Genomic DNA, 72,089 nt, shown 5'->3' on the forward strand with positions numbered 1-72,089 from the left:
AAAATCGAGCAAAGTAAAAATGCATCAACAAAAAATTAAGGGCTAGTCATAGATGCTCAAGAAATTATTGAAGTATCAAGTATCAATACTTCCCAAGAGAAATTTGTACTTTGCATAAATGATTTTGATGCAAGTTAATCCTCGAGTGAAAAAAAAGAGGAAAGATACATCAAATACGAAACTACTTGGTGGTCTATCAGGTAGAGGAAATGATAAAAAGCATGATCGAAGATTCACTCCAGAAAGAATTTATTTAGGTGAATCAACCAAATCCATAAGTCCTATGAAAACATGAAGTGTTGAAGGAGATATAGATGCAAAAGTTGACAACATTGTTCCACCTGATTGGGTTAATGCTTGTTTTATGAAAGATTATAAAATAATGAAGCGATTTGTTGAAGAATTTATTACTTTTGATGATTGTTCTGTCACATTGAAAAATGCAAAGTATGATAGGGGCAGTGAAATATTGAAGATTGAGAAAGTAAAAGATCGTAACAAAAATTTTTTTGATAAAAGAAATGCATGTTGATTTATCTGGAGTTGGAACTAGGTGGTTCATGAAACTACATCAAGCTACTAGTGATGTACTTGCACAGTCTCTTAGCCAATAGGAAGAAAAAAAACTTTAGACTGAAAACAAGAATAAAGGACCTAGAAGATGCTCTAAATCTGGGTCCTTTGTTGATGACTCCATTGACAATATGGACAACACCGTTGGAAATTTATACCCCGACACATCACATAGGTTTGCTAAACTGAAAAATCTCCTTAATACAGTAAAAACATATATTATCAATAATACATATGAAAGATTGCAAATCATTGAACATGCATGGCAAGTAGCTTTTGCTTTGTAGCATTTAGTACAAAGAACTAAGTCATTTGGTGTTTGCATTGAACATGATCTTGAAGGAGACATTTATTTCGTAAGAGATAACTTATCTTATTTTATCTAGAGACTTGGTTTACTTTATGATTTAGAGGAAAAAAGGCAAGAATTCTTGAATGCTAATCGGATGAAGCAGATCAATGCTGCACGGTCTCAGAGAATTAGAAAACTGGAGAACATTATTTCTAAATGTGAAAACATAGAGAATTGAGGAGAAAATGCCTATGTCAAGGCTATACAAATTGTGCAAGATCTAAACGGTTTGTGTATAACATGTGACTTTGGATTAATTTCAGGAGAAACTCTAACAGTTGAATTGGATAAGCTAAAACAATCAAAGGAAACATAATTCGATAATATAGCTGATTTTAGTACATAGGAAATTAGTGAATGGCTAATTACTTTTGTTAATGTTAATAAAGAAAAATATTCTTTAGTTGCGCATTTGCAAGAAGAAGTCATGGGAATTAAGAAGGAGATATCCAATCAACATGTTAAACAAGAAATTATAGTTTCTCCTATGAAAAGTTACATCTAGGCCAAGCTAAAGAAATTTATTTAAAAAATCAAAAATCCAAAAATAGTTGATAGTTAATAATCAGGATCTATGCTTATACATATTGTGATTGTTCTTAAATATTGGAACATTCAGTTTCCTATTTACTAGTGATTAAGTGGTTAGGTTTGTTAGATATGTTCTCTTGAACTAAGCTAACTTTTAGATGTCGTTTCTTGCTTTTATTTGCAGGGTCCTTTTTCACATTATAGTTCATGGGACTCCAATTCTAGTCTTCACTAAGAAAAAACATTTACTTTTGCAATTAAGTATAAATATTTTGATTAGTACTTTAGGAATCAAGCGTTATTCTTTAGACCTGAAACTTTCGAAGTGGTTTAATATCGAAAATGTAATTCCAGTTACATAATGACTTTCATTTGCACATGCCTTTTTTTTCCAGATAACTTTGTTTTAGAGTTAATTTATTATTTATTTCATGCATTTAATTCAATATGGAACAATTGTTGCTATTTTTTCGAAATGCGGGTCTGGAAAGTTAAAGAGACAAAAAAGCGAAATGGCCTTAGTGAAGACACTAGTCTGTTGGGAAATCAAAAAAGTCTCATTATGGATATTATAACTATGATGGATATATATGTAGTATTATAGTTACTTCAATTGCATTCAATATTTTTTAAAACTAAATACGTTGTGTGAATTCTTAGTATGTTTACCAATTTTGTGGACAATTCTGAGATGAGAGTTTTGTTGTTGATAAGAATGAAAATGAATATTCAACCAAAATTTTGGTTGTCAGAAATATTTTACATATTTGATGTTTATCTTAATCATAGATATGGTGATTGGAATTTGAATTTCGATACAATTCTTGTTACTATAACTATTTTCGTTATTATTAAAGACTTTTTAGGCACAAACAATGATCACTTTGTTCGAGTTCTGAATATGTTTACCAATTCTGTGGATTTCTCTGAAATGATGTTTTTTCAAATGTTTTCAAAGATATGCTTTGTGTTATTTGTTACTATTAAAGACTTTTCAATAACAATTAATAGTAGTCACTATTTTCTAATTATGAATATGCTTACCAATTTTGGTAAGTTCTTTGAAATGATGTTTTTGCAAACGTTTTTGTGCTTTTACCTTTATACATTGTTTTGTTTTGCATATAATTTAGATGATATAGTTAATCATTTATACTTATTCAACATCCAATGCACATAAACCAAACTATTCATGCCATAAACTACTACTTAATTGACTCATTCGTAGTATGGTCCGCATATCAATTTTACCACACAACACTTCTTCCTCAGACGGATTGAAAACACAATTCATTTAATATTAGAGAATATGGGTTCAATTGAAAAATGTGAAATCATTGATGCACTGAGTATTTGATAAACATGAATAACAAAGTTTGTTCACTCTATTTTGGTAGCGGAAAAAAAGGTCGATAACAAAACAAGCTAATAGAGTAAATGTCATGAATACTCATTGGTTCAGTGAATAAATGTCGAAAACACTTATATTTATTGGAAGAAGAGCTTTAGTTAACAAAAATAGAATGATATTTAGGATATTAATAAAATAGTATGATGATATCAATTTCTAATATATTAATAAAATAGTATGATGATATCAATTTCTAATATGTGTCAAATAGAGCAATCATTAACAGTGATAAATTGATATAGTTGCTAGTATTAACATTTTCATTGCACAGAGTGCCGAGGTGGAGTTGAAGGTTTTATTGTGCGGTAGCACTAGATATAATAGTGATAATGCCAATTTTATGCTCTCAAATAATTTTCCACAACTACATACTCATCATTACCCATTCTATACACATCCACACATGAATCTATCTAATGATATGTCTTAGTGTTTCATTATGCGAATTCAAAAAACTGATATTCAACAAACACTGACCAATGTTATATATTGGTTAATTTTTCCAGATCATCCCTCTATACAGGTGCGAAGGAAGCTTTCATTATGTGGAATACGATGATAGGAGAGAAGCACAATGCAAAGGAACGAGAAAGGGTGAGCAAAAAGTGGGAAGTGCGAAGTGCAGAGCTTTTATGTTTACGCAAACTTCTGCGTCTCCGCAAATACTTTATATCAAGACTCAAGTTTGAATATTGGCCACAAATTTTTTCATCTTTGTATACATTTCCATCATTGTGTACCTTTTCGATACATCTATTTTTCGCAAAGCAATTGTTGCAGATACACAATTTTTTTGCATTTTTCGTAGACATTAAGCCCTTCCCATATTTGTTCCACACATTATGATCCGACATAACACTTTTATGTAAGTCGATAATGGTTAACCAAACTTACATTTTTCCTATTTCCAGATGTGATATGAGTAGTTGGCATATCTAATTCAGCTATGCACATATCTTTTTTTGACAATTTTCAGTTCGTTTATGCCATGGTTTCGCACATGTGTTATCTAACATATCATTCATTTGAAAAACAATTGTAATAGTATTTTCATATTCTAGCCAGAAACAAACTCTAGGCGATCTGGTCCATAGTCAAAGACATTTGTGTAAAATATTTATTTGAAACAATCATTTGCAACACACTCAGTAACGGTCACTGGAGGTTCTTGTATTAGTCAATAAAAAATACGATGAAAACAAATAATGTAGGGAAAGTTTCATCATTTTAATTATTGAAATATTTTTGTTATATTTTAAAATTTTTTAAAATTTGGGTAATGTTTAGTATTTAAATGCTCTGTTTTTAATTTTGTTAATTTCGTTGTATGGAGTGGAAAAATATGGAGGAAGAGTTCATCATGCTTGTTCTGTATTCAACACAATGAGAGCTTCTTTCTTACCTTTGTATTTCATAAAATGAAAACATAACACTAACTATTTCTATATACATCGAACTCCAATATAGGATTATTGTTATAAAAATTGAAATCTAATGTAAGTTGAAGCACTATGTTATACAATAACACTACAAAACAATGATTCAATGGACATTCATTTACATTGAACGAATTATTGTTTTAATGTGAAAGGGAAAGAGTTTTTAGTGTTTGAAATAATGACTATACAGAAAATAATTATGTGTGCAATAACCTTTACGTCGTGTGTTTCTCATCTTCACATACATTTCCCAATGGCACAAATCGATGTCACGGTGGTTTGATTTTTCTTTCTTCCTCTGTGCATGTCTGCAACACTTTAATTTTCATGATTTTTTGACACACATGAAATGTTAGATAAACTTAATCAATGTTTGATGATACACATTAACATATATTAGACAATTAATTAAGAGCTACTTCTATGACTAATAAAAGCCTATCCATAAATCTAAATATACATCTTAAATCTATATACAAATAATAGAAGGGATGTGATAATGCAAATAGTACCTAATCAACACATAATCATAACATTGTTTAAGTGCTTAATATCATTTAATCTAATGCATTGTATAATGATTAGTAGTTATAAACAAAGCAATAATGTGCAGACACTACAATAGAACAAACAAATAGTGCCTAAAATAGTGCTAGAATTTAGTGTATTTCAGTTCACACCTTTTCTAGTGCAAAAATGGGTGTAATTAGGAATGTTTATCATATCCCACAAGTTTAGTGCCGGATATAGTGCCTAGAATATCATCAGAAAAATAGTGTTGGAAATAACACTACAAATAGCGGTGGGAATTTCACTGGAAATAATGCTTGAAATTATGCTAGAAACTGTGATGGGAATAGCATTGGAAAGAGCATCTAGAATAGTGTTGTGAATAGTGCTAGTTTTATCACCAAAATTAGTGCCAGAATTTGCTTCCAATTTGGCTTCTGGTATGGCTTCCAATTTTACATCCAGTTTTTCTTCTCGTTTTGCTTCCAATTTTTCTTCTAGTGTGGCTTTCAATTTTGCTTCCATTGTTTCTTAATTTTTTGTTTCCAATCACCAGGAATAATGCCAAGTTTAGGACTAGGATTTGCATCCAGTTTGGCTTCTGATTTGGATTCCAGTTTTTTCTTTTAGTTTTTCTTTCCATTTTGCTTCTAGTTTTTCTTCCATTTTTGCTTCCTATTTTTCTTTGAGTGCAGCTTCCAATTTGGCTTCCATTGTTTCTTCAAAAATTGATTATTGTTTTGCATACAATTAAATTAATATGTTATATTTCAATTTAATTAGTTAAAAATATCATGTCTCTTAAATAAATTATATGATTATATAGTAAGTCATATGAATGCATTTGAAATATTTTATAGGATAACATTTATAAATAATTTTTAGGCAAACAAACATCCATACAAATTAACAACATCATTATACTTATTAAATATCCATCAAAATAGAATCTACAACATCCAATATATATAAGATAACAAGATAATTATTGTAACATGATTTTCATCTATAATTAAAACGAGTGAGTCAAATATCTATAATTTAAGTGAATTTGACAACATCCATCATGAGAAATAATTCAAAACCATCATACATAATAAATATGCATCCAAATCATCAACCACTTTAACTATATAAAGATTGACGAGTCAACACTGATAAGATCATCATCATATATAACTAAAACAAGTTAAATTCACATATACTAGTAGATCAATAACATGCCAAAACGATACATGTCCATTCATCGACATAATTCAAAATGTTATATCATGTACAAATGATATAAATAAAAATGATAAATTATGTAAGAAAAAATAATACAAGTCAATATGATATGTCATGTCCAAATGATATAAGTAAAAATGATACATGTCAAAAAGATACAACTCAATAATATGGCGAGGCTGTGAAAATGATACAATATATGATAGTAACCATGAAAATCAGCATCATAACAATATATCAAAAATGATCCATGATGCAATTTATATGATTGTGAATGTCACTGGCTACTACCAACGACTGTCTCATCATCATCATCATCATCATCACCATCTTGAGCATGATCATCATCATCATCATCTGTATTGTCATTGGCCTCATTTTCATTTGTATATGAGCCATCATGAGCATCATCTTCCATCTCAACATCATATCCAATGTAATCTAGATCCATGTGATGAGAATCATTTGGATCTTTTGGAAGATCCTTGTTCTGTAAAAAAAAAACATTAAGAATGAGAAATTTTTATTTATTTCATGCAATAATTAATTTCTCTGTTATATATCTAATATTACAAGATATGAAATGAAACGATAATCATAATACATCATATCAAAGTGCACATACGATAATAAAATTTGAAATAAGTTACAACTAAGATGTCATTCCAATTATGTAAAGCCTTCAACAATTCTAATTTAACTATCAATTGTAATTTCTATTACATAAGCTTATGTACAAACCCTCTCCATTTTGTGCTATATATGATTAGCTTTACCTTGAAGATATTTTGAGAGTTAACTAGTATATATGTCTTATTCTCTTGCATTTCAGAAGTAAATGTTTTTCTAGGACATTTTGGCACTCCCTAACATGTATTGGCACACACTTAGTACCTATCACGTTTATGCATGCTTGGAACTCCCTATAATGTCGTGGAACTCATAGGTAATCTATGGCATACCTCTTATTCATTAATTTCCACGCATTTATCCTAGTTATCCCTTGTGTTTCCCTAGCACTCCCTGACAATCCCTAGCTAGAATGGATTGACATGGCTTGGAACCTGGCATCCATTGCCATTTTTCGGATGCATTGTCATGTGTTGTCATTCCTTGGAACTCCATTGTGCATTGGAATTCCCTAGAAATCGGTGGCATATGTTAGCACACCTTAGCATTGCCTAACCCTCCTTGCAACTCATTGGCATGCACTGACATGCATTGGAACTTGGCACTAGGCACACATTGGCAACTAATGTTCACCAAGTAAATTTGTATCTTCATTACTACAAGAGATATATGCATAGCCAAAATCATTTTGTTGGAGTGAAATCATAGGAATCATATTAAGCTATTTTCCATGTTTGGGATTTAACTAGTTGTTCATGTAATTAAACAACATAAATAAGTGATGAGGAAAATTGTAGGTGTGAAAATATTAAAAGATAAAACCAAGTTGTATCTTGGAGAGGACATAACCATTGATCAAATGTTAGGATTTACATGAAAATATTTGATATGGAGGTTATATGGTATATATTTTAAGGGATAACTTAGTGAGCTGGATAGAACAACACTAGAATCCATTGCTAGGATATACACTATATTTCCACACTCAAGTGAATGGATAGTCAACACTTCCTTTCAATGTTGAGTAGCTAGATGTAGTAAAGGTGTTCAAGATGAAATGGTTATGTGGCTTGTTGCCACAGAAAATGTAGTGAACAATAAGGCAATAAGGGATGGTGTTGAGTAGCACTGGTTCACATGTGAAGCAATTTGGGTGATGAAGCATACCCCAAATGACTAGGCTAAGATTACACAATTTGAAACAATGCTATGAGATAGAGTGTTGACTTAGTATATGAAATACAAAGAAACTGCCCCAATAAATCATACCAAGAACTTGTTAGAGATCAAGTAGGCCTTGTTAAAGGAATTTCGAAACCGTAAGTCTGAATCTAAGTTCACTACCAACATCTAAGAAATTAAACAAGTGCAAGGAAAACCATTTTGGGACTATGACTAGAGGTTCAAGATATTTACGGACAGGTTAACATTTCAAATTCCTTATGCACAACACAAGGAATAGTTTATTGTAGGACTCATTCCTCATATAAGGGTACCTCTCACTTAGTAGATAGTGACATTGTAGTTAGAGGCACTAGAAATAACAATGAGACTAGAGTCAACTCTAGGTGGAGCAAAAGGATCAACAGGAATGGCACAATTGCAATTGCAATTGGTAGTACTGACTCTCTAGTTACAAGAAGTGGTGAAAGGGAAGGATGTGCATCATAATGTTTGGTGCAATGTGTGTCAGAGAGAAGGACACTTGAGAAACAAATGCCCAACTATGGATAACTATGTTGTGATAGGGGCACTAGACCCACTTTTTAGAGAAGGAAAATAAGAATAATTTTTGCTATGTTTGAAGTGGGGACATAATCCAAGGTCTTGCTACTTGATGGAGAAATATCAAACGACCTACCACACTACATTCTATGAGTTATGCAAAAGTATAGGCCATGACATTCAGGCATGTCACACGTTGGAACTAATAAAGGATAGGACATCTGATGCATACCGAATCCAAGGAGAGGATCCATAGGTGACGAAGGTCCAAAAATTTCAACAAGGAAACTTTTAGACATAGAGAAATACATAATAAACGCAGTGACAATGTCATATTGCATGATACGAAGGGTTTAGGACCCACAACAAAGGGAGATTCAAAAGAGGAGGCGGAAGACCACCAACATGCTTCAATTTCAGAGAGATTTTTCATGTACAAATATTTTTCATGAAGCCTCGAGTTTAGTGCGAGTTTTATGGGGGTATTGTTACAATGTAGAACACAAAACAAAATATTTCCCTGATCTTCTAGCAAAACTGGAGACCAAAAGAGTAGGAAATATGCACATGGTCACAACTGAGAGACATGATGCAAAGTACCACCCTACTAATGTTAGAGTAGTCACAAGAGGAGTAGCACACACTAGAGGTGATGTGTGACGAGAGCAACAAAACAACCCACAACACTTACTACAATTGATGCTAAGAAGAGAAGAAGTAATTAGGAAAGCAATACCTCTTCCTAAGTTCGATGCGAAGAAACAAAAGGAAATTATGTTTGAAGTGTGGAGGTACTGTGATAAAAGAGAATATCCACAAACTTCAAGACCTTGGCAAAAATTGAAAACACCATGAACGAAGGAAAATATAGAGGGCCAAGTCAAATAATTTTTTCAATACTGCCTGAGAATGTTGGAAATTCCTACAACAACTAAAAAGATAACAAAGATGATCAAGAATTGTATAGATGATGCAGAAGAGCCCATATCAACTCCACTACCTGATACAAAAGTGAGATAGGTAGAGAAAAAGAAAATAACAAATCAAGAGTTCTTTATGGTTGATTCGTTCTTTGAACAAACAGTGGAATTGAAGCATGAAGATTCCAGGTGAAAAATATTTGAAAATGTGAAGCTTATGGAGAATGGAAAAAGTAGCAAGTCCAAATATAAATTGATCATTGTAGTAACTATAGGAGATGAAGAGATAAAAAAGCCTTAGTCCATTATAGATTTAGGTGGTCATCATTTTCAAACTTGGACAAGTTCAAAATATATTCTTTATTGTATTTTACTAGAGAAGAAGATGGATTCTTCCTCCAAGATCACAATTCTTTATTTGCCTTTTCTATAGCTTTATCTTCATTAGGAAACAATGTTGGAAATTGAAACAAATCTATATGTATAAATGAATATGGGTACACTCAATTTGTAAGAAATTCCTCAAAGTGGATATTTTTAGACACTTGTAGCATGTAAGAGTAGAAATATATTGTGTTTAAAGATGGATCTATAGGTGGTATTCCTGGTGATAACACATTTTTTTTCCAATAGGGTCATTTTGATATGTTGCAAGATTCTCATATTGAATAAAGAGAACAAAAACTTGTGCAAAGGTTCCCCCCAATTCCAGGCATTGGGAATGCATATTTTCTATCTAGATCCTATCTGACAAAGATGGAAGCCTCAACCTATGTTTTGAGGACAGAAATTGTGGTGATTCTTTCAAACTCATAATACTTAATCAGAGATGGAATGGATATAGAAAGAATAATGATGATAATCCTACATAAGGTATTTTAATATAGAAATAGAAATTGTTATCAGAAAGTACCCAAATTTTGCTTTAGCGAAGAAGTGATAGACATTTCATGCTACAACCATTCATGTTTGATGTGCCTATGTTTTCGATGATTATGAAACACAAAGGAAAATAGCACTGCATAAATGAGATGATGAAGAGACTATACTAAGTAATGGACTTCACTATAGAATCTCCATCTGTGTATTAGTGAGATGGTGGGATTTTGAGGTTCTCACATGCTCTTTGGAAGAAGATATGTCACCAAGTAGGAGGTAGATGCTATCCACCAACTTCAGATATGTCACCAAGTAGGAGGTAGATGCTATCCACCAACTTCTAGATAAATTCCCCTCACAAGTATGTAATGAATTAAGGAAGATGAAGAAATTATGAACTTAAGGATGATAACCTTGACATAGGAGAATCTATAAGATTTTCTACAATAAGTGTGCGTTTCTACAATAACTTTATATCTATAAGTGTGATTTTGTGTGATAACAATTATTATTGCATAAGTTGAGGGAGGTATAAGGGTTTGCACGGGTGATTGTAAAAGCTAGTAAATAGTGAGGGATGATCTTATATCTAGTTTTGCATGACTACCATCATCATGTGTAATCTAGCTTGAGTTGAATTAAGCTTGGTTTGGCCTATAATTGATTTTCAATTCTTGCCATTATCAAGAGGGATCATTATTCATTACACTTTAGAGCAATATCACATGCCCATAGAGTTATGACAATGTAATGAGAGTCGTAACTGCATCAGTGTTGGTTATGGAGTGGTTAATGTAAGTAGCTTACTATCCATAAACATAGGTCTCTTGTGTAAAGTCTATAATAGTTATATCCTTTCCCTAATATTGTGGCTTCGAGTACTCACTATCAATAACAAAAGGGTCAAATGTCATATAGGACTGATTAGGACTACACTACAAACTAATTCCACAAGAACATTGGCTTTATTTTCGTCTATTCTACCAAGTATAAAAAGATCGTCGGGTTTAAAGATTTCCACTGGAGCAATATGGCACAATTTTTTTGAAGTTTTTTCTCATTCCCAAAAAATATTGCCAAACAAGTTAGACTCTTGACATAAAATCTGTTCTTATAAAAAAAAAACATTATATCCTAGCATAAGTATCAATACAAAGACATTGATATGATCTGTACAGAACTCAAGAAAATGTAGCTAAACGTAGTGGAACCTTTAAAACCAACTATCTATGGCTCTATTCATGTGTTTTTAGTGAATAAATATAGTCACCCATGCAGTGATGAAACCAAAAAGCAAGAAAGGTGAGCATGAAGAAGGTCATTTTTTTAGTATGATGACAGGGGTATTGAAACAATTTTTTTGTTCTATATCAAGTTGTTCAAATTTGATTCATTGAATGTGAAGTGGAGGAAACAAAAAAAGACTCCCATGATTGGATTCTCATATAACTTGTAGAAAACACATATTTTGGTCCCATCCTAGTACCTAAAGTGTACAAAAATTCCAAAAGGTATATGAAACACCATTGGTCAATCTGTACAACTCCAAATCCGAAAACAACATATGCTACAACCTTGAAATCCCATATAGTACAACCGAAAATGTTTTCAAGGAATCTCAATGATTTTCAGTGACATTTTAAGTTCCATTTTGGAAGTTTTCAGACCCACCCTAGTGCCCATGAGGGGCATGGGATCCATAGGAAAGTATCACCATGCCCACACCAATGATTCTTTAGGAAAAAAAAAATATAGGGAATTGATGTCTAAATATTTTATTTCCTTGTTCATTACTCGTAATATTAAATTAAATTAAAAGGTAAGATAAATGACAATGTCAAATTTCACTCAAATATTTAACATTACCATTAATTTCTTCAGGATGTTTGAGAGTGGTTCCAACCTCATAAGACTTCATATGGGAAAGTATAATTTCGTATGAGAGTATGAGGTTGGCATTGATCAACCTACCAACTCCCAAATATGATTTTCTTGGAATGCATATTAAGGAATTTGATTATGAAGCTCAATCTGATATAACAGTGTTTCTGGCCTAGCCTAGAATATGGACATAATCTATTTTGTCTATGGCAATAATTTTGTGATTTGGTAATTAAACATTGGGATACTTTGATTGTTTGATTGAGATATTAGTGGTTTGAGCTTCATATATAGGTCTCAAGTTGATTCCCTAGGATAGCCACCTTTGTTGCATCCCTAAATCAATGTCCCTACCTGGATAGATACCATATTCAGTACCAATGAGTTTACAATGGGTACATGTTCACAAGAGCAAGTGATAATCATCATTAAGCCTATAACATTATACAAAATCTTATCTTATATGAATAGGTCTCATAGATGAAGGAAGGAATAATGAGTTAAGGAATCACTTCACTTGTGGAAGTGAAGGAGAAAGGTTTGTAAGGGAGCTTCCCTTTATCTATATCACTTCCTGGAGAAATGGTTGTGTTCGAATCTCACATGTAGAATGACTCACTTTAGTCTAAGAATGAAGGTAAGGAAGGTGACTTAGAGCTGACCTAGGGTTGTCCTAAAGGGATGCTACAGGTTTTCACTAAAATTGTAAGTTGGTTGTTCATTATAACTTCTACAAGGAAAACACTTTCCATATAGATGATTGCTGCAAATTATTTGTGCTTGCCTAACAGTCTAATAACATATTAGGGGTAGATTTTTCCAAGGCTAGTAATTAGGGGTTAAAGTCAAAATGAAGATAATTCTTGGAATCTATGAATTGGCATTGGCCACTTCTCATATTTGGCATGGTGCACCTCTATTCATAAGTGAACCTATGGGCATGATGTACCTCTATTCACAGATTGGACAATTTTAAACTAAATAAATTGAAATTCCTTATGAAATAGACTCTTATTGATGAATTAGAATGGTGTTGGAATCCATTTGGAATTAGGATTAAAACCTAATGCAAACATAGTCGATTATACCCTTTGTTGATCAAGAGAATTGATCCCAACACATGTTTCTTTTGGTCAATTGTATACAAGTTGAAGGTTGAGCATTGGTTACATGAATTACAACCATGCATCATGGGTAGTATCCTTTAACTCGCTTGGACTAACAAAGGATCCTTGAAATTGACTTTACAAAGTTCTAGTTTTGTAAATGAATTGCATTGGAAAAATCATTAAGTTTTGGAGACATCATTCTTTTCTTTTATATTTATTTTCACAATGATCCATGTTGATGTGATAAACATACCATAGGCCTACTGTTTATGGATCATATGTTATCAAAGCAGATGAATTTTTGGCCTTGAAGGAGATGTAACACCTTTAGGAGAAAATTGAGGGGGTAGAAATTCATTTCATCTTACTTGTAAAAACTTGAAAGTGGGAACCCAAAGAGGTGTTTCTTCCATGCAAAAATATACCAACATTTGGGGGATCAAGAAAACAAATTGAGAAGCACAAGCATAGGTTTTCTCTAAATATGAGAGAAGAAGACTTAATGCATGTCATCATTTAGATCAATAATAATTCCATAGATTTTTGGCATCAAGAATAATTAGAGATGAAGCAACAAAAACATTATAGGATTTAATATAGATTGAAGAGGTGAAGGGTTGGCCACAAGTTGACCATGGTTTTTAAGACAATTATAGAAGTTTTGAAAATGATCCAAAGAAGTGGAAAAGGAGATTGAGGACACTTGGGAATGAGTGTATCCCATGCATGATAGCATTAAAGTACATCATACACAAGTCAACCCTACTATATCTTTGTATAACTCATGTTGCCCTAAAATTATGACATGCACTTATTTTGTTAGAGGGATTTACCATGGATCTTTACCCAACCTTGGAGACCCCTTTTTAGGAAAAGTTCTCACTAAACTAGGCCAAGTTTATTCCCATACCAATACTGGAAGTGCATCATTCCACAAATGCAAGGATCAATCCTTTTATCATGTTGTTTCTAGGTGACATTGTATTGAAGAGTACATTAAAGTGTTTTCTTAAATGTTTTTAGTGATGGAAACTATGTCCTTAGCATCAATCTTCATACTTGAAGCCCAAAAATATTAATACAATAAAACCAGATTTAAATGAAGCAATATTTAAATGGATAAGGCATACCACTATAACCCAAAACCAATGAATAATTTTCTATAGAGTACATTGGAAACTATCTCAAGGAGATGCTTCTAACCTATGCCAAATTATTTTACATGAAATGTCCCAAATAGTGTTGGGAATATACTATAGATTTGTAATAGCATGTTTCCATGTTGATTTTGATGATGAACTATTTTCATAGAACTAATCATAAGCATCCTCCATCATTTTCACTCAATGCAACATCTAAAAAATCAATAGAATGACATTAGGAATCAACAAGGTACTATTTATTTCACATAATAATTGTTCTTCTTACCATGTGTTGTAGTCGTTGTTAATTTTGTTTAACCAAAAAAAAAAAGGAAAGAAAAGAAAAAGAAAAAATGTATATATTTAAAAAAAATGAAAAAGGAGATATAGGGACTCATTAAGCCAATGCATTGTTAATTTAAAAAAAAAAAAAATTGTATTACATTTTGGTGTAAGCCTAACAATACAAACCTACACTTTATAATATGGAGCATGACTATTATTATTATACATATTTTATTTTTTTTAGAGTGGGCCATTCCACAAATGTATGTATCAGCATAAGGGTTAAAAAATATGCACGTTGCAAATCTATCATCGTGCGCTTGCACTGAGTCATGTCCATATGAAATCTCAATGGCATGAATAACTCGATCATTATATGGGGAGGAGCCCCTAAGGATTTGTTTTTTGAAATGGTCAGCAGGGAGATCTACGACCTAGATCTTCCCCACCATCACTCTGTACAAAACTTCCCGTCAGAGTGAGAGCCCCCAAGAGTGGAAAGTGGTTTCAACTAAAACCACATACGACGACAAATGAGCCATGTCATTCCCCTTCCACGTCATCCCCTTCCATGTCATCCCCTTCCACGTCACCCCCTTCCATGTCATCCCCTTCCACGTCACCCAGCACCCCATGTCTTTCGCACTCCTTTATCCATAATTCGATTATTTTCATTTTCCCACCTGATTGTTAAAAGATACCCTTTTTTCTCTATTTCATGCATATTATCTACCTACATTCACCCCCACTTATAGTTGAAAGTCACGGTGAAAAACAAGAGTTAAAATGGCTAAAAAATTTAATTTGTCTTTGTCTACTACCCATATTCCATTTATGGACATGAAGAGAGATATTTTTGACCCTGTATGTTTTATAAACTTCATGGAAGTATGAAAAAACATGTTTCTTAGTTAGAATTCTCTCGTTGAGTAATCAAGTTTGTTCTTGTCGTGAATATCATTCCTTATACTTACGCCTTTGATCCAGGTGGATATTGGTGGCCACCTGCCAAATCCACTTGGACCCCCACCATTGTTTCTTTCAGCTTTTCAATTTCCTTAATTGTAGCCCAGTTTACTATTTTTAGTAGTTTTTCGGGTCCTAAACTTCTGGAGCCGTTTTGAGGCCCTAAACGACATTTCTTTGGGAAAGCTGGGAGCAACATGGGTTCATGGGTCAATGTTTCTCTTCCCAAAGTTTTAGTTCTCGAATAGATCTTTCTAACGAGATATTGTGCGCGTTAAACAGAGATCGTATGCCAAAGTTATGACCCCGGGAAGTTGATGTACCAATTTACCCAAATGGGGCCCACAGTTTGGCGTTTCATCTTCTAGGGTTAGGTTTTTGGACGTTAAGGGTTTTCCATTGTTTCTAAACAATAAATAGGCCTTCGAGCCTCACTGTAACACAGTTCAAAGGCATGTAGCCGCAACATCTCTTCTCAGAGATAAGCTACCATCGCCCTAGCTGGTTTATTTCCAACTCTATTTGTAAGCATATTTTAGTATTTTACATTAATAAAATGAAGTATTTTCTACTGCATCTATGTGTTTATGGGTATCTCTGTAATTTGTTGCATTCCTGTTTAAATCTGGATCAATGGTCTCAAAGCGGTCTTCTTTTTCTTTGTTTTTCTTTGCATGTCCCCAACGAGGTTAGGATATAAGGAGTTAGGGCTTGAATTGGTCGAACATTTGCAAGACCAACCTCGCAAATCCCGATGGCCTTCCATGGCAGATGAAAAGAAAGATGATGGGGTAGGATATCCTATCAAAATATTTCTCGAAGAAGCCCTCGAGCAACAAAGGAACGCGATGATGGACAACTTTGCCCAGATCCTTCAGCGGCTACCCAGGGGCGACACATCGGCTTCCAACAGCTACTCTGGAAATGTCACATTGTTTAAGGTACAAGTTAATTTTGAAATCCCTATATTCGAGGGTCAGATAGACGTATATGCCGTCGATAAATGGTTAAATCTGCTAGAGGGTTACTTTTTTGTTCATGATTTTCCACTCGAGAAAATATTGTTTTTGCTCTTCTCAAAGCAGTCCCCCATGTCAAGGACTGGTGGGAAACCTACTGCGAGTAGAAGGATGAAAGTACAGGCTCATTGTTTTTAGCCACACCCATTTGGGATTCATTCTGAGATGCCGTCAAGGGGCAGTACTACCCTGTCGGAAGCTATGAGGGTCAATACATAAAGTGGACCACGTTGCGGCAAGGAGAGGACCAAGACGTGTCGGAGTTTACCAATATTTTTCATACCCTTCGCACAAAGTTGGGTATCAAGGATTCGGAGCAACATTTGATACTCAAATACCGTGGCTGCCTGCACAAGTACATCCAGGAAGAAATAGAATTCTTGAACATCCCCTCTCTCAGCACGGCATACTGTGTGCTGTCAAGGTCAAGCACAAGTTTAAATAGAAGAAGCGATACTTTGGATCTGCGAATCTGAAGCAAGGGAAATGTGCCCCCAAACCACAAAACAAAGGACAAAGCCAAGGTGGGACAGCCCAAGACAACCTGTCAAAGCTGCAAGCAAAGAACAGTGCAGTGAATTCGAAAAAGGACACAGGAAAGTGGTGTGAGTTCCATAAGAGCTCCACTCACAACACAAGTGAGTGTTAGGCCAAACAATCACTGGTGGTTGAGCTAAAGGTCTCAGAATCAGATGCATGTTCTGACTCTGAGTCAGAACTTGACAAGGGGAATGAAAAAGGGAAGCGGATTATCAATGCGGAGCCCAATGCCATTGTTACCGCCATGAAGATCCAGAGGAGGAGGAGCATCTCTTCCACTTCCAGATGTGGGTAAAGGGCTCCCCGCTACAGTTCATTGTCGACAGTGGGAGCCAAAAGAACCTCATTTTGGCAGAGGTCGTGAAGCGGTTGGGCTTACCAACCACAACACATCCACAACCGTACACCATCGGGTGGCTTCACCAAGGACGAGATCTTCGCGTGAGCCAACAGTGTCACCTTCCATACAACATCAAGCCCTTCACAGATGAGGTATTTTTTGACATTGCTCCCCTTGATGTTTGTGATGTATTATTAGGACAACCTTACTTGTGGCAGCGACATGCTGTGTATGAATCAAGGCCTCGTGTTGTTATTGTTACTTTGGGAAATAAGTTGTACAGGATACTGAAGGTAGCACCGCCTATCGTTATCTCTTTGATTACTGCAAAACAATGCAGTAAACTCATTTCCAAAACCGGGAAATTTGTTTTCCTGATGATATGCCCTCAAGGAAAGAAGAAGATGGTGGCCACAACCTCTAGACAGGGCCCCTCCACATGACAACTATAGATGGACAAGGTCGTGGAGGAGTATGAGGATATCTTCACCTCCCCCGCAGGGATTCCTCTACACTGTCAGGTCAAGCACTCCATCGATTTGACCCCAGGTGCGCCGCTGCCAAATGGACCAATCTATCGATGCTCTTTCTAGAGAATGATGAAATCAAGAGGAAAATTCAGGAGTTGCTACCAAAAGGTCACATCCGCCCAAGTTCATCGCCTTGTGGGAGCCCAATCGTGTTGGTACAGAATAAGGATGGGACTTGGAGACTCTGTATTGATTATCGGGCGCTGAAAAATATCACTATCCATAATAGGTACCTGATCCCATGAATTGATGACCTCTTGGACCAACTGAAGGGGACAAAATATTTTAGCAAGATCGATTTGAAGTCAAGATATCACTAGGTACCAATCGAACCCTCTCATGCGTGGAAGGCTACCTTCAAAGCCAAGGAGGGCCTTTTTGAATGGTTGGTTATGCCTTTTGGATTGAAGAATGCTCCTGCAACCTTCATGAGGCTAATGGATGACATCTTATGGCCATTCACCAACTCATTTGTAGTGGTATACTTGGATGACATCCTGATCTTCAGCCAGAGTTGGGAAGAGCACCTCCACCACATCCGACAAGTTCTCCAAACACTGTGGAAACACAAGTTATGTGCCAATTTGGAGAAATGAACTTTTGGCATGACCCAGGTTCAGTATCTGGGATACATTATTGATGAACAGGGGGTACATGTGGGTCCATCCAAGATCCAATTCATTTGAGATTGGCCATCTCCAACCACTCTGACATAGCCCCGCCGCTCTCTAGGGCTTGCCAACTTCTACCACAGGTTCGTGTTGGGATTTTCTCATATCACTTGGCCCTTGAGTCAAGTCACCAAGGGAGGAGAGAAAGTGAAATTATTTTGGTTTGAATCTCAATAGAAGGCATTCACAGAGCTGAAAGATCACCTCTACATGACACCAGTGCCCGCATTACCAGACTTGCAACAACCATTTGAGGTCGAGACAGATGCCTCTGACTATGCTATTGGGGCAGTCCTCACTCAACATGGGCATCTAGTGGCATATCACAGTGAGACACTTTCAAACACAGTCTAGAAGTATCCCACTTATGACAAAGAGATGTATTCCATTGTGCAGGCCTGTCGATAATGGAAGCATTACATTTTGGGGAAGGAAACGGTCATCCACATAGACCACCGACCCCTGCAGTTCATACAGACCCAAGGGAAATTACAGAATGATCACCATTAGAAGTGGTCCACATACCTGCAACAACTCCAATTGAATATCAAGTATAAGAAGGGTAGCACTAATAATGTTACAGATTGCCTCAGTCGACCATCGATCATGGCGTTAACCACTGTGCTCAACTCTTGTGGGCACGAGACTTTTGATTGGCCACTTCTCTACAAAAGCGACCCAGAATTCAGCCACACATACTAGACACTCTTGGAGGGTCATCATGTTCTAGATTTTCACCTCCAGGATGCCCTGTTATGCCACCTGGGTCACCTTTGTGTTCCTTCAAGCAAGCATGCCAAGATGATTTGGGAAGCACACTACAGTCAGGCTGCTGGACATTTGGGGTCGAGAAAACGGTGGCAGTACTGCAGAAGTATTTATATTGGTTGAATCTTTGACAGGATGTCAGGAAGTACATCAGATCATGCACTGCCTACACCATTGCCAAACTGACCATCAAGAAGCAAGGCCTCTATACCCGCTGCCTACCCCTAATCAACCTTGGGAATCCATCTCCATGGATTACATGTTAGGCCTTCCTTCCACCAAGCATGGAAACGACTGTGTTTTTGTGGTCGTCGACAGGTTCTCGAAGATGGCCATTATGACTGCCTGCAAGAAGAATATCACAGTAGAAGCCATTGCTAAACTCTTCTTTGAACGAGTGTGGGTACACTTTTGGATCCCACAGTCTATCATCTCAGATCAGGACAATAGGTTCCTCAGTACATTTTGGTCCAGTCTCTAGTCGATGCTCGACACCAAACTCACTAAGTCCACAGCCTTCCATCCTCAAACTGATGGCCAGACAGAGGTTGTCAACATGATGATCGTACACATTCTGTGCATGTACAACACAAAGCATCCACGCACATGGGACAATAGCCTCCCCTATGTTCAGCACAGTTACAACCGGGCTCTCCACAGCTGGACTAGCCACAACCCTTTTCAGGTGGGCTTGGGATTCCAACCACTATGTCCCATTGATGTGGCCATGCCATTTGCAGCTACTCACGCAGATTCTGCTTACGTCCAGTTCGAAACAGATAAGGCAAACAACTTCATTGAGCACATCCAACATATTCGTCAGTAGGTCCATGACATTCTGGAGAAAACAAATGCCAAGTACAAGAAGCGACATGATCAACATCGGGTGCCACACAAGTTTCAAGTGGGCGACAAATTCTGGTTGCATTTGCAAAAGGAATGCCTTACCGGAGCCTATCGGAAACTCATACCACTTCAATATGATCCTTACACCATTACCAAGGCTATGGGAGACAATGCATTTGAGTTTAGCATTCCCCCATTCCTTGGCCTACACCCAGTGTTAAATATGGACTGTCTTTGGCCATACTTTCCACCATTACTAGACACATCAGACATTTCAGAACAGCTCACACCCACAGAGTTAAATCCAGATTGCATGGAACAAGTTGATCGGATCATGGACACACAGATCAAGCACACTCACCAGTAGAATATCCAATTGTATCGAGTTGTCAAAGCAAGCCAACTCCTTCACCAAGGCAAGTGGCTCACCAGGGACCAAGTTCAACAGAAGTTTCCTCATCTCATGGAGGAACTCAACGCAATGGGGACCATTGCTTCCTAAGGGGGGAGGAATGATCCAGGTGGATATTGGTGGCCACCTACCAAATGCACTTGTGCCCCCACCATTGTTTCTTTCAGATTTTCAGTTTCCTTAATTGTAGCCCAGTTTACTATTTTTAGCAGTTTTTCGAGTCCTTAACTTCCAGAGCCATTTTGAGGCCCTAAACGACGGTTTTTGGGAAAACTAGGAGCAACATGTGTACATGGACTGATGTTTCTCTTCCCAAAGTTGTAGTTCTCGGATATATCTTTCTAACGAGATATTGTGCGTGTCAAATGGAGATTGTATGCCAAAGTTATGACCCCGGGAAGTTGATGTACCAATTTACCCAAACGGGGCCCATATTTTGGCATTTCATCTTCTAGGGTTAGGTTTTGGGATGTTAAGGGTTTTACATTGTTTCTCAACAATAAATAGGCCTTCGAACCTCATTGTAACACAGTTCAGAGGCATGTAGCCACCACATCTCTTCTCAAAGATAAGCTACCATCGCCCTAGATGGTTTATTTCCAATTCTGTTTGTAAGCATATTTCAGTATTTTACATTAATGAAATGAAGTATTATTTCCACTACATCTCTATGTTTATGGTTATTTCTGTAATTTGTTGCGTTCCTGTTTAAATCTAGATCAGCCTTCCTAGAATTTGTTAGTTGGATTACTTCTTCCTTGTATCCTCAACAAAGTTTCGTCATGAAATCCATAGAGAAAAATATTTTCCAGGTATCTTCTATGTTAATTCGTCAAGCTCTAGACTTCCCGTAGTCTAATAATTGTATGCAATTCGTTGATGATTCTCTTTTTTTTGTATATCAAATTGTCTCTAAAGAAGATAAAAAGTTGTTTGGTCTCATTTTGCTTCCTAATTTTGTTATCTCCCCAGATTCCACTGAATTTCCCATAACCCTATTTTCTAAAGCTATTAAGCAAATCCTTTCAATTATTATGAGCGCATTGGGGAAAGTTGATACTAGAGCCATCAGTTTTCAAGCTTTGAGGGTTTTCCATTTGAAAATACAACTTGAAGTTATACTAGGCATTCCATCTTACTATGACCACACCATTAATCTCCAACTTCAAAATTTTAGTATCATTGGCTATTTTAGTTATCCATCTCTGCTTGTTTACCTATTTTTATACAATCATGTTGATTAATTCGTAGCATTAGCATCAAAATTTGGTGATACAAATAAATAGAAGAAAATTGTTATAAATTGAACTGATGTTGTCAGAAAGAAGGAAAATAATGAAGGCTTCTCCTACTATATATCTTCTTTCATGTCAGTTGTGTACATGATCATAAATAATCTGTCTGCTCCCAAGATTTTTCCATAGGATAAATCCTTAATGAAGTTGAGTAAAGACCTCAGATTTGGTGATTGGTATATATTTGAAGATTATTTGGAGATAAGATTATACGGTGCAAAAATTCCACCTTATAGGTTGCCTGTATTTGCATCTATGAGGATTTTTTCTTTATAATTTATCAGACAAAGTTTAAATGTGGATCAAATCCACTTTTTTCCAACTCGAAAGGGTTTCTTATTTAAGCTACCTAAAACAATAGGCCCATTTATTGTGAATAATAGACAAGCTTCAGAGGAGGTTGAAAAAATGTTGCAAGAATTGGGCTTTGAGCAAGGGGGGAAATGGAACTACGACCCATATCAGGTAATCTAAAAAATAAAAGTAGAAATATCTTTTGCTCCATTCAACCATGAAGAAATACCATAATTAGAAAAATTACTAAATCTCGGTATGGAGGAATCGCAACAAGGTACGTAGAAACCCCTCTTCCTAAAGAAAAGGGCTTGAAAAGGCATGTTGCAAAGTTCATGGGCATTGTGGTTGAAAGTAAAAATTCCAGTAAAATGGCGAAATTTGAAGAAGGGGTAGCGTTTTCATAGTTGATAGAAAAAATCCAAGTAAGATAGGATTTCAAGTGCAATTAGAAGACATAAGGTGTTCATCCTCATCTCCACATCTTGCTAAAGAGGAGCTATCTTCCCTTAATACTTGGCATAAAGACCATCAACAAATTGAAGAGAAAAATGTGAGAGTAAGGAATAATGTTGCAACTCAATTATAGGCCCAATTAGTCTCTAATTATTATACCAGGCTCCTCTCAGCCATGGATCTTGAGAGGAACCAATTAAAGTTATCACTTACTCATCCAGTGTCTCAATCAATTTCCTCATGCATAGATTTTAAGACTGTAAATTTATCTATAAATAATACAAAAAATTCTTTGCTCGATAAGATCAATCTGCATAGGAAGACATGAGAATTGATCTACAATGATCTTACTAAAAGTTCTCTGTTTGCTAATAAAGTATATGTACTCTTGGAAAAGGTGGTCTACTAGCTTAAATAGGAGAGGGAAAATTCTAGAGCCCCGGGAACTCAAAATGAAGAGTTTAAAGGTCAATTATTAAGCTGGGAATAAACCCTCAGGGTAGAGAAACAATCCAAGTCCTGCTACAAAACAAAAAATCAGAATTTCAAACATTGAGGAGAAAATAAAAAGTTCTTGCAACAGAACATGTTTAGACACCTAAGCTAGCACAAGTGGATAAAGAGAAAGAAATTTAAATAAAGAGTTGTTACACATAAATCAAGAAATTACAGTCCTTAAGCAACATAATGTAGAGTTACAATAGAGACTAGATAAACATGTGTGCACTGTAATAGTATTGGATTATTCAGAGGAACCAACAGAGAAGCTGAGAAAGGTCATGACAGAGTTGAAGATATCAGAGGATGAACTAAAAAATAAAAAAAGATTTGAATGACATCAAATAAAAATTGAAACATAAAAAGAGAAAATTGAATATATCAAAGGAGAATGTGAATAAATATAATGCCAAATATCAATATGCATGTGAAGAGATAAAAGAACTGAAAGAAAATCTCAAAGGAAATATGTCTTTAGTTCAAGCCCGAAAAATTATATGGGATGATATAATTCATCAAATTCGAGTTGTATGGGAACACATGATTGTTGTTGCAAAAGAGAAAGCAATAATTTGAGCCTCTAAAACAATCATCCACACAAATAAAGTCCAAGCACAATAATGTACATAGTTGGCAAACAAAATCATTGACTATTTGAATGCCAAATCCTCCCAAGAGCTAAGAGCTATTGATATTTAAGATAGAGAAATTGTAATGTCTAAATTAAGTAAAATGGTTCAAAGAAACATTTACAAGAAACAAGCATAAAGCATATTAGAAGAGGTTAAAAATTCAATTTCATTCTTCAACTCCAACTTTGATAAAAGGGTTAGAGCAGGGCTACCAACCTGTTGGGACCAGCAAGGAAATCTTCTATCATGGAACAATATGAAACATTATTAGTGGAAGCTAAAAGTAAAATCAATTCATCACATGAAAGGACTGCGACTTTGAAGGGATCAACAATAGTAAATTATTTACAGAGGGATTTTCAACTACTATGGAAAATCAAGACTTTATTCACAGATAAGCACAACAATGCTTAACTAACCAATCTAAAGATGTCTTATATTAGAATGCTCCAATCTCTAATGTAAGATCTGAAATTTTAGAAATAATGTGAAAGTATCCTGACTCCATTAAATTTGAAAGTGGTGGAACATAGGGCTACATCAACGGAAGCTAAAATTCCAAAGGAACATTAGTCCCAAAAATCCAAGTGATTTTATTTTGAGAAATTGAAATCATTTCATTTTGTAGTATTATAATAAATTTTTCAAGTGTTTTAAAAGAACTTAGTAGTTAAGGAGTAGTTAAAAAGTAGTTGACAGTTTCATAATTGTCACCAAATGTAATGTTTCTTTAAAAGAAGATAGAGGGACCAAAAGAGGGGCTCCAAATTTTTCCTAGAAAACATGCATTTTACTGTGTAATGTGTAATTTACTAGTTTTTTTCTTGGAGAATTAATGAAAATTTCATGTGATTCCACATGTGTGTTTGTTATGGCATTGCTTTTTTATCTTTGTAAGTTACTCATTGTGTTGATTCTTCTATTGAAATTTGAGTGATGAAGCTGTTGGTTTCTTTTAATTAACAAATTTACTAATGTTGTGATAATAACAAAGAGTACTTGTGAGCAACAATAATAATGAGCAGAAACTGGGAGATGGAGGAGGAGCGTAGTAGGAGGTTTTTCGACGGCAACAGGGGCCAGCCCTAGGCCCGCAGGGCCGAGGTTAGGGTCCTTCATCATTTCGGACGGGGCGTAGTCAGTAGCAGACTGAACCTGTTCAGACGTAAGGTAGGCAGTAGTCGGCAGGTGGGAGTATTGACCTGTCGACAATATCAGCGACTTCTTAGCACTCGACAAGTCGTCAATAAACCGTGATCAATACAGGAACCATGGTTAATCCGGAGGAGGGTATTGACCTGAACCCAGCTCTGGAAGATATTCTCTCCGTCTGGGGAAAGGACCCTACCTCTGAGAACATCGTCCGTTACTTTGGAACGGTGGAAAAACCAGCTCTTTCTCCTTTTGTTTCGGACTCTGATAGAACCACTCAAATATTCCCAATCGAGTCCAAAGAAAAGCCTGCGACGGCAGCAGAGTCCCATGATGGAAAGTTGCAGCATCGAATGACAAGATCGTCTCAGGGTTTACAACAGACAAGCTCATCCATTTCTCATTTCGGAAATAAAGGGAAGCCGGGGTCCTTAAGGTCGTTTCTTATCGGAGGTCTGGAAGATTTCGAAACCCTAGGCTCAAAGCTAGGGCAAAGGCTGAATGGCGACATCGGAATCACAGCACCTACCTCAAGTGTTTTAATAGCATATAGCAGGAACAGCCCTAAAGAGACTGAGAGACCGGCTTAGAGCCTCGAAGGAACCCAAGGGTTAAGGGAGGATGAAAGGCGATCTGCTCATGGGTCTCCGGTATTTAATCCCCCTATGACAGAACCTCCAAACTCTCCGATTATTTTTGAGAAGGAGATTAGACCGGAGCCCGAAATCTCTCCTCAGATCGCTGGTTCAGATCTTCATAAAGGATTGCAGACAGACAAAGCCCGAAGGAATACATCTAGAGGAATCAAAGTTTCAGAAGGGCAGAGGAAAAAGCAGAGATTGATTAAATCCCAAGGGGTAGAAGGGAATCTGGTGCTTGGGATGGACATCCAGATTGAAGAAGTTTTGGAGGTTGCTGAATGTACCCTGGTAGGCAGAGCTAGAGGGAAGAAATTCTCTTCCGAGTTCATTCAAGCCTGGGGGAAGCTGAACTGGCATCCGGATTCAACTAGAAACTTTAAGGTTATGACTTTGGCTAAAGGATGGTTCTCAGTCAGGTTTGATAAAAAAGAGGCAACAGATTGGGTTTTGAAGAGATATTGGTCGATTGAAAACATTCCGGTACTTTTCAAAAACTGGAGCCCCATGTTTGATGCAGACCATGAAAAGGTTGATGTCTTCCCGGTATGGGTAAGAGCACCAGGGCTGCCATCATTTCTATGGGTCGAATCAATGTTCAAGGCGATCGGGAACCGGCTAGGAACTTTTTTGGAGGCTGATATGTCTTTCCTGGAAACCCACAACAGGGCAATGGCTCGGATCCTGGTTAACCTTAAGCCAAGTGGAGGATTGGCTGAGAAAATCATCCTACAGTACAAGGACTATGTTTTTGATCAAATCTTGGACTACGAATATCTGCCGTTTCGCTGTCATAGATGCCATGCGTATGGGCACTTGGCAAAGGAATGCCCTCTAGGAAGAAGCAGGAGAAGGTTTCAGAGAACTAGGGAGTGGGCGGAAAGGACCTTCAGTCGCCCTCATTTCCAGCCAAACAAGGAGTTCCCAGTAGTGCAAGAGGATGAACATATGGATAAAGACATGCTACAGGGGAGCCAAGGTCAGGAAGCTGGAACTCAGGCACCTCCAAAGGAAAGTTTTCTCGTCGATCCGGAACCAGAGGTAGCTATGAAGGCTGTTGAAGGTGCACCATCATCTGCAGACCCAAGGCCCACAGAGGAACAAAAGGGTATAAATCCAGATTCTCCTCTTCCTTATGTTGAAAATAAAGAAAAAAGTATGGTTAAATGTTCATCTGATGATTCACCCACTGATCAAAATGCTAAAACTGTCTCGTTGGAAGAAGGGAATCAGGAAATCTCAAATAAAAACTTATCGGATGCCATCCCCTCCCTGGATCAGAATTGTGAAGGGTGCGCCTTTACCTCTTCTGCCCCGGATCAGCAACCCCTATGCCCCTACAACCTCCACTCCCTAGTAAGCAAGCCTGTATCCTCGATTGTCGTTGGGGGCATTGACCCAGCCTCATCTCAGAGACAGCCAAGGAAAAAAAGGGGTAGGAAATCTAAGCTCTCTGAAGCCAAAGTCCAGGCTATCTTTGACGTGGCAGACGGTAAACAACTCTCCATAACCGGGGCACTTAGAGCAGTGCAAAGCCCCACACCTGTTTCCAAATGATCATTACATCCTGGAACTGTAGGGGTTTAGCCAGTAAACCCAAAAAACTGGCCCTTAGGGAGTTAGTGTTGAACTCCAAAGCTGACGTTCTCCTTCTTCAGGAGACTTTGGGGAAAGGGGAAGACATGGAATCAATGCTTAATGCTCTCCTTCCTGGATGGTCCTTTATAGCAATGGACTCCGACGGCCACTCTGGAGGCTTGGCTGTGGGAATCAGAGAAAGTAAAATTCGGATATGGAACAGGTGGGGAATGAAGCAGGTGTTGGGGATTGAATGCCAGTCCACTGAATTTGAATCTCCTTTAACAATCATCAATATTTATGGGCCGTGCCAAGGAAGGATTCCATTCTGGAACAAGTTGATGGGATCATCGTTTATGAAGAATAACCTCCTGGTGATGGGAGGAGATCTAAATTTCTCTCTCGGAAGAGCGGAAGCTTGGGGCCCTGCTGCAAGAGAGGATCCGCAATCAGATTTTTTTATGGATCTTTTAGCCTCAAATAATCTTATTGAAGCAAATCTCATCAAGTTGAAACCAACATGGAGGAATAGAAGAGTAGGAGCTGCCAGAGTGGCGAAGAGATTAGATCGCTTCCTAATAAATGAGGCTTTAACATATGCAATTCCTTTATTCATGCAATGGGTAGAAGAAGGGGGCCCTTCGGATCATTTTCCGATTTATCTTGAGCTGTCCAAAGACCCCTCAAAACCCCCAGCTCCTTTCAAATTCAATGCCACTTGGCTTCAAGAAGAATCCTATACTAATCTGTTCCAAGAAACATGGACACATACAGTCAGAGGATCTCAAGAGAATAAAGGTTTTCTTCTTATGGAAAACCTTAAAAGACTGAAAAAGGCAACTATTTCGTGGGCTAAGGATAGGAAACTTAAACAGAACGAAGACCTATCTAAGATATCAGAGGAACTCCAATCTCTCGAATGCATAGAGGCAGATGGATATGCGACCCAGGAATCAAAGGAGAAAATTGTTGCACTGGAAAAGCAAAAGAATCAAATTCTGCTGGCAAGAGAGGAAGAATGGAGGCTCAAGAGCAGGGCAATCTGGCTCAAAGCAGGGGATGATAACACCAGATTTTTCCATAATTATGCTAAAGGAAGTAAGAGTGCAAACACCATCTGGCATTTAAAGTCGGAAGATGGAAGGGAGGCTAAGACTTTTGAAGCGCTATCATCCCTCGGGGTAAACCACTTCCAATCTTTATTTAAAGATAATGGAGAGATCACCATAGCAGAAGTCATCCAAACAGTGCAATGTTTTCACAGCTATGTGGAGGAGGAAGATGCAGATTCTCTTATGGAGTCGGTAACGAAGGAAGAAGTGGAAAATGTCATAAAATCCATGGCAAAGGAAAAAAGCCTGGGGTCGGACGGTTGGACGGTAGAGCTTTTCTTACACTTTTTTGAGCAGATAGGAGACGAAATAACAGATGTTGTAGAGGAATCAAGACAAAAGGGAGAAATTTATAGTCCTTTTAATACAACTTTTATTGCTCTCATTCCAAAAAAGGAAGCCCCAGAATCTTTTGAGGACTTCAGACCAATCTCCCTTTGTAACAGTATTTATAAAATTATTGCAAAAGTGATAGCTCTCAGGATCAAACCAATTCTATCAAGGCATATATCTCCTGAACAATTTGGGTTCCTGAATGGGAGACAAATTCATGAAGCAATAGGAGTGGCGCAGGAGGTTCTTCATAGTGTAAAGATGAAAAACAAGAAGGGAGCTGTAATAAAAATTGATTTATCTAAGGCCTATGACCGGATAAACTGGTCTTATATTCGCTTGCTCCTAACGCACCTAGGATTCAAAGTGGATTTCATCAGATGGGTTATGGGGTGCATCACGGATGTCAGTTATGCATTACTCATAAATGGCGCTGCTACCCCTTTCTTCAAAGGACAAAAAGGACTGAGGCAAGGCTGCCCCTTATCCCCTCTGTTGTTCCTTTTGGCAGCTGAAGGTCTAAGCCAGCTGATTCACAAAAGCAGAAGGGAAGGTAAGATAAAAGGTATTGAGGTAGCAGTAAACCTTTTCATATCCCATCTTCTCTTTGTAGACGATATTCTGGTTTTTACTAGTGGATCCACAAATGATTTAAAGGAGCTAAAAATATCTTTGACCTCTTTTTGAAAGCTACCAGAATGCAGATAAACCCCAAGAAATCACAAATCATCATGGAAGGGCTAAGTAGACAGGAAAAGGAACATTTCAGCTTGTACTTTCCATTTGAAATGTGCCATATGGCATCCCCATTCAAGTACCTGGGCTTCTGGCTGAAGCCAAACAACTATAGGAAGGAGGACTGGTCTTGGCTAATTGCAAAAATTGAAGCCAGAATCAGACACTGGAGTTTCAAATGGCTCTCCAGAGCAGGGAGATTGACCCTGATCAAATTAGTGCTACTAGCCATTCCAGTATATTGGGCAGCTTTAACTTGGGTCCCAAAAGGTGTGCTGGAGAAAATCCGAAGGATTTGTAGCAGATTCTTGTGGGCAGGATCCAAAGAATCCTCGGTTCTCCCATGGGTTGCATGGGACAAAGTGGCGAGACCAAAAGACTGGGGCGGCTGGGGGATAAAAAATTTACTCGATTTCAGACTTTCTTTGTCGGAAAAATCTGGGTGGCGCCTCATTAAAATGGAAAACCTTTGGACCAGAAAAGTTAAAAGGAAATATATAGATCCTATTCCTTTGGAAGTCTGGATCAGGAACCCAGTCAAGAGCCATAAGAATGTGTCGGTAATTTGGAAAGCAACTCTGGAGTCTTTTAAAGTAATTGAACAAGGCCTAGCTTGGAAAATCGGGAATGGAGAAAAGGTTAAGATAGGAAAGGACCCTTGGGTTGGTTGTTCAGAAAGGTTTGCCCTTAACCCCGAACTAATTCAGCAGTTAGAGGATAAAGGGTTTCTCTATCTTAGTCAAGTGGCAAATCCGGGATCTTCATCCTTCTGGGGACAAGCGTGGAAGAATGGTGAAGAGTTGGATCTGGAGCAAAGATGGTGGATCGAATGGAGTACCTTTACTCAAGATCTCTCTAGAACAAATGTCCGGTTGAATGATAGACAGGATGAGTTAATTTGGACCCATGCAGACACTGGGGAATATGCTCCAAAGAGTGGGTATAGTTTCCTTATGTCAAGAAAAGGATGGGAGAATCCTGAGTGGTGGTCAAAACATCTATGGAAACTTAAGAGCCCCCCAAAGTCAAAAATCCTGTTCTGGTGTATTCTTAAAAGCAGAATTCCAACTTGGGACTACTTGCAGACAAGATTCATGTTCGGGCCTGGGAGGTGCACACTCTGTAAATCAGAAGCTGAGACAATAAACCACCTCTTTTTAAAATGTTCAGAAGCCATTAAAATCTGGGGTGAGGTAGGGAACCTCATGAACAAAAAGTTAGAATGGGACGGACACACTGTGCAAGATGCTTGGCAAAAATGGTGGGACTCCCATCCCAACGGGAACCTGCGCAACCTCCCCCTCATCATCAGTTGGGGTATTTGGATAAGTAGGAACAGAAGTACTTTCCAGGATAAGGATACTCCTATATCAATCACTACAAGCCAGAGTACTGCCATCTACTCTAGTATCCCCGAGCCTAAGGAAGCCTTGGCCCAAAGAGTCATTCCAGAAATGCAGATCATAGAAGGAATCCCCTGGGCCTTCTTCGATGGCGCTTCTCAGAATAATAAAGCCGGAGCAGGTTTAGTCATCAATGAATCCCCTTTATCTGTTCTAAAAGCATCGGTGGGCCTTGGTGCTGGCTCAAACAACTATGCTGAACTCATGGCCTTGAAACTCCTCATCTGTTGGCTCATTCAAAGGCGCATCCTCTCAATTCAAATTTTTGGAGACTCCCAAATAGTGATCAGATGGGTTAATGGACAAAGTACGTGCAGGAACCAACTTCTAAAACAAATCTTGGGAGAAGTTCAGAGATCAAAATCATATTTTAATAGCTTCTCTCTTCGCCACATCTTCAGGGAAAGAAATGAATCAGCAGACCAACTATCTAAAGATGGACTACTACAGGATCTGGGCAGTTGGGTGATCGTAGAAGAAGATCAAGGTCAAACTAGAAGATCGTTACAGTCGCCATACCATCAGCCTCCCTGAAGCTCGAGCTGTTTTTGTTTCATTTCTCGGCTCCATTTTTCGTGTCTCCAGATAATCAAAATAGCTTTTGGTAGGACTGCATATAATTCCTCCATCCCAGGTGTCGGGTCGTTTTCCTCAATGCTGAGGAGGTTAGGCATGCTGCGTTTTACTTTTCTGTTTTAATTTTTGTGCAAACAGTCCCGTGTCTTTGCAGTATTTGAATGGCACCTCTTTTCAGAGGTTTCAGTTTAGAATCAGCAGCATACTTAGAACAGCTGAGGTTCAAGTCAGCGTGTTTTTGTTTGTAAACAGTTCTCGGTATCCCCTCTGTCGGATCAGTGATGCTCAGCATTTACAATGAAAACTTTTTATAAATCTTAATAAAAAGTTTCGCTTTTTCCTTTGGAAAAAACAAAGAGTACTTGTAAAAGTTACTTGAAGAATCCTTAATAACACGCTCCACAGTTTCATAAATTCAATCTCCCTTTCATTCCATTTTTCTACTAAGATTATGTGTAAAGGATTCTACCTTAGCCCTTCACATTGAATCTTTATTCCCATAATACCTTCTTTCCATGCTACAACCTCAACAAACTATAATCACAGACATAGTGTCCATATTGGAAGCTTTGTTGTCTTTTCCAAGAAGTTGAAATCACATTACACTTAGAGGAAATTTCTTTGGGCAAGGATATTTAAGTTTTAAAAGACAATATTTTTATTTATTTTGAATAAATGTCCTAGGAACTGGCCTTCTTTTAGCCAGAGGTTGTCCCTAGGATTAGAACACCATGCATGCTCCAACTTGCATATATGGGTTCCAAATCTAGATTGTCTCCAAATTTGAGTGTATATATTTCATGAAGCTTCCATGTCTAATAAGAAGCGAAAATGGGGATGTGTGTTACCTTTTTCTACTTCTACTATTAAAGTATTCAAGTTTCTCAATTTCTATATATCACATGAGCCTTCCATCAAGTAACTTGAGAACACATAACCTTTAATTCATTGCATAGTATTGAATTGATGCCTTGTTCTCATTCATTGTTGGTCTTGATATGTCACCAAAATATATCTATTGTGATGATATTTGTTTTTACATGTATGCTAGGTCACAACTTAGAAATAAAATAGCATGTTGGCCAAGGAACTTCCACTACTAAATACATGTTATAGGATCTTAATGCTCCCATACAATCCTTGTGCAATATAAAATAAAGTGTAATGTTTCCATATGATCATGAAATTTAAGGCCAATAAAACACCATATATTATACCATTTCCAAAATATCATATGAAATGTTTCTAATGATTATTTTTGTAATTTTAATTGTAGTGATGGACCAAGGCATCACTGTAAAAGTTGTAGACATTTTTTTTCCAAGAGCGAAGAGAAGAAAAAACATGAAACATGCAAGCAAAAAAAATCACGATTTCAATGCAACAGTTGCTAGGTTGGTATGAAAAGTAGTAGATTTTAATGCAACATATAGTGGTAGTTCATTTTATAATGACCCAACAAAATCATTTGTTGGTTCATGTTTGGTCATAAGTATTTGTAGGTTGAGAACATTTTGAATAGATCCCAACCCAATCATCTTGTACTATAATGCTTGACGTGGTTAAACATTATTCAAGTGGATATCTTGTAAGGATGATGATTTCTTACGATGAACATGGTGTATGGTGCTATTGTCTCATGACATTTATGGTTGATGTTATTATTGACAAACTAAAAGGAACACCTTAAGTATTTTTATTGGTAAATTTCATAGAAGGTGATTAAGTGACTTCCACAATTTTGGTTATGGTCGAGCCATTCCTAGGTAGGTGTGGTCTGGTGGTGTACAAACATCTCAACCCAAAACTATTAACCCAAACTATCCAACAAATTATTTGAGGGTATAATGTGTTTCCTTAGCATTTATACTAATGTTGTTGGCACCACTTTGCATTAGGAAAACACAAAAAGTCTCATCATATGGCAAGAAGGCTTATTTCTTAACATAACATATCATTCACTCAAGAGTCAAGACATATGGCTAGTATTTAGGAATCCAATTTAGATTTAATGTGTTAATAATGGTTCTATAGGATTTTATTTTGCAAAAAATCAAAGGAAATGCTTAGTGTTGGAAACTTGAGATAGTACTCTTACAAGTACAATAAATTTCCCAAATAAAAACCAATACCAATCATGTACTTAATATTTTTGTGTCTTCCCTTTCTAGTCCATTGTGCAAAGAAATAGAATCTTCCATCAACAATTTATTTATAGGAGGTTAAGTAATAAAATAGGAATATCTAGCTTCTAAGGACCTCTCCAATTTTCCAAGAATGAATAGATAACTTGGATTAACCATATATGTGCTCAGGTGATTGTGCTAGTGACAAAATGGTCACCCATGCCAACAAAAACATTGTGCCTTCACAAATATTTGTTCAGAAGGTAGCATAGGTGTATAATTCATCCAAAAATATACACTGTGGTAACAATATCTTCCTCAGAGTTGATGTGGTAGCATAGGTGTATAAGTCATCCAAATATATATTCTTGACCACTCATCGCCATGTAACTAATGTAACTAGTTTCAATCTTCATCATTGTCATTTTAGTCATTTCATGGTGTAATATTTATGTATCCATCAAAAGAAGAAAAATAATTTATGTAAATATCAAAATAAAATTATTTATAAAGCATGGGTTTCATGCTTGGGTAATTGGTCAATAGGTCAAAATTTTCCTTGAGGACCGAAATTCTCTAGGCCTAAAATAGGCTTGCTTTCTTCATTTTTCTTGCTCCAATCTTGGTACCAATAGCCACATATAAAAAAACTTGAGTCAAGGCCATAGAAGGAACAACATAACTCTAGGCATGATTTGAGAGGTCGAAAGGCCTAGATTCTACTTTAGGAGAATGCCGCATATATAGATGACCTTGTTGAGAGCTACCGAGAGTTTCAAATATGGATTAGAAGAAGTTTGGATGCCTTGTTTTGCTGACTGATTGAAGGGAGAGTGAATCAACCCTGTAACTTCACTATGATAAGAAAAAGAGGTCAAGACCTCTACAACAATGGGAAAAACAATGGATAAAAGACCACAGGTATTGTAATGTGGAGAAAAGGACAAATAAGTAGCCTTATCATTATTTTTAGAGGTATATAAGGGAAATCATAAGCCTAGTCCAGATCAAAGGCCCCATTAGGGATAATAAAAATCCTAAAAATCAAGTCCTGTAATCACATTTTATGAAAAATGAATTAAAAATTTGGTAGGCTATAAATAGTCATTCTAGTCGGTAAGAGAAGACGTATGGTAGAGTAAATTGATCGACCTATATGGAAGAATTTATGGGCATATTCTTAAAACATCTGAAGTGAACATATGAAGCCCTAGTTTGATAATTGAATTCATAGAAATACCTACTCCAAGAAGGCTTCAAATATCTCAAGAAATAGGTACCAGACTTATTCATTGATTTGAGAAGAAATAACATCTGAAGTTAATATAGAATCCTAGCTTGAAAGGGTGTAGCAACATCTAAATTCATATTCTAGTTAAGAGAAAGAAATTCGGGGAATTCTTGGAGCTGACAAAAGTATAGAAATCATATTAAGTTGGCACTGCTATTGGGAAAATCATGACATCAATGGAAGGAGAAGTACCTTGATTATGATGAAGGATTTGTAACAACTTCTGATCATGGAGGACTAAGGTATGTAGTCCTTGACTGTAAGGTATGTACAACTATTTTATGCATAAAAGGATCTAACATGAATTATTTTATGGTTTTTGTGACATGTTTCTAGGGTTTATAATATTCATATTTGAAGGATATTGGTATCTAGATATTGTGAATCCTAGATGGTATTTGGAAACCCTAGTTGTATGAAAAACCCTAACTACTTGTTCCCTCACAAAAACCTTAACTCCTGATCTTTATGGTTTGTAGGTACTCTAGGGTATATAACAAGGTCATAATCAAATGAACTCTAGGGCATGACATCTTGTTCCTATATATGGTTAGTGTTTGTACTTGAAAACCCTAGGAATTCATTCTTTAATATTCCATGAAGAAACCCTAGATTGGAAAATCTATCTTCATTCTCTTATTGTTGTATATTTTCCTTTGTGGCACTTGTCGATGGATAATGCATGTAAAGGAAACAAAATAAGAATCAAAGCAACCCTTGCTCTTTTGTGAGAATGTTGAAAGAGGGGAACTGTAAGGATCCTGGATTGTTTATTAAAGGAGTAAGCATGCATTATTTCTGATTTTGTAAGGAATCATGGGATAATAGAATATTTAGAATCTACATGGTTGGATTTTTTAAGAGAATCATCTAGTACTTTGAAGTTTTAAATAAACTTCCATAAGGTTCATCCTCTTATTGTCTAACATTATGTTAAAGTGGTCATTCTACTAAGGTGCATCCTCATGATCTTATAAGAACCATCACTTTGGAGGTTGTTGGAAGAAGCATTATGACATATACTTCTAAAAGGATGATAAAATGCAGTTGTTATGGTTGTAATCTCATTAGGAAAGAGATTAATTTCTCTTTAAGGATGAGATGTAGACTCATTTAAGATAGAATAGCTAGATGATTCGATGAAAAGATGAGGAATGCATATCTAAAGATAAACTTTGGGTAGGACTCATATAAATCCTACAAGAAAAGTTAGTCATTATGATGCCTAGGAAGACATAATTTACTTACTCTAGAAAGAATTGAATATTGAGACTTTCTTGTTAAAATTTATATGTTCAACATCTAAAATGATTTTTGGAAGGAAATGGTAACTTGGTAATCAAATTGGATCCTAGGGCACTCTGGCGTATAAAGGTATACTCATGTGGATAGGATCTATGAATATGCTGGTGCCTTATTGAGAAGGTCGTCTTGATGAGGTAAGTTTGATGTTAATATCTATTATTGGTTATTTGGTTGACTTTTTGTTTTGCTACCTGGAGGAATGTTGCAGGTATTCATGATGATAGTTGAGGCAAGTTCAACTGTGAGGATGGAATAATTAAATAATATGAAGAGGAACTCAATCTATGTTACCTGGAAACTATGAAGATCAAGATCTTGTCATCTTGAGCCTAGAAGGTAGTAGTTCGAGAAGATAACCTAAAGGTCAAAGTTCATACTACAAGAAGGAAGATCACTTTCATGAGGATGCTATGATTAGATTGAAGGTTGAGAAGGCTCAATAGAATTATTTCATTGACAAAGACAAGATGAAATTGATGTGCAAGATGGATGCCCTGGAACCTGTCGTAAGAAGATAGTTATGTGACCTATGATACTAAGAAAGGAAGCATGCTTAATATAAAGATATCATATATGCAAAGGAAAGTGGGAGCCATGAAATTCCTTCCTTAAAGATAGAAAATTTGAAACTCTTTTTCAAAGCAATCAAAGTCAATTTTCTCCTATATCAACACATTTATCCTTAGAATTTCTGCCAGTTTCCACTCAAAGCTTGTATATTCCTGTATATATTATTGTTCCTAGTACTTCAAAAGTTTCCATTTCAGGTTTTACACCTTTGAAAGTCATGGCTGCTAGATATGCTCCCCTTGCTCTTCCTGCTCAATTACATGACCTTCCCCAAAATTATTCTCAACGCATAGTCACATTTAATGGAGAAGGAGATGTTACAACACAACAACATTTAGATAGATTTAATGATTTTATAGATTTGGAGGAAGTAGGTCATGAAGATGCAAAGTTAAGGTTGTTTTCTCAAAGTTTGGTTGGTGATGTTAAAAAATGGTTAGATCCCTTCAACTTGGTAGTATTGCCACTTTTCAACAATTGAAGGAGTCTTTCTAAAAGATGGTAAGATGAGAAAAACTCTTTATAGATTTTTACCCAATACAACAATTTAAAGAGTAGTGTTGAATCAGTGCAAGAGTTTTCTGCTAGGTTTAATAAAATATATAACTCAATTCCAACTCATTGTAAAACTCCTCCCGGGGCTGCTCAAATGCATTATGTTGAAGCCTTTGATTATGATTTTAGTCATAATGAGAGACCAAAATGGAATTGTTGATTCTTTGGCCACTTCAGCCAGTATTTTGAGGATTCCTATTTACCAATGTTAAACATAGACCATCAATACCTAATAATTCTAAACATTGGCAAGTTTTTGATGATGATCAAAAAATTAAAATATTTCTGGAGATGACTGAGGAGTTTGAAAATACATATATTGATGAAGAAAATCAAAACAACAAAAATGATGAAACAATGTGAGAGGGTTTTCCTAGGGTAAAATTTGGTGTCTATTGTGCATTTTTGTGATGTGATGCTTTTACTTTCCACTACATTTACTTTGACTATTAAGTTTACTGTTTACTGCTACACTGCTCATGTGTGTTTATTATGGTTGATGCTTTCATATGTAATTATGTTTAACGAAAAATTTGAAAAATGTACACATAATTACATGCTTATGAAAGTAACTAAAATTCAACAATTTCATCTCATCAGCAAGTGTAAGAAGGGAAGTTCTAACAACTTGACAGTCACATTATTAAAATCACCAAAACCAAAGATCACAACTTTGGTATTGTTATGCACACAAATCCTTTCATGATCAATACAAAGAGGAATATTAAAAGATGAGGACTTCAATGATACATTTCAAGAGCTACAAGGACAAGTTCATGAAGATAAAGGACACAACAAGGCTAACTACACTCTCCAAGGTAGATTGCACTACAAGCTAGATAAGCTCTATGTGACTGACATTGGGGAGGAATGTTGTGTCTATCCCTGATATTGGGTGAGTTGATAGATTGATGGAGAGATCGTATCATGGACATCTCAACATACTAAGATGAGTTTTCTTGAGACACTCTCACATTGTTAAAGGTTAGACCATGACCTGAGGTATGACTTAGAGTGTTTGCCTAAGGGATTAACTACCCCTCACTATGCAAGACATGACCAATATGGTATGGGTGTACACATACCACAACTTTAGTAGGCTAGATAACATGCATATGATGAGGCCAATTCAGTGTCCATAGGATGGTCATCCTATATTGGAGTGATGTTATAAGACCCATATGATGATATGGTGGTTGTCCAGATGGAGTGATGTTATAGTACCATTAGGTGGGTTGGTTAATGTGCATGTGATGAGGCCAATTGAGTAGCCATAGGATGGTCATCCTAGATTGGAGTGATGTTATAACACCTAAATGATGATATGGTGGTCCTCTAGATGGAGTGATGTTATAACACCATGGTCTCCCTGACTGGAGTTGATGATAGGTGGTCCTCTAGATGGAGTGATGTTATAACACCATGGTCCTCCTGACTGGAGTTGATGATAGGTGGTCCTCCTAGATTGGAGTGACATTATAACACCTAGATGATGATATGGTGGTCCTCCGGATGGAGTGATGTTATAACACCATGGTCCTCCTGACTAGAGTTGATGATATGTGGTCCTTCTGGATTGGAGTGGTGTTATAACACCTAAATAATGATATGGTGGTCCTCTAGATGGAGTGATGTTATAACACCATGGTCCTCTAGAGTGGAGTTGACGATAGGTGGTCCTCTAGATTGGTGTGATGTTATAACACCTAGATAAATATATGGTGGTCCTCCTGGATTGGAGTGATGTTATAACACCATAGATGATGATAAGGTGGTCCTCCTAGATTGGAGTGATGTTATAACACCTAGACAATGATAAGGTGGTCCTCCTAGAATGGAGTGATGGTATAACACCTAAGTAATGATGGGATAGTCCTCCTTGTGGAGTGGACATGATGCCTTGAAGTGTTGGCCAAGGAAAACCTTTCCTATGATGTAATAAGTCAAGTAAAAGTTATAAATTTGTGAAGAAAATCCTAAGCTAGATGTTGGTTATGTGAAGTGAAAGTCGACCATAATGTAAAGTCATGTAAGAGTGATGTTGGACGTCTATATATATATGAGATCCTTTAGTGATTATGACATATTTCTCTTGATCTTGCACACTTGGTTTTGCTCTGCAATTATATGGGGGATTTCGCTACAGATGTTCTTGCTCCTTGTGGGGTTTTTTATGTCTTTTCCATGCTCATTGGAGACTCGCTATGACATGTGTCTTATGCTTGGAGGCTCACTATGACTTGTGTATTATCCTTGGAGGTTTGTTATGGCTTGTGTCTTGTCCTTGGAGACTTTCTATGACTTGTTTCTTGTTATTGGAGGTTCGCTATACTTGTGCCTTGTCATTGGTGGCTTACTATACTCATGCCTTGCAATCTATAGGTACTCACTATGCTTTTTCATGCTGCAACAAATATTTGGTTTGTTGTCTGTGATTTATGTATTACATGGACTTACATCTCTCCTTTTGCCTAGGGTTTTTGGCAAAGGACTTAATAAAGCCATGATTTTATATTGATTTATAAGGACTTGATCATAAGGAAAGGTTGTTAGTTTATAAGGCTATTATGACTGATGGGAGCATAAAATAAATCAAGCTATAGATAAATAAAAAACTCAACATAGTAAATGAAAATTGACATATTAACATAACAATATCCAACTAAGTTATTGAAAGTCAACTAATGATACCTTATTCTCCATCCAAATAACACAATTTGACCACTTTTTGTCTTGTATTATATCAAACTCCAATTGTGATGGATAATGGCCATATTGTTGCTTTTGTCAAAACAAGGTAGATGGACTAGTTAAAGTAATTAATATCCAATCATTTACTTTTTTGTACAAAATTAAAAATATATATATATATAATTTTAGATATTAAATATACTTACAAATTTTCATATTAAGGCTTCTAAACCTATTTGGCCATTGTGATGTGTGGCATGAAATTTGCAAAGCCTTGCCTTCGAGGCCTTGTCTTGAAACATACACTAATTCAATTTAATTATGCATTAGTAAAATATAAAAATAATTTAATGAATTTTAAATAATCTTATGACCAAATTTAAATACATCAATTAGTGTTCTATTGGTTCTTATCTCAGGAGGAATTTGTTTTACTTTTTTCATTTGGTTGCAATGACATCTCTTGTTGTTTTGAGCCATTTGTGTTTTTACTTTCTTTACTAAGCAACCTATCCCAAATTCAGTCTCCATGTCATGGATGACTTCCTTTTGAAGGTGCATAGGTATCTTTGAGAATGGAATGTGTAGATTCTCTTTGAAGTGTTGAAGGCATGATTCCTTCAACCTACAATTGAACACTCTCCCGACATATATCATTCTAATATTCCCAGAGAAAATATCATAGTGTACCTCATTTTTGTATGTACCAATGCAAGATGTATAACATGTATTGGTGGTGGAATAAATATGTGTCCCAGGAGTAGGTGGGACATTAAACATCTTAGTTCCCTATTCCACATTCTTAGAGGTTGTTGTGATAGTTTGTTTTCCTGGATATTTTGGTTGATCCAAGAGTTGATGGGGGATCAATTGAGTCCCTTTGATAGGGTTGCTTTGGTTGGACTATTTCAGTGCCTTTAGTAGATCATTCTTCCACATATTTGACAAGCATGGACTAGTACATACCTTCTAGTTTATTCACTGCTTCTACCCACAATATAGAAGCCATTGACTCTTTCAGTTTCTCATTTTCATGTCCCTATATATGTATAATTTTATTTATTTAATTTTAAATTTAGAAATAAAAAAATAAACCGTATATATATATATATATATATATATATATATATATATATATATACATGAAATTTCTTCTTTTATAATTTTGAAGTTTAAAACTAAAAAACACAATTCAAACAAGCAATGGCAACATGTACAAATCTATAAATTGAGTAGAAATACCTCATTGTGGAAAGAATCAGATCCCTTCACTTGTTTCCCTCTGTTGCTTGACATTTTTTGGTGTCATAAGAAAAAGAATCCTCCATACTGTGGAAAATCACTTCCCTTTTCTCCCTTCCCTCTAACTATTACAAACAACAGTAGTGCAAAATGGGTGGACATGGGTTTGATTTTCATCTCTAGTATGGGGTGAATTTGATGCACAAATTATTTTCGTGACTGCTAGAGGCCAAATCACGCCCACAAATATCAATTTTTTTTATTGAAATCCACAATAAGGGAGGAGAGGTCTGTCAATATCTTTACCCACCATTAATCTAGATCTAATTGATTAGTTATTTTATTTCATAGCCTCAATGCATTTCTCCAATCGTGTTCTGCTCCAACTCCATGTAGAACTTCAAAACTCCCTCGATTTGTAATTCGTGAGTATAAGAACAACGATATGGTGAATGCATTAAATCATTTTGGTTGAATAGTAGGGATACATAATAGGTTTATCCATTGTGAAAATTATAGACAGTCGGTTTTTCTTTTTACAATTTGGTTGAATAGACAATGCTAAATTGGGCGCCATTAGCGTGGCTGGATTTAGCATCAAATATTGGCTAAAAAATGTAGTCGTTTTGGGGCACCAAATGGGGCACTAATTGCACCTAATTTAGCGCCTATAATATTGGATTTTTTTCTCTCCGTCTAATTTGTATTTATTATCATATTTGCACTTTATAATGTCAATGTGGGAGGCTTCCACGTTATTGTCATTTTTTTATGAGGCTTGAATACCAATATGGATATGCAATATGCATAGGAACATGGGATAAGTTGAAATTTTAGTTGATTTAAAGCCCTATAAATGTTGTTTAACCCAATGGAGGGTGTTTTATGTCATATTTTCCTAGCCCACTAATGAATTTGGTGTGATTTAAAACTTTCTAATTTTATTTTAATAGCCAATGACTCATAATGTAACAATCCACTAGTTATAGTCACATACACACATTTTCACCTTTAAAGGTTGTGTTGCTTAGTGATTATGTCTATGTTGGGTGTGTGTTATATTCTTTCCATGACTACCTATATTAGGTGAGCAGACCTACCTATGGTTTTGTGCATGGATTTCCCAAAGGGTTTTGGGCAAGATGGTTTTCTGTCCATGGTATTTTGTAGATATGGTCAAAGAAACTACAGTTATGTTCTAATCCATGGTTAATGGATTGGGTTTATGGATTCTTCGACATGTATATATATGTATTGTAACATTGAAAGGAATATAATGAAAAATTAATCTAGTAGTCCTGGTTTTGTGATGCGGGAGCATAGGACTCAGAGGGGAAAAATATTCCAAATTATTCCAAAAAAAAAAAACTCTACAGGCAAGGGAGTGGGGTCCTTTAGCCTGCAATTTCTATGCTTTCTTAGTTAAAAATAGAATAAATCCTAGCAATAAATCATGCTATTTGTAATAGAGCTTTTCAAGCTTTAAATCATCCTGTAAAGCATGCTTTTCATTGTATCGGATAAGGACCGAGAGGGCTTATCCTTAGATAAAAATAAAAAGCCAGAAAAGCTCTCAAAGAGAGGGAGAGAGGAGCGGTGCCAGAAGTATCATTATGGAAGTACCTCTTGGCGTTCTGGAGAAAAATCGAGGGTATCTTGTTAAATTGTATGGATGTAATCAATAATTGATTTTACTGTGTATTAAGGATTGGAATTACCTTCCTATTCTTCGCTTAGCGCTTACTGTGTATTGATGTTGTATTGTGTATTGAAAGTCTTGATGTTTTACTGTGTATTGGAGTATTATCGGTCCCTGTGTTTTTATGCAGAACTTTGGTCTAAAATATAGATGGTTATAAGACATTGAAAATCTCACGATTTTACGGGCTCTGGTCTTCAAAGTTTCAGGATATAGTAAGTGATCTGATCATGCGATGGACAGGCTATTGATGCGTTGAGTAATTATTACACTGTGTATGGAAAGGCTGGAATCACCTTCCTGTTTCCGTATTGATGCTTTTGTTGCGTATTGGAGAAATTTAGATCGGTTCCTTTTCATTGTGACGGCTTGCCGGTGTCGGACGGTGGAAGTGAGGTGGGTAAGGTTGGTGAGAAACTAACTCACCCCTCGTCATTTGTGCTTTCGCTCCGTCTATGCTCAAACTCATGACTGATCCTAGCATTTACCAGTTCAGAGTTTATGCAGAGCTCATCATCTTCAGTCGGTGTTAAAATCTACAGCCAGGCCATGGAACCAATTAGTACCGGTATATCAAGGAGGACTGAATCCAAAAGAATTGATCGACTGGATTAATAGTATGGAGAAATTCTTTGATTACGAAGAAACAGAAGATGAGAAGAAAGTAAAGTTTGATGTCACCAAGTTAAAAGGCCACGCAGCACTCTGGTGGGATGGTGTGCAGGTGGAAAGGAGGAGACTTGGTAAGCAACCAATCAAGAACTGGAGCCGAATGGTAGCAAAGTTAAGAGGTAAGTTCTTGCCAAGTAATTATCAGCAAACATTGTTTAGACAAATGCAAAATCTTAGACAGAGAGCTTTAACAGTAAAAGAATATAAAGAAGAGTTTTATAAAGTGAGCATAAGAGCTGGAGAAGCCCAAGATACAGATGAGAAGGTGGCTAGATATCTGAATGGCCTTAGGATGGACATTCAGGATGAGATAAGTTTGTTGTCTCCTAAAACAGTAGAGGAAGCTTATCAGATAGCGCTGAAAGCTGAGGAAAAACTCATGAGGAAGCAGTTTGCCAGAGGGAGAGGGAATTTCAGAGGAACAGGAAGTCAAGGTGGTAGAGGAGGATCTACAACACCTAAAGAAGGAGCTAGCAGTAGCTCAACCCAGCATGCACCCACAGGAGGTGATGCAAGAGGCAGAGGGAGTTTTTCTAGAGGAAGAGGAGGCAGAGAAATAAGATGTTACAGATGTAACAAGCTGGGACATAGAGCTTTTGAGTGTCCAGAGAATGCAGACACAAAGCAGAGGAATGCAATTGTTGCTCCAGCTGAGGGAGAGATGCCAGTGGTAGTGGTAGCAGAAGAAGAAAATTTACCAGAAAGAGGAGAATCTCTGGTGGTTAATAAAGTCTTACTTAAACCAGTAAAAGAGGTGGTTGAACCGCCACAAAGGAAGACTTTATTCAGGACAGTGTGCAAAGTCCAAGGGAAATGTTGCCAGATGATCATTGATAGTGGCAGCACTAATAATTTGGTCTCTACAGAAGTAGTGGAGAAATTGAAGCTGAAGACAAGGAAGCATCCAACACCTTATAGAGTGTCATGGTTGCAAAAGGGACATCAATTGTTAATAAGTGAACAGTGTAAAGTGGAATTTCAAGTGGGCAAGTATAAAGATGAAATTGTTTGTGATGTGATGCCTATGGATGTGTGTCACATATTTCTTGGAAGACCTTGGCAATATGACAAAGGAGCCATACATGATGGAAAAAGAAACACCTACAAGTTTGGAAAGGATGGTATCAATCATACATTGTTGCCTCTGCAAGAAGAAGATGAGCCGGGACAGAAGACTAATTCAAAAACCCTGTTACTTGGGAAAAAGGAATACCTAGAGCAGATGATAAGTATACCATTGAGTCGTGAAGAGGAGATCATTGATGATTTCTTGAGTTATTGGATAAATCCAGACCAACTGGATAATGTAGCTGATACTTTTGATGTGGTTACAGGGGCTGAGGAGGATGTGCAATCTTGTGAAGCTGCTACAACACAAGAGGAAGTTCTTATGGATGCAGGAGAAGTAGACGGATAAGTGAAGCAACAGTTGAGACTGTTGAACTTTGTGATTTTCAAACTGACAGTTTGTGTGTGGATGCAGGGACTATAAGTGATGACGAAATGCTGCAACAATGCCATAGAGAAATTGAATTGTTGGAATACTTGTTGGAGAATCCAAAGTATGACAGGGAGATTGCAAATGAAAGAGTTCAGTACAGTGGACAAGAGCAAGAAGGCATCATTAGAACAGATGGTGTGGAAGAAAGACTAATGGACAGTCTTATGAATTTTGCTAAGAATTCGAATCAGCATGTTGATATGCTGACAGAGGAGAAGGAGAAAATAGAGCAACCATTTGAATTATTGCCAAAAGGAGATAAGGCACAGTAGCCTTATGTTTTTAATTTTAACAAGTGTTTTGTGAGTGCAGGTGATGAAGAAGACAATCCATCACTTGGAATTGTCTCGAGGGAAGAAGAACTGTTGCAAAAAGAAGATAAGACAATCATGTCTCATATGCAGAAACTTGTTTCTATGGGTGACAATAAAGAGTTGGCTTGCCTAAATAGCCAAGAGAAGACTGGTATGCAGAATTTTGGAGCTGCTACAATGTTAGAAGATGAGGTTACAATGTTTGAAGGACTTGATTTGATTGAGAAAATCAATCAAGATGATGGTGGACAATTACTGAAGATTTTCGAAGAGGAAGAAGAAGGTGGTGAGCCAAAGAATGTTGCAGAGGGTCAGGAAGTTTGGGAGGAAGCAACATCTATGGCGGCAGTGGCAGCAACATCTATGGCAGCAGCGGCAGCAACATCTATGGTGGCAATGATAGCAACATCAATGGCGGCAACATCCATAGTGACAGCTAGAGCAGCATATGGGATGACATTTATAGTGCCAGTTGAGACAACATTGACAGCAGCAGAAGAAGCACTGAAGCCTTATGGTTTTTATTCTAAAAATTGTTCTGTGAATGCAGGTATTGTCACCGGTGCTGAGGAACATTTGACTGAGTTGAGCAGTCAAATGAAGGGAAAAGAAGTTCTCTGTTCCAGAAGACAAGAGGGTGTGGATGATCGGGTGGTAGTCAGAACAGAGGCCAGCATAGAAGCAAGAAATCAGCAAGTGACAATACAGATAGAGAGTAAAAACTGAGCAGGCTGTCTTAACTCAGCAAACAACAAGAAATCGACAGCTGGGAGATTTATTGGACCAAGAGATTGAAAGCATCAGAAAACTAATGATGACAGTATCCCGGAAGAGGTCAACAATAGTAAAACAAAGTAGAAGCAGCAAAAGAAAGATAGCATAAGATTATGAAGGCTTAGTCAATGCGGCGATGCAGCATAAAGTGTGGAGACCTGGAGAAGAACAACAAACAGAAGCAGTGACAAGTGGAAAATGGCAGCACAAGATATGGGATCCAGGGAAACATATATCTGAACACATGATCAGGAGATCATGAAATTTTTCTACCTTGGGAGTTTGATGCGGGAGCATAGGACTCAGAGGGGAAAAAATCTTCCAAATTATTCCAAAAAAATCTACAGGCAAGGGAGTGGGGTCCTTTAGCCTGCAATTTCTATGCTTTCTTAGTTAAAAATAGAATAAATCCTAGCAATAAATCATGCTATTTGTAATAGAGCTTTTCAAGCTTTAAATCATCTTGTAAAGCATGCTTTTCTTTGTATCGAATAAGGACTGAGAGGGCCTATCCTTAGATAAAAATAAAAAGCCAGAAAATCTCTCAAGGAGAGGGAGAGAGGAGCAATGCCAGAAGTATCATTATGGAAGTATCTCTTGGCGTTCTGGAAAAAAAATCGATGGTATCTTGTTAAATTGTATGGATGTAATCAATAATTGATTTTACTGTGTATTAAGGATTGGAATTACCTTCCTATTCTCCGCTTAGCGCTTACTGTGTATTGATGCTGTATTGTGTATTGAAAGTCTTGATGTTTTACTGTGTATTGGAGTATTGTCGGTCCCTGTGTTTTTATGCAGAACTTTGATCTAAAATATAGATGGTTATAAGACATTGAAAATCTCACGATTTTATGGGCTCTGGTCTTCAAAGTTTCAGGATATAGTAAGTGATTTGATCATGCGATGGACAGGCTATTGATGTGTTGAGTAATTATTACACTGTGTATGGAAAGGCTGGAATCGCCTTCCTATTTCCGTATTGATGCTTTTGCTGCGTATTGGAGAAATTTAGATCGATTCCTTTTCATTGTGACGACTTGCCGATTGCAGACGGTGGAAGTGAGGTGGGTAAGGTTGGTGAGAAACTAACTCACCCCTCGTCATTTGTGCTTTCGCTCCGTCTATGCTCAAACTCCCGACTGATCCTAGCATTTACCAGTTCAGAGTTTATGCAGAGCTCATCATCGAAATTCCAGCGGACACCAGAGGGTCGACTAATGTATTAAAGACCGCCGCTACCCACACAGTGTTTGTACACCTTCCCGAGGCCAAAAACGCAGTGGGAATGTTGGTTCGATAAATGACTATGTGAACGCATTAATTGGGGAGTTTTAAGGACGCTAAAATATTAGTTATAATAAACCCTGCGTTGATTGACTAGAAGATGGTTAAAGTTTAAGAGGCGCTTTTGACTTTTGAGAAGTATTATGATTTCTCCATGGAAAACAATTAGAAGAACAAATTGGTTGATGGTGTTGGGCGTTAGAGCCTTTATAACATGTGAAAATGAGAACGGTTCCTTGTCATGGGCAGTAAGCTGCTGCGGAAATTGCATTTAAAAAGGAGCTTCCATGCGTGCAAATGATAGTATGTGGAATTTCCTGGTAATGAGATCTTTATTAGAAGGTTTCTGGAGATGCATGTTTAATAGCATGGTGTTTAAAGATTCTGGGTTTGGCAAGGTAGGCTTTGCATCATTTTGGGATCCAAGGGAAAATCTCTGTGTATATATGTTTTATGTTTTATTCTCTCCCCATTGTTTATTTTCTAGTTTTTATAATTCGTATAAAAGGTAATTTATGTACAGGGTTAAAATCTACAGTATACATGTGTAACAAAGATTTTTGATCCCGTCATTCACTCTTTACTCCTTTATAGGGTGGATGGTGGCACTAAAAATATAACTCATCCACACATTAACTTATACTAATTATTATATTATATATTGAGTTCATTTAGAATATTTAAACATCAAAATTTGAAAATAGTACATTCTCTAACATATAGGGTCAAAGGATTTTTGTTTAAATATACAAAAAAACATATATTTGACGGTTTAAAATTATGTATGAAGGGTTTGAACTAAGTTAAATGAAAATATGAAGAAAAGAAAAAGTAGTCCATTAGTTTTCATATTCTTCATCTAATATTTATAATATTTATGTCATGTCACCATTTTGTGAGTAGAAATTGACAAAAAGGGTATATTTTAAAAATACGGGTATTTTAGCTACAAAGGTGTAGAAAAAACCAGTTGAGCTTAAATCAATTGTTGTGCGTTTAGCCAATTGGATGGAGAAACAATGAAGTGCACATATGTTATGTGAGTAATGTCATTTTTGTGTATTACAGGATCTAGAGGATGCCATGGACAAGGGACGTGGATGATGTAGACCTACTAAATCAACAAGAGGAAAGTGGGTGGCCATAGAATCAGATACAAAATATGCAGATACAATAAAGGTAAGAAGACAAAGCAACCTCAACCAAAGGAGGATGGTGTTTATGAATTCACAAATTCTATAACATAAACAAGATAAAGTTATATAAACTATGTTATTGTTTTTTTCCAATCCAAAACATGACATAAATATGTTAAATATATGAGTAACGTGTGGTTTGGTGTTGGATATCATATTGGTTGAAATGATACAATTGATGTACTAAACATCATTGACTATGTTATGTATTATAGGGAAGGATGAGGCCATGGCAATAGATCGTGTCATATCAAATAAGGACACAACAGATGTCGCAGGACATCAGGTAATCAAATTTTGACTTAAATTAGGAAGCATTTTGTGATACATCCATCCTTTTTCACAATATTATTAGAATTTATAGTGTATTATCCAATATTGAAATAAATTAATGCATGTTGTTGATATTTTAGATCGAGGTTGGCGCAAGTGCACATCCTAAGCGTACAACTAACAAAAGAAAAAAAACTCATGTACGTGGGTGTGGACCTAAAATTGTTAAATCATGAAGAAAAAAGTGGGTGGAAGAGGATATGACAGTGGATCCTCCAGACACAAAAAATTATTGCACTAAAGAAGAGGTTGGTTAGGACTATAGTACATGGGATGTTATTTGTTAAGCGATATTTGATTATATTTCTTTGAAATTGATATATTTATTATTTATCCAATTCTTTTCAAACATAAAATAATGGTTACATTTGTCAAGAGGTAGAAGAAGATGATGAAAGAATGACTACTAATACACAAGATCCAACCAGGCTATTAATATTTGGATAGGATGATCTAAACCATACCAAGGTGAAAAGAGCATATTTAAAGAGAACTCTACTACCTAAGAAATTTGAACAACTGATGAGATTAGCATACACTTATGACATGCCACCCATCTTTAATGATGATAATTATGATAGTGAAAATGCAATGCATGAAGAAGGATTGAATGAAATTCTTATAGGTTTCTTTGGGGATTGAACAATGATGACAATAATGATCATATGGTTGAAATTAATGATGACAACATGGGTAATTACCACCAACAAAATTTTGATGATAACAACCTGAAAGACTCCATAAAGAAAGAAAAAAAGACACCTGTGTTGAAATCAGGTGCAAGGAGCACCTCAAAACTATCATGCACATTAATATTATTCGAAATCAAGTCACTATTTGGTTGGTTATGAAAAGGATTCACCACCTTACTGAAGTGAGTTGAAATATATTTCTTACAATGCATTGTCAATTGGTGTACGTAATTCATAATCATTCATCAAATTCGTTTATATTTCTTTAAGGGGATTTTAAAACCATACATTTTATATGAATAGCCATAATATATATATTGACATATCAAACATGTTCATCATAAGTCAAACATTCAATTGATATAATCTTTGACAATCTTACATGCCACTAAAAACTGAAACATTTCCTAAAGAGAACATGTTTCCATCAACTTGCAGAGAGGCACGTCAGTTGTTGGTTGAGTTGGGGATTGAATATAAGAAAATTAATTCATGTAAAAATCATTGCATTTTATACAAAGATGAATATAATGACAAGGTAGAACACCCTACATGAAAAGAGAAGAGATTTTGTGCAAATGTACAAGGTCCTACAGTTCCAAAGAAGGTTTACGTCACATGCCAATTATACCTAGACTTCAACGAATATTTCATTGTAGGTCACTTTCACAATTGATGGATTGGCATGCAAATAATAAGAGTAAATATTGATTCATGCAAATCAAGTCAACTCCAAAGCACTGAAACACATAGAGGAAAAATGACCAAGAAAATTCAAAGTTGAACCTCATAGTATAATGTTTAGTCTTGAAATTAATGGAGTGTGCCCATTCTCTTTCATGGGCTAAAATTATAGTGTTTGGCCAGTCAAATTGATATTATACAATATTCCCCCATGGATGAGCGTTAGAAAGGAGCACCTTATGCTGACTCTCATTATTCTAGGAAAACATAAAGCTAAAAACATGGATGTTTATCTTGTGCCTTTTATTGATGAGATGAAACTGTTATGGAAAGGCATAAGAATGTATGACATATCAAGACCTCCATCAAATACATCCTTCATGTTGTATGATGTGTTATGTTTGACTATTCATGATTTCCTAGGACTTGGTGTTTGTACTGGTAAGATTTTTTTTTTTTGCGTATTGACACTCATAATTTATTATCATCCCCACTTTCATACTTAGTTTTATACTATTATTTTGAAGTTATTAACCTTACTTAATTAATTGTAGGGCTTCAAACAAATGGTATATTTGCATGTACAATATGTGTACAACAATTTCAAGGGAAGTATTCTAAAGATCTACATAAATTTATTTATGCAAACAACATGGTTTTTCTACCACCAGATCATGGGTTTAGAAACCGCCATAAGAATCCATTTGATGGAAAAAATGAAAATAGAGGCCCTCCCATGATTATGGGTCCAACTAATTTTCTTAAGAAGTATGTAGATGTTGAATTGAAAGCTTGGAAATATTTTTTTGATGGGGGTGATTCTATTGAAGAACCAGAACAAGTTGTAATTAAGATGCCAAAAGGGGGGAAAGGAAATCCATATTTTATGAGCTCCCACACTTGAAGGATCTATTATTATATAACCTATTAGATCCTATTCACATCTTCAAAATGTAATAGATTCAATATTTCGACATATAGAAGGAAAAGAGGACACCTTGTCTTTGAGGAAAGATATTTCTCTTTCACGTCCCAAATTTGATAGAAAACATTTGTGGCCAAATAGGGAAAATGAAAAATATGTAGAAGCTCCATGTATATTTAAAAAGAAAGAGCTATACCAACTAAAAAAATCCATTCATTCAATAAGGACACCTACTGGCTATGGGTCATCATTAGATAAAGTTTTTACAGTTGATGGACATATCACAAGATTTAAACACATGATTTTCATAATTTTATGAAGGTATTGTATAACATCATTTAACATTTATTGGTAAAAGTGATTAGGTATTAAATATATTTTGATATTATATTGTGTGACAAAAATAACTATTGACCTTTGATAAATGTGTTTGACAACATATCATGCCATTGGAAATTAGGGGGGATTCATGTCTTGCCATTGAATTAAGGAATGCCATAAGTCGATTGTTAATATTTGCAAGGTATGTGGTATGGAATGTTCATGTGTGAGAGACAAAAAGATATTTTATTGCATTTTAATTTTTTCCTAAAGTTTCATACTAATTTACTATTCTTATATTAGGTGGGTTACATCCAAGGATATCCACGAATGTGAAGTGTCGAAATGGAAGAAGGAAATTGTAGAAATTGTATGTGTATTTGATAAGGAGCTCCCTACAAGTTTCATGGACCTACAATTCCATTTACTTATACACCTAGTCGATGACATTGAATTGGAGGGTCTCATATTGACGAGGTGGATGTTTTTCTTTGAGAGGTGTATGAAAACTATAAAAAGATATGTCCGACAAAAGGCAAATCTAGAGGGTTGCATGGTTGAAAGGTGTGTATTGAATGAAGTATTTTCTTCCTATGTGAATTCCTTGGTAAGGACTTCGAAGATGGGCCATGCTTATGGGATGAAGAATGTGCATTAGATATTATTGATGGAGAAAACCACAATCTAATGGTGTTCAAGTAGAAATTATTAAGTAAAATCATGATCATTGTGGTTGTTTTTAATGCAATCATTATTTTACTTTGTAATTTATTTTTAAAATTAACACCATGGCCTTTGGAGTTTGAAATAAACATGTTGACACATAATAAGTGTCAACGAAAGTGTTATAGTCGACAAGTTCATTTTGTAACACATGGACTTTATGAAAAAATGGATTAATTTTTATGATAAAAAGAGAGAATAAGTGTTAAAAGGAAGGAGAAAATTTAAGATATGGACCCCAAGGAATAACCCATTTCCTATTGATCTGCAAGGGGAATGGGACAAAGAGTGCACACTAGAATGGGTTACTAAACAAATTCAAAATCAAATAGAAGATCGAGGTATAGGTTCAAACATAACTAAAGATGAAATCAACATGTCTAGAGGATGTGAAAGAAAGGTATAGTTGGAATTTTACAAAATGTTGTTTCCTTACAATTTTGACACTATTAACTATTTTAATATTCATCATTATATTTTTTTTAACTAAAATAAATAGTCTTTCACAATCAAAAAAATATCCAGCAATGTAGGCATATGGTCAACATTATCATGTAGAACCTGTAGATGTAAAGAGATGATCCTTCGATTGTGGCATCATGGTTGACTTCAAGCAATCAAGTCTATCAAGCTAAAAAATTAAAAATATTATTGAAGGAAATCTACAATATGTTGGGAAAATACAATAAATTATTGAGTTGGATTACCGCTCTTTTAAATGTTGTATTTTTAAGTGTATATGGTATGAAGAATTTGAGAGGACACAAAGACATGATACCCATAGTGGATTGTTTTCTATAGATTCCTCAAAGTTCCTATCAGAGAATAATGAGCCTTATGCTCTACCAATTCATTGTGAGCATATATTTCTTTAACTCAAAGAAGAAGCAATAGTGATCAACAATATATTAACACATTGTTTATTGCAATTCTATACATGTGTTTATTAACCAATAAAATAGTTATAACATACATCTAATTTATGTATGCACTTGTTCATGTGCAAGTATTTTTCTATGAAGATATTTTGGATCTGAAATGGATATTTGTCATACATTATGATCCAAGATTAAGGCATGTATTTGATGATGCATTAGTGGATAATGAGAAAAAAATGATGGCCGACAAAATTAGAGAGAGGGATTAGACAACATCAAAGAAATTGACATCCATGATGTTGAAGGTGGTTATGCTCAAGCACAAGAAAACAACAATACAAAGTTAGATGGTGTTATGGAAGACAACAATATTGGTGGTAAGAAAACAATCCAAATACGTATGGTAACAATATGGATGGCATACAGTCATATTTCAATGATGATGAAGATGATGCAAGTCAAGATGAGGATGATGATAATATTAACTACTTGAAAGATCATATGAACTTTGAAAACAATACATTGGATGACATTGTTGCAGACAATGATGTTAATGACCAAGACTTCTAAATTTTCAGAATTATTGGTAATCCATGTTTAAAATATGATGATTCTTATGGCTTTAAATTTTAAATCCTTCAGTATTATTTGTGTCAATACAAATTACCTGTTGCAATATCATTAAAGTTTTCAAGATATGGTATGAATTGTTGGTAGAAAAAATTAGGATTACATGAATGCTTCTTCCATTCATTTTGTATTAGCATATGTTCGTGAAGACATAAAAGTTAATAAAATATTAATGCATGTATCTCACAATGATTTAAATAAGAAACTTTGTTAACATCATTATTTTTATATTGTTTGCATTTTAATGTTGGCCGACATAATTTTTTATTGTGTTTTATTAAGAACTAAACAAAAAATGAGTGGAGCGGTAAAGCGGAGGCGGAGTTGAGGGAGCTTCGAACCCCGGAAAGGAACCAACCGACTACAGGTCTCAGGGTCACATGGCGAAGGAGGAGGATCGACGGCCATTCGAAGGCGGTGGCGCAGGCGGCAAGCTTCGCACCTCCCGCTTGGGCCGCAGGAACAGCACCCCATATGAGCGCCCGCAGACTGGACGCCATGCACCCGCCGCTGTCAGGGCGGCAGCGGCAGCCGCTGATAACAGAGGGAGCGGCAATACCTGGTTCTCGAGGATCGTCGATCCGGCCTCCCGTCTGATCACTCAGGGCGCCGTTAAGTGGCTTTCTCCGGTTTTCAAGAAAAATCACCCAGCGCTTCCTTCTGCCGGCGATGTTGAAATCGCATGCGAACTGTTTGACGAAATGCCTGAACGAGATGTCAAGAAATTTCTCAACAAACAGATCGGCCAGGATCTTGCAAGTCCGACTCCCCGGATGGGAAATAGCCACGGCAGATCTGATCTAGGAAGCACAAGAAGCCCTGGCAAGGGGTCAAGGCTCATCTCTGATCCCTTTCAGATCCAAATTTCTCAGCCTACAGGCAGAACCATCATGCAATGGGTCAGACCTTCAGATCTGGTGCAAGAACTCAAACTGAATCTAGAACGCCGGATGGGGATCCCATCAAGCTTTCAACGACTTCTCTTTCAAGGTAAACAACTTGAAGACCCTCTTCCCCTCTCTTCTTACAGCATTTCCAGGAACAGTTCTGTGGTGGTAACCCTTCGTCTGAGAGGAGGTGCAGCGGGACAGTCATCATCTGCTCGGCCCTTCTCATACAAAGATGCAGTCCACTCTGAGAACCCCAAACCCCCGGAAGCCCTTAAATCTAAGGCCTTCTTGGTTGACAAGATTGAAGAAGTTCCTTTTGCTGAACTCGCCCATGAAGATCTGGCAACCCAACTTCAAGAACTTGCAGAAAGAGCCATCATTTGCAGATTTAATGGACTGTGGCCGCGATCTCAGGACCTCTATGCATGGATCCATGCAAACTGGACACATCATTGTAAGATCTTTTTTTGTTCAAAAGGGTACTTCATTGTTCTATTTGATAACAGTAAGCATTATGAAAAGGCCTTAGAAGAGGGTCCTTGGTTCATGGGAACTGCAGGGCTCTTCATGACTCCTTGGTTCCCTGATTTTGATCCAGCTACTGCAGTCATTACCAAGACCCCTGTATGGATCAGGCTTCCAAACTTACCGGCCCACCTATGGAATACTCGTGTCTTTAGAGCTATAGGCAATACCTTGGGCACCTTCATTAGCGGAGATTTATGGCGGGAATCCAAAGGTCTCTACTCATATGCAAGAGTATGTGTGGAGTTAGACTTAAGCAAAGGACTTCCAGAACAGATCAATCTCAAGATAAATGACTTTGTCTGGACCCAGACATTGGATTACGAGAATACCGCATTTCGTTGCCGCCATTGCCACCAATCTGGGCATTTGCAGAACACCTGCCCATCTCGTCCGGCAAAAAAGAATAAGGCCAACGTCTCCAAGCCCAAATCCAAACGATGGGCGCCTTGCTCTCCACCTCCAGTTGTGGATTCGGATTCCTCCAGCTCTGAAGATGAAGATAGTGATGAAGAACAGAATCAGGCCCCTAACTTCGTGGTTCCTTCCACTGATGGTCCGGCGCCTTCCTCCGACACAGCCACTGCTCAGAAACGCGCCCATTTGTCCGCGTCCTCTGATTCAGAAAAGGAGGGCTCCCCTGTGGAGAGCCCCAATCTTCAAATTGTTATGGCTCATCCACCCCAAAATGGTTGGGTCGAAGTCAAAAAAAGGAAAGGGAAAAAGATTCGTGTTGAGGCCTCTACCCTCTCAGGGTAGAAGTCATTGTTTCTTCTGGCTCCCAGCCTCATGTTGTAGCTCCTTGTTTGTTTTACACCTTCTCCGGAACCGAGGTTGATAGTCCTATCATTTCCGGTTGCCGGTTTTCTGTTTCTCATGAATGTATCCTCTTGTACCATATTTTTGCTTAATAGAATTAGTCCAATTGAGAAAAAAAAAAAGAACTAAACAAAAAATAATTAACCAAAATAAAATATTTTAATCACCTAGAATTAGATGAAAATTTAATAAATTAAAGCTCAATTTTAGTTTCCTATTTCATATAAAAACATGAATATTCAATCTCAATAATATCTTTTAAATTAATATATATAACAATCCAAATCAATCTTAATTAAAATAAAATGTTAAAAATTGCATCACATACTATAAAATAAACTTTATAATAAAAATTTACAAAAAAAATCCTTTAACAAATAATAACCAGGCCCTTACCCTTTAAAACCCCTCAACCCTTGTAGAAATTTAATGTGTAGATTCAAAACTGCTCATGAAATTTACTAGATCAAAAGACTTGAAGCTACTCTACTCATCTACGGAAAGCAAATCACGATCGAGAACACAAATCATTAAAATGCATCAAGATTAAACACACATACATAGGGATTTATCTAGGGGAAAGAAACTGCTCAAAACCCCTTACTATTTGTATTGCAATAATCAAAGAATCTGGATGAATACAATATTCTTTGCTCAAGCTTGAGCTCAACATGCACCTACATCTTTTATCCTCTACCTAACTGACTGACCTTGGCCAATACTTAGCCAAAATTTTAAGCCTCCAAGCCTTCATTTCCTTGCATTGTTCCCTTGGGATTTAGGCCCCTATTAATTAGGAAATTCTCCAATTTAGATTGCACAATTCCTATAGGTACTTCTTTGACTGTATGCATGAACTGTACAACTTTGACTCGTTTACAACTAATAGGACACTACCCTGAACTCCAATCTCAACTGGGTACCTCAAATTCTCTGCATCCATGAGTTAATTTAAGCTGATTGATCAATTAACTAGATGATTAATTAGTGTGGAAATAGTTACACACCCTTGTCACTCAATGTGAAAAAAGTTACACACCCTTGACTAAAACCTCCACTAGTTCTACTAATAGTGAGAACTAGTTACACTGACAATAACTCAAATTAATAGAAACGGATTGCTACAAATTAGCAAACAATCATGTATAAATGAACTCAAGTGTCTCCAACTCAAATCTTTTGAGTTAACTGAGTGACAAGAGCCATGTCACCTCATTTAACTACCTCCAAGTATTTTGCTAAAATTGAAATTGAAATTTATCCTAATTTAATCAAGGCAAAATTAAATTAGGATTTTCTTACTGCATTTTCAACACTCTCTCTCAACAAGAAAGGGATTATCATATACCCCAATATTTCTTCTATGGAACTCAAATTTACCTCTTGACAAAGCCTTTGTCAAAATATTTGCATCCTATTGCTCTGGCAGAATGTACTACAATTGTTAGAAAATTATATATTATAGAGCAATGGAACACATAAAATATTGCAGAAATATAAACACAGAAAACGCATAAAACAAGAGAGACAGATATATGTGGTTCACCCAGTTTGGGCTACGTCCACGGAGAAATAGCCAGTCCTTCTTTTATTATATTATCCAGCAAACTAAAGAGATACAACCTACAGCAGATCCGCTGTAACACCCTCTTCGCTCTCAATCTCCTCTCTCTTCCTCACTCAGAATACAGATATACATAGACACAATACAATTCCCTCATATATAGTGAGGGGTTGCCTTCTAGGGAAAAAAATCATAAATTAAACATAACTTCTACCGTCAGATCATTCGCCTAATGAACGGCCCAGATTGACTAGAAATTACTAGACTTTTACAAGGCAATTTTACATCTATTTTTAGCTTCGGGGGTGCTGCCCCCAAACCCCCGCCGGGGGACTGCTAGCCCTCGGACCCCCCAGCCGGGGGGGATTAGCCCCCTAGGACCCCCGCAGGGGGGACAAGTCCCCCCGTACCCCCCCGCATGGAGGGGTGTACAGTCTTCCTGGGGTATACATCCGGTTGAAACCTTTGAATACAAAATATAGTCAGTCTCCACACCCAACAATCTCCCACTTGGAGACTGATTATAGCAACTCCACCGTTGCTTCATTTGCTAGACAATGACTCCACTTTGGACCTGGCTATTTCTCATCTTCTTCATCATACTTGAAGACCAATTGAAACTGAGCAGATTCTCAGTTTCTCCCTGGTTACAACTTTTGTTAACATATCTGTAGGATTCTAGCTAGTGTGTATCTTTTCTAGCTTCAATTGTCCATCTTCCAATGTTGACCATATGAAATGGTACTTGAGGTATATATGTTTAGTCTTGGAATGGAATGCAGAGTTCTTCGCAAGATGTATGGCACTCTGGCTGTCACAGTATAACCTGCCCAACTCTTGCTTCTTAGCCAATTCATCCAGAAACCTTTGTAACCAAATCATTTCTTTACTAGCCTCTGTAGCAGCAACTTACTCTGCTTCTGTTGTTGAAAGTGCAACAACACTTTGGATTTTTGAAACCCAGCTGATAGCTATTCCACCTACAGTAAATACATATCCTGTAGTGCTCCTCCTGTTACCTCTGTCACCTACCATATCTGCATCAGCATATCCCTGTAGAGCAATGTTTGAACCACCAAAGCATAATGCTTGATTTGTGGTACCTCTCAAATACCTGAGAATCCACTTCACTGCCATCCAATGTTCTTTTCCTGGATTGTTCATGTGCCTACTTACAACTCCCACTACATGTGCAATATCAGGGCTTGTGCAGACCATTGCATACATTAAGCTTCCAACTGCTGATGCATATGGAACTTTAGACATATGAGCCATTTCTTCCTGAGTCTTGGGACACGCCTCCTTACTTAATTTGAAATGGCTAGCCAAAGGTATACCAACTGGTTTTTCATTCTGCATATTAAACCTTTTCAACACCTTTTCTATGTACTCACTTTGAGACAATGTTAATTTTCAATTCCTCCTGTCTCTAGTTATTCTCATACCAAGGATTTGTTTTGCAGCTCCCAAATTCTTCATTGCAAATGAGTTTTCCAATTTTCTTTTGAAAACTTTTATCTCTTGCGTGTTAGAACCTGCAACAAGCATGTCATCTACATACAATAACAATATAATATAGCTGCCATCATTTTGCCTTCTAAGATAAACACAATGATCAGAGTGACACCTAGTATAACCTTGTTCAGACATAAACCTGTCAAATTTTAGATACCACTGCCTTGGAGCCTGTTTTAAGCCATACAAGCTCTTCTTCAACCTGCACACTAGTTTCTCCTTCCCTTTTACCTCATATCCTTGTGGCTTCTGCATATATATCTCTTCCTCCAAATCCCCATGGAGAAAGGTTGTCTTTACATCTAAATGATCAAGATGCAAATCTTCAACTGCTACTAGACTTAAAATAGTTCTGATTGAAGTCATTTTAACAACAGGAGAAAATATTTCATCAAAATCAATACCTTTCTTCTGTGCAAACCCCTTCACCACAAGTTTGGCTTTGTACCTTTGTTTTCCTCCATCTTCTTCCTTCAGCCTGTAAACCCATTTATTCTGCAATGTTGTTTTACCTACAGGCAACCTGACTAAGTCCCAAGTCTGGTTATGTGTTAAGGAGTCCATCTCTTCTTTCATGGCTTGCTCCCACTTCTTCCTGGTTTCTACCTGCATTGCTTCTTCATAACATTATGGTTCACCAGAATCAGTTAACAATACATAATATAATGAAGGAGAGTATCGTTCAAGGGGTCTACTTATCCTGGTAGATCTTCTAACACCACTTTCAGGTGTTTTAAGTGCTTGTTGCTGTTGTGGTTGTTGTTCTAGCTATTGATCATTATGATTTTCAGGCACCATCACCTTTTTTGTGACATCGTCAAGCACTTTGTATTCTCTGTTTTCTTTTTCTTGTTCCTTTTCCTGCAATTGATTCTTATACAAGACCTTTTCATTGAATATTACATCTCTACTCCAAATGGTTTTGTGATTTTCATAATCATATAAGCGATAACCAAAATCATTAACACCATATCCAATAAAGGTACATTTCTTTGATTTTGCCTCAAGCTTTGTTCTATTTTCTTTGTTAATGTGGACAAAAGCTTCACAACCAAAAGTCTTTAAAAATGAGTAGTTTACCTTTTTACCTGTCCATGCCTCCTCTGGAATACCACCATCCAAGGAACTTGAAGGCCCTCTGTTTATTAGATAAACAGCAATGTCTACAGCATCTGCCCAAAATTGTAAAGGCAATCCTGCATGCAATCTCATGCACCTTGCACGCTCCATGATTGTCCTGTTCATCCTTTCTGACACACCATTTTCTTGTGGTGTTCCTGGAACTGTCTTCTCTCTGCGAATTCCATTCTCTGAACAGTACCTATCAAACTCTTTACTGCAGTATTCACCTCCATTATTTGATCTGAGACACTTCAACCTTTTCCCTATCTCATTTTCAACCAAAGCTTTCCATTTCTTGAAAGTATCAAATACATCAGAGTTATATCGAATACAATAAATGCAGGGTTTTCTAGTTGCATCATAAATAAAAGTAACATAATAATGAGAGCCACCAAGAGATGATACCTGAACAGGTCCCCATACATCTGTATGCACAAGTTCTAATTTTTCGATCTTCTTTTCTTTCCCAACTCTAAGGAATCTGACTCTCTTTTGTTTTCCATAAACACAATTCTCACAGAATTTTAAATCAACATGCTTCAAACTTGGCAACAAATTTCTTGAGTGAAGAATCTGCATCCCCTTCTCACTCATGTGCCTGAGCCTATGATGCCACAATGTCGTATCTTCTCCTATAGAGGTTAAAGCATTAACAGAATTAGAAATACCATTGCATAAATACAATGTACCAACCTTTTCTCCTTTCGCTATTACGAGGGATCCTTTAGTGACCTTCCAGGTTTTATCTGTGAAGGTAGTTACACAACCTTCACCTCCCAACTGCCCTGTTGAAATGAAATTTTTCTTCAGATCTGGAACATGCCTTACCTTCTTCAATAGCCACTAATTTCCATTTTGTTGTTTTATGAAAACTGTACCCATTCCAACGATTTTACAGGGTTTATCATCACCCAATTGAACTTGTCAAAAATCTCCTTGAACATAATCATGAAAATGTTTCATATCAGGTGTGGCATGGAATGAGGCCCCTGAATCTACCACCCAGGCATCAATAATATTTTCTAATGAAAGAATCAAAGCATCTTGCAACACATCACATGTTACGTTCGCTTCATGATTAGTTCTTGTTGCGCATCTCCTTCTTTTCCCTTCCGAGACTTGTAGTCTTTCTTCAGGTGTCCTTTCTTCCCGCATTTCCAGCACACTATCCCCTATCTAGACTTGGATCTGCCTTTTCTTGACTTACTATGATATCTTTGGCTCTTTCCTCTTTCCATTTTTCTTCCCCTAGTCTTTGCAGTCAAAGCATTACCTGATGTCTCACCGAAGCTTTTCCATCGCATTTCCTCGCTAAGGAGTGCATCGACAAAGTACTAGATCTAGAGATAGAGTTACTAATGACCATAACTAAACCATTCCAACTTTCTGGCAATGAGCACAGAAATAACAGAGCCCTAACTTCATCATCAAAATTTACCCCTATAGAACTTAATTGAATTCTAACTGTATTAAAATCATTTAAATGATCTGTAACAAATCCACCTTCTGACATCTTCATATTAAATAAACGCTTCATAAGAAATACCTTATTTGAGGCCGAGGGTTTTTCATATAGTTTGGCCAATGCCAACATTAAACCTTGTGTTGTCATTTCCTTTGAAATATTAAATGCTATTGATGCCACTAGGCACAACTATATTGTTCCAAGTGCCTTTCTGTCCAGAATATCCCATTTTGTGTCTGTCATACTCGTCGACTTCTTTGTCTTTCTGCTCAATGGTAGGTACAAAACTCTCTGATACAAATAATATTCCATCTGCATCTTCCACAGCTAGTAGTTTTGGCCATTGAATTTTTTGACCCTAAACCTACCATCTTCCGCCATTGCTCCCACTCGAACCAGGAACCCTTCTCTCCTACGAGTTTATCAGCCAAATAGACCTTCGACTCTGATACCAGTTGTTAGAAAACTATATATTACAGAGCAATGGAACACATAAAATATTGCAGAAATATAAACAAAGAAAACGCATAAAACAAGAGAGACACAGATATACGTGGTTCACCTAGTTTGGGCTACATCCACGGAGAAACAACCAGTCCTTCTTTTATTATATTATCTAATAAACTGAAGAGATACAACCTATAGCAAATCGGTTGTAACACCCTCTTCGCTCTCAATCTCCTCTCTCTTCCTCACTCAAAATATAGATATACATAGACACAATACAATTCCCTCATATATAGTGAGGGGTTGCCTTCTAGGGAAAAAAACCCTAAATTAAACATAACTTCTACCGTCAGATCATCTGCCTAATGAACGGCCCAGATTGACTAGAAATTACTAGACTTTTACAAGGAAAATTTACATCTATTTTTAGCTTCAAGGGCGCTGCCCCCAAACCCCCGCCGAGGGACCGCTGGCCCCTAGACCCCCAGCTGAGGGGGATTAGCCCCCCCGCGTGGAGGGGTGTACATTTTTCCTAGGGTATACATCCGACTAAAACCTTTGAATACATAAGATAATCAAGCTCCACACCCAAAAACAACAACATAATCTACCTTTGCACACAATATCGTAGATGGTGATACTGGATGTCGATATGCTTGGATTGATCATGAAATACTGGATTCTCAAAGAGTTTGATACAACTCTGATTTTCACGATAAATCATTGTAGGATCCATCTTCTGACCAAATAAACCAAAAAGAATCTTTCTCATCCATATATCCTCACATGTTTCTTCTCTTGCAATCATGTATTCTTCTTCCACTAAGTTGAGTGCCACAAATCTCTACTTCTTGTTGTACTAAGAAATTATTTCCAACCCCACTGAAAATTCCTCCTGAAGTGCTCTTCCTGTCTGATGGAATCCCCACCCAATTTTATTCTATGAATCCTTGCAGCTTCACTCCCTCTGTCCATCAGTACCAAATACCAAACTAAGTAGTGTCTCTGAGGTATCTCAACACATGATTTGTTGCCTTCCAATACAGTTTGGTTGGCTTAACCATGGCTTGACTAAGTTGGTTAACTACATAACACATGTTCGATCGTGTGTTCACCAAATACATGAGTGAACCCACAAGCTTCCTGTAAATGGTAGCCTCCACTTCCTCGCTTGAATTGACATCCTCTTTCCTCCAGTTACCTGCTAGAGGATTTTCCATGGGTTTTCCACTCTCTATGTAGAACGTTTTCAGTATGGCATTGGCATATTTTCCCTACGAGACAAATAGTTCTCCATATCCTTGCGATACTTCTAAAATGAGGAAAAAATGCATGAGTCCCATGTCCTTCAACTCGAACTCTCTTACAAGGTCCTCCTTGCAAGATCTGATCAGCTGGTCATCACCAATAAAGAGCAAGTCATTGACATGTAACACAATAATCAATAATTTACCTTCTACCACAATGCGATAAATGTTTTCATCTACTTCAGTTTTGGTGAATCCCAAACAGGTGAGATATTTTTCAATCCTTATATAACAAGCACAGGGTACTTTCTTGAGTCCATACAATGCTTCGTTGAGTCTGCACACATGTGAATCTCTGTCAAATGTCTCAAACACCTCTAACTGCTCAATATGCACTTCCTCCTCAATCATTCCATTAAGGAATGTTTTCTTCACATCCATCTGGTGGATCTTCAACCCCATCTGCGCTGACAATGTTAGAATTGAATTGATCAATGAGTACCTTTCTACTAGAGAAAAGGTCTCCCATAGCCAATTCCCTCTACCTGAGAGAACCCCTTGGCCCCAAATTTGGCCTTGTGTTTCTCTATGCTCCAGTGTACTGCATGATTTACCTTATAAAGGCATATCGAACCAACCACTAATTTGTCTGCTAGTCTTGAGATTAGTTCCCAAACATTACTTCTAACAATGGAATCATATTCCTCTACCATAGCATCAACCCATACTAGTTTCTGCACTTCTTCCTCAAATGAGGATGGTTTTGCCTCAACTAGCCCACTCATCAGATCCATGTACCCAGTGTACTGGTCCGGTGACCTCCTCTTCCTACGTTGTGATGTGGGTGCTCCCACATTCTCTCTAGCATCTTGCAATAAATAGTCAGCTTCCCTAGTTTGCTTCCTTCCTTCTCTGTATGTCTCTGCTTGAGTGGATGTCTCCACTCTCTCCTCCTCTACTTGTGGCTACTCCACAACTTCCTTAGGTTCTTCATTTGGAGCCAAAAGCTCCTAATCAGGCTGCAATTGAATCCCCCGCTCAAGAGAACAACTCATTTCCTTCTCCTCATCAAAATTCACATCCCATCTGACCACTGTCATCCTAAGGGATAGAAAGTACACCCGATAGTTGTGAGGTGTATCAGTGTACCCCACAATATTCCCAACTCTACTATTGGATATATAGTTTTCCTTGCTTCCTTGGAAACATGACAGTAAATTGATGATCCAAATATCTTGAAGTGTGATACATCTGGTTTCTTCCCTGAAAAATATTCCTCTGGTGTACTCATGCCAAGAATCCTGTGAGGACTCTTGTTCTACAAAGAAACGATTGTGTTTCATGCTTTATCTCACAAGTGTAGAGGTAGGCTTTTTTCATGCAACATCACCCATGCTGCTCCCACAATAATTTTGTTCTTCCTCTTAGCCACCCCATTCTGTTGTGGGATATGAGGCGTTGTCAACTCTAGTTGAATACCTTCCTTTGCAAAGAAATTTTTAAACTCATTCAACACGTACTCACCACCATTATCTCTCCTGAGAGCCTTCACTTTCTTTCCAGTCTCTTTCTCAACAAGTTCTTTAAAATCAAAAAATTTGGAGAATGTCAATTATTTCTTTTACATGAATTAGATCCAACACTTCTATGAGAAATCATCCACAAAGATAACATAATACCCATGCTTGGTGGTGGAGGATATCAAGAAAGGTCCACATATATCATAGTGGAGCCTTTCAAGGATTGCATGCACCCTACTATCCCTATCATTGAAGGTGGATTTTGTGTACTTCCCCAATGTACACCCTTTGCATGTATTCCATTGCTCTAGTGCTCCACTGGGGAGGCTTGTAAAAATATGTTGCATGATCTTCAAAGCGCCATCATGAAAATTGCCAAGCATTCTATGCCACAGTTCGCTGACATCTCAGATTTGCACCTTCTCTTCTTTTGTGAACAATGCTACACATTCTTATACATATAATTTGTAAATGTTATTCACTTGAACCCTGATCTGCTTCTCTTGTCTCGTGACGATGTGTCTCAATAAATCCTTTGTTTTTTTGAATATCACATCATAACCACAGTCTTCCAACACCACGATGAAAACTAGGCTCTTCTTCAGACCTGGTACATACATCACATCCTTGAGCCTGAGAGGGGAGCCAGAATCCCTCTAAAAAGTAACGGTACCAATTTTGGTCGCACTATACCTTCCATCAACTCCCATCTCAATGTGCATTGGAGATCCTTCTCCTCCAAGTCACTGAAAATTTCTTTGTTTCTCATCATGTGGAATGAGGCACCGCTGTCGAGATACCACACACTACCCATCACTATGATTTCCATGCATGCAATGAGGGTAAAATCAAGTTCAAACTATGAATCCAAGGCTTCACCCGCTACTCCTTTTGTAGTCTTTTGCTTACCTTCTTATGTGGAAATTTCGTGGTGTAGTGTCCCAGTTCATAACAGTGAAAGCACTTTATTTTGGACAAGTCTTTCTTCTTGCCCCCTTAACCTAATTCTTCTTTGGATTGGTATTTCTTCCCTTTCCCTTTCTTTTCCTTTCCATCCAAGGCATAATTCCCCTCATCATCACCCTTGGATGAGGTTTCATTTTTGGTGTTATGCCTTACCAAATGCATTCCCATTTCGGTAGCTTCTCCCTCCCATTTACTGAATCCTAGTAGTTGTGCCAGCTCTTGGGAAGGCCTAGAAGTGCTAGGCTTACCAAATCATCCTCTGCTATAGTAACACCAACTTGACCAAGTTCATCATGACATTGTGTGAACCTACTGAGGTAATATGGAATTGTGTCTCCCTTCTGCATCTTGATATTCTTAAGCTCATCCTTCAGTTCCATCTTCCTATGGTCATTACTTTTTTGGAACAAAATTTTCAAGGCCTACCACATTGCATATGGATTATCTTTCCTGTGGATATTTGAGACAATATGGTCTTGAACTACCTCCAATATGATCCTCCTCACCTTTTCTACACACTTCTTCCATTCTGCTAGATCTTGAGCATCAAATGTTGGAGGCTTCAGGATAACGTTTTCTATGAATTCCTTTAGCCCATTATCTTCCAACACTTCCTCTATCATGTCCTTCCAAGAAACATAATTTGAGCTACCATCAAGGTCATACTCGAGTCTTAGTCCATGAAAAACCATCTTGCTAGCTCTGAAGAATTGATCTTGCAAATTTGATCCACTTACAAAGACAACTTTGCATTCTCTTCTCTTCTGTGATTCCGACTCTAATACCATGTAGAAATTTAATGCGTAGATTAAAAATAGCTCATGAAATTTACTAGATCACAAGACTTGAAGCTACCATACACTTCTTGTGGAATGAAAATCACAATCGAGAAGGAAAATCATTAACATGCACCAAGATTCAACACACATACACAAATATTTATCTAGGGGAAAGAAATTGATCAGAAAAACTTACTATCTATATTGCACTAATGAAAGAATTTGGATGAATACAATATGCTATGCTCAAGCTTGAGCTCAACCTACACATGTATCTTCTATCCTCTACCCGACTGACTCTCCTTGGTCAATACTTAGCCAAACTTTTGATGCTCCAAGCCCCTATTTCCTTGCGATGTTCCCTTGGGAATTAGGCCCCTATTAATTAGGAAATTCATCAATTTGGATTGTGCAATTCCTATAGGTACTTCTCGGACTGTATGCATGACCTGTGTTGTATCTCTGAGATGATAATGGTCATTTATCATGCCAGGGAATATAAGATGTTTGTTTTGGGGTTTTGTTTTAATTTGGAGGACCAATGTATGAAACAGATGTAAAACAGTGATGTCTAACCTTTTGAATAATATTAATATTTTAACAGAGGGCTACTATTAAAATTCACACCATGATATAGTTTATATTTTGGTGAGAAGAAATAGAATGATGATATGATTATCACAGTCTTCAAAATGAATATTAAGTAATCATAAGTAAGAAAACCTTTAAACTATGTTTGGAAGGTTTAACAAAATATACTTAAGCTTAGCAAAGATGTTGATGATTTATTGATTTAGAGGGAATTAATTAGATAGATAGTTAATATAATTTATTCTCTTTATAGATGATCATTTCATAAGCTTATAAGAATAGATTGAAACTCAGTTAATCCTACCTAGATATCTCTATAAATCATAAGAATATGAAGAAAAACACTGTGAATATAACTGGAAAAACTTATAGGAAAAACAAAATTGTATGAATCATAATTCAAAATCCTTTGTTTTGTATTAATGATTCAGAAAAGTCAAGTACATTCAATGCTTAAAAGTTCTTCTTCAAGGGTGCAACCATTAATAACTTGTGAAAGAGAGTTATTTATACAATTTGAGAACTGAGAAAATATCTTAAACTATTTTACAAAAATAGATAATTACAAAATCAGGAATATAAACTGCTAGCTGATCTGGCACTATATTGGTGTTGAGTTGTTTGATGATTGTTGCTGAAAAAAATGAAAATTGTTGAACTTGTGATGACTGTTCCTGTAGAGGTTGAATTTTGTTTGATCACCCTCTAGTCCAGTAAATCAGTTAATACTTCCCAGTGCTTCTTATCTGGGATAGATATTTTGGTTACCCTTCTCTAAATTTCATCCATCTCTGTATACTTCGTGAAAGTGGGTTTTATTGGAAATATATGCATAATCTCATCTAAAATGAAGAAGGTGTCCCTGAGTTCATTTAGCACCACTCTTGGTGTTGCTGCACCTCTTATGTTTGACAATGAAGCTGCATTGGTGCCTACCTCTGTAAGCTTTCAAACATAATCCTCAATAGGCATTAATTTGTCATTAATTACAAGCATAGATGGAAAACCCTTACTGGTCAAGGGTTGAATCCTACTGAAAAAACGTTGAACTATTGTATTCACATTGCTGCACTTTTCTTCTAATAGAAGGATGAGGTTCTTCTTGGTGATGATTTTCTTTACTTCAAGAATAGTTGTTGTCCTGTCATTTATCCCTAACTCTTAAAGCTCATAACTGTCTTTAGAAATTGAGGAACTTGATTATATCAGAAGCAATTTTTGGCATATCCTCAAGTTGTTTAGAAATAGTTTCCACAGATTCCTAAACTTTCTCTAAGAGGTCCTTTTGATCAAACACTATCCTGACATAGGGCCAGATATCCTTAATTGCTTCAGTAATTTCTTCCCATAGAATTTCTCTTGCCAAATCCAATTTGTTTCCAATGTAGGATTCTTTAAGCTCCCTCTGCAATGTTTGAATCTGAGCTTTTTCTCTATGCAACTCAGTTGCATGTGCAGTGTCTACAAATGTTTTCATATGTTGTAACTCCTTGAGTTCATTTTTCAACTTCTTGATTTCTCCTATCTCAATAGACATGTTCTGAATAGCTTCAACAAGTTGTTCATCTCCTTCTGTTGCAGCTGTAGTTGATGTTGTGGCTAAATTAGAAACCCTGGTTACAGGGATTGCTGCATGGGGTACTATATCCATTGGAGTTTGAGCTCCTTTGGCAGCTTCCTCTTTCTCCTTGACCAATTTCTCCATCCACTCTTCCATCTGTTTTATCCGCAGACTCTGTTCCATGATGAGCTTCATCATGTCAGACTTCTGAGTTTTAGTTTCTTCAATCTCTTTAGCCATTGGGTCCTTAGAAACTGGCAATTTGAGTTGTTTCCTTAATGCTGCAACTTTAGCATTTTTCTTTTTAATGAGCTCTTCTGCAGCATTTATGTTGGAGGGATCATATCCCATCTTCAGCACCGGATTTTCCAAAGATTGGATCTTGGTGTCCTTTTCCAATGAGGAGACTTTCTCCAACTAAAGCTATGATTGTGTGTTGGCCAAGGTAACTTTAATTTTTGATAAACTCATGGCAGTGTTAATCAAGGTGGAAGAAATCATCTACCCAATTTGTTTGTGCATCTCAATTTGATCAATTGGATGCACATCCTTCACATTGAACTCAAAATAAGTATACTTCTGATTGTGTGCAACAGTGTTAGACTGTGGAATTTGGGCTTGCAAGAAAGCCATCTGCATCTTTCCCTTCTCAGTGTCAAAGACTAAAAGATGTCTGGCTTGAGAGCTAGAAGAATGCTTCCAGAATTGGGTATAGGTGTTCAACTTGAATCAATTCTTCATTCCTCCTTTTAATCTCACTGAAGACATGAAAAATGTCTTCATTCTTATCCTTTTGAATGCTTCCACTGGTTTGAATTACCCGTTGTTCCTAAGAAGTAGTGGAATGAGTTGGTGACTGTGTAGACTGTCCACCAGACTATGTATAAATCATAGCCTCTCCAAGTCCATCCAATGCTTTCTTTTGAGGTTCATTTGTTGCACCAACAATCACAGAGATCCTAGGTCTCTTTTTCTTATGCACAATCCTAAAGCGCTAGATGGATGCCTCAATCGTAGGGGATGATTATTCTTCCCTTCCTCTTTTAGCTGTCTTTTCTTGTGCAAGTGGAGTTTGTACATTTGATGTAGAAACTTCTTTCTCTTCAGCCTCTTGGAGGGTGTTCTCTATCCATTCCAACTGATTTTTATATTGCTCTATTTTAGGCCTGGCCATGTGATGATATGCAGTAAAATTGTTCTCCGACCTAAGTTTAGAAATCACTCCCATTGGGTCATAAGACCAAGTGAAACTAAGACCAAAATTTGTATTCTTTAATAACTTCTCTGCTTCCTCTCGTGCTGCACTAGTGTTACAGATGAATGGACCAACTTGGGCTTTCATCTTGAATTGTGATTTCTTCTTCGCAACCACAAAGTGCACTTCATCTACATTTAACCTCTGCCTAATGTATTCCAATGCAAAGATTCTGATAGGGAGGTACTTGGAAAGTTTGTAGGGTGGAAGCTCACAACCATAAACTCTTATTTCTGTATAGTTTTGGTAACAATACCAATCCCCTATTGTATCTTGATCAACCAACTGTAATACTTTTAAAATCTCCTCATTGAATCTTGGTACTGGAGTGCTTCTCATAAGACTGATAGTTGGATGAATAAACAGTTCTATGAATTGTTTATAGGTAAAATTTTCCTTCTCCCTCATTCCTATTGAAGTCCAAAAATATCACTGATTACTAGTTTCCTTCCTCATCTAGCTTCTGCAAGGTTATTGGAAATTTGTCTCCCTGAAAATATATGAAAAGGTATACAAGTACTGAAGCATACTTGAATACTTCTTCGATATTAGACATGAAAAATTTCTCATGTATGGCTTCAGCTAGGAAATGGTTGAAATCATAAATAATAGTGGGTTTGGAATCAGCAGAAAATATGGACAAGAAACCAAGGATGGCTTCATTAACATATTGATCAGAGTTATAACAAATTAGATAGGAAAAAATAGTGGTGATTTGCTTGGTTCTATCAGGGAACATGGATGAGTCATAAGGAGGGTTTCATTTAGGTAGAGGACTATCAATAGCTAGAAAAATTTCAAGAGTCTGGAATCTTTTTGTAAAGTCTAGTTTTTTATAGGATTCTATCAGGTTTTCAAAGGAAAAAGGATGGGTTGGTGTAGTAGAAAGGGCCTACAACATTTTTTCAATGGACTCAAAATTGATTAAACAAAGGATTTCTCCTATGGTGAAATGATTTCTCTTTGGTTGGGATCATAAGATTCATGGCATTTCTTCACAAATTTAGGTGCTCTTTGTATCTGAGGGAAAATGTAGTGAGGAAGTTTGGAGTCCCAGAGTCCCATTTCATTTGTCTGATCAATTTGTTGATCTTCCATCTAGCAGTAAATTTCATATAAATAAAATCAAGAAGAAGTCTCAATGATTTTACAATCTCTGTTGATGAGGGGGGTGTGATGGAAGTCGACCTGTGGATGAATAAGAGGAATTGGGACTTCTACAATTTCTTTTCCCTTAGGAGGCATTTTTTCAAATAAAATGCATACTGAAAGTGATGGAAATGGGTCTGAAATGGAGTGATCACAGTAAAAATAGTATAACTGAAAAAGAGGCTAGTGGACCTGGATGTTGACTTTCTTCTGATCAGGACAAATAACTTCTTAATTGTCGGACCATGGTCGAGTTGTAAGGAGGAAAACTGTTAGTGATCAATTTGGTTACAAAAATGTATTGTGTAACCGTTTTCATGGATAAACAGGGTTTATAATGGGAAAAACATGGAGTGGGGTTGTTCAATGAATGGTTAAATTTTCATTAATTATCCAACGGATTAATTAACGGGTGTTTGGGCCATAAATATCGCATGAGCGAAATTGAATGGATAACAGATAGGCTGCAGTCGATTGGATGGTAGAATTGACATGGAGTGGATGTGGAGCGGCAGTAAATGGTCACTTATAAATCGCGTTCGGGAGTAACTTGAGGTGGTAAGTGGTGTCAGGATTTTAAGTCCCAAAACACTAAAAGGAAGGAAAGGTGGTTTAGGAAAACGGTTTCCAAAACTGCCCATTTCAATCCCCCCCCCCCCCCCCCCCCCCAACACAAAGTCTGGACGGCAGATAACGGCCGAGAATGGATGTGGGCCATCGGATGTCGGGAGAGCATGCGAGATGAAAGATAAGGTGAGAGGGATTTAACACGTAAGGCGGAATTGATGGTGGGGTCACAGCTTTAAGGAAGATGTGACAATTGTGGGCTATGGTGAATGAATGAGTGGATGAATGTG

At 36.9% G+C, this 72,089-nt stretch overlaps 1 protein-coding gene across 1 annotated transcript; it reads left to right on the top strand.

Moving 5' to 3' along the window:
* The first annotated feature begins 27,353 nt into the window (after positions 1-27,353).
* On the top strand, positions 27,354-49,140 carry LOC149169045 (uncharacterized). Its single transcript, XM_089425056.1, has 7 exons — positions 27,354-28,286; positions 28,380-29,247; positions 29,352-31,139; positions 45,373-45,566; positions 45,636-45,924; positions 48,847-48,917; positions 49,045-49,140. The coding sequence occupies exons 1-7, from the start codon at positions 27,354-27,356 to the stop codon at positions 49,138-49,140; spliced, it is 4,239 nt and encodes a 1,412-aa protein (XP_089281182.1).
* The last annotated feature ends 22,949 nt before the right edge of the window (positions 49,141-72,089 follow it).

This window comes from Pinus tabuliformis, chromosome 4_2 (assembly GCF_031772625.1).
Source record: "Pinus tabuliformis cultivar Carrire ecotype Pingquan chromosome 4_2, CPIR1, whole genome shotgun sequence".
Taxonomy (NCBI): domain Eukaryota; kingdom Viridiplantae; phylum Streptophyta; class Pinopsida; order Pinales; family Pinaceae; genus Pinus; species Pinus tabuliformis.

What these genes read in the sequence shown, in the direction of transcription:
- LOC149169045 (XM_089425056.1), top strand. Translation starts at nt 27,354, where the DNA reads ATGGAATCAATGCTTAATGCTCTCCTTCCTGGATGGTCCTTTATAGCA. An exon ending in CTACAATGTTAGAAGATGAG is followed by an intron (nt 45,567 to 45,635) that starts GTTACAATGTTT and finishes CAATTACTGAAG; the next exon opens with ATTTTCGAAGAGGAAGAAGA. An exon ending in CAGATGTCGCAGGACATCAG is followed by an intron (nt 48,918 to 49,044) that starts GTAATCAAATTT and finishes TTGATATTTTAG; the next exon opens with ATCGAGGTTGGCGCAAGTGC.